This window comes from Triticum aestivum, chromosome 1D, assembly GCF_018294505.1.
Source record: "Triticum aestivum cultivar Chinese Spring chromosome 1D, IWGSC CS RefSeq v2.1, whole genome shotgun sequence".
Lineage (NCBI taxonomy): Eukaryota > Viridiplantae > Streptophyta > Magnoliopsida > Poales > Poaceae > Triticum > Triticum aestivum.
The window spans coordinates 377,497,695-377,569,783 of NC_057796.1; the positions used below are offsets into that span (position 1 = coordinate 377,497,695).

A 72,089-nucleotide genomic window follows, 5' to 3' on the forward strand; every position below is an offset into this window, starting at 1 on the left:
AGCAAAGATAATAAACTAACCACATTCACAATAACATTTAGGTCTCATGTTTACTCATATCAATGGCGTCATCAACTAGCGAGCAATAATAATAAATCTCGGATGACAACACTTTCTCAAAACAATCATAATGTGATATAACAAGATGGTATCTCGCTAGCCCTTTCTGAGACCGCAAAACATAAATGCAGAGCACCTTTAAAGATCAAGGACTGACTAGACATTGTAATTCATGGTAAAAGAGATCCAATCATAGTCATACCCAATATAAATTAATAGTAATGGATGCAAATGACAGTAGTGCTCTCTAACTGGTGCTTTTTGATAAGAGGGTGATGACTCAACATAAAAGTAAATAGATAGGCCCTTCGCAGAGGGAAGCAGAGATTTGTAGAGGTGCCAGAGCTCGATTTTGAAATAGAGATAAATAATATTTAGAGCGGTATGCTTTCATTGTCAACATAACAACCAAGAGATTGCGATATCTTCCATGCTACACACATTATAGGCGGTTCCCAAAAAAATGGTAAAGTTTATACTCCCCCACCACCAACAAGCATCAATCCATGGCTTGCTCGAAACAACGAGTGCCTCCAACTAACAACAGCCCTGGGGGAGTTTTGTTTGCAGTTATTTTGATTTAGTTTGCTTAAAGCATGGGACTGGGCATCCCGGTGACCAGCCATGTTCTCGTGAATGATGAGCGGAGTCCACTCATCTTGAGAATAACCCACCTAGCATGGAAGATACAGACAGCCCTAGTTGATACATGAGCTATTCGAGCATAGAAAACAGAATTTCATTTGAAGGTTTAGAGTTTGGCACATACAAATTTACTTGGAACGGCAGGTAAATACCGCATATAGGAAGGTATGGTGGACTCACATGGAATAACTTTGGGGTTTAAGGGATTGGATGCACAAGCAGTATTCCCGCTTAGTACAAGTGAAGGCTAGCAAAAGACTGGGAAGCGACCAACTAGAGAGCGACAACAGTCATGAACATGCATTAAAATTAATAAACATTGAGCACAAGCATGAGTAGGATATAATCCACCATGAACATAAATATCGTGGAGGCTATGTTGATTTTGTTTCAACTACATGCGTGAACATGTGCCAAGTCAAGCCACTCGAATCATTCAAAGGATGATACCACCCTATCATACCACATCACAACCATTTTCATAGCATGTTGGCACGCAAGGTAAACCATTATAAACTCCTAGCTAATTAAGCATGGCATAAGTAACTATAATCTCTAATTGTCATTGCGAACATGTTCATTCATAATAGGCTGAATCAGGAATGATGAAGTAATCATATTTACAAAAACAAGAGAGGTCGAGTTCATACCAGCTTCTGTTATCTCAGTCAATTCATCATACATCGTCATTATTGCCTTTCACTCGCACGACCGAACGGTGTGTAAAATGATAATAGTGCACATGCATTGGACTAAGCTGGAATCTGCAAGCATTCAAGAAAGACAAGGCAATATGGGCTCTTGGTTAAATCAACAATAAAGCATATAAGAGCCACTTTAAGAATTTCATAATAGTCTTCTCCTATCGACCCCCAAAGAAAAGAAAAGAAATAAAGCTATTTACAGGGAAAGCTCCCAACAAGCAAAAAGAAGAACAGTAAATCTTTTTGGGTTTTCTTTTAATTACTACCACAAGCATGAAAAGTAAACTAACTAAAAGCTACAACTAATTTTTTTCTTAAGGTTTATTAAACACACAAGAAGAAGGCTAAAAAGAAAATAAACTAGCATGGATAGTACAATGAAAGAGTATGAGCACAGACAACTGGAATGAGTGTGTGAATATGAATGTAATGTCGGTGAGAAATACGTACTCCCCCAAGCTTAGGCTTTTGGCCTAAGTTGGTTTATTGCCACGGATGGCCTGGCGGATATCCAAAGTTGTAGTTGGGGTCATACTGAGATGCAGCGGCTATTGCATCGTGGGCTGCAGCTTGGAGGCGAGCTGCTCTCGCCCTCCTCTCGTACTCATTTGCCTCCTCACTGGTTATGAAATATCTACCTTTTTCCTGAAAGTCAAAGAAAGTAGGGGCAGGGAGAGTAATATGGACATCACGGCGCCAGTCAAAGATTAGTCGGTACTTGAAGGGAGGTCCATCCCTCCCAACAAACTGATGACGAACCATAGCATCATAATCTAAATAAGCGGGAGGCAACTCAATATCATCCTCACGTATGGATATACCAAGAAAGTTAGCTAAACGGGTTGCATAAATCCCACCAAAGAAATCTCCATTAATTTTATTATTATGCAACCTAGTGCAACAATGGCTCCCAAATTGTAATGTTTATCTCCTAGTACAACACTCCTAAGAACACTGAGATCAGGGACACACATCTGACATGCTTCATCCTTACCATTTATGCACCTACCTATGAAGAGAGCAAAATAATGTATAGCAGGAAAATGAATGCTCCCTATGGTAGCTTGTGTTATATCTCTAGATTCCCCCACAGTTATGCTAGCAAGAAAATCTCTAAAGTCAGATTTGCGAGGTTCACTAGTACTACCCCATTGTGGAAGTTTACAAGCATTATTAAAATCCTCGAAGTCCATGGTATAGGAATTTTCATAAAGATCAAACAGGACAGTTTGAGAATTACGTGAAGATGAAAATTCAAACCTCCTCACAAAGGAACTAGTGAGATAGTGGTACTGGCGGCACTTCTCTGCCTCGAAGCTCACAAGATCAGCGTTACGCAAATATGCGTTAAATTCTTCCCTGATTCCTGCTTGATTCATGAAGTCTTCTGAAGGCCATTCACAAGCCCGCACTGGAGCGTCCCTTGGTGGTTCATCATCCGCATCGCGCATTGCAAGCCTGGGTCCTTGCTTCCTTGAAGAACCACCATGATACATTTTATTTCTTCCTTTGAAAAATTTCTGAAATTTTTAGTAACTTCAAATAAAAGTGAACCAAACTCAACAATATTGATAGAAACTACTCCCACAAGTGCCTAGAGACTATATCATGCATTAGAATTACTTGGGACCATATAAATTTGACATGCAAGCTCAAGAACCTGGTCACCTAAGAAGCAAAAATATGCAATGAATAAAGCACTAGAACAAAAACTAATTGGACCATTGGAGGAGTCACATACCAAGGAACAATCCCCCAAAGCAGTTTTGTGAATGAGGCTTTGAGCTAGGAGATCAAAAATCGCAGCAAAATGAGCTAGAACTCGTGCTTGAGCTGGTTGGTGATTTTTTTGGGAGGAAGACGAAGTGAGTGGGTGCAGGATTAAGTGGAGGGAAGCCATCATGGGCCCGCGAGGTAGGGGGCGCGCCCCAGGGGGGTGGGCGCGCCCTGGACCCTCGTGGCCAGGTGTTTGCTCCCCCTGCTGTGTTCTCAGTGCCAGTTGTTCTCAAATATTCTAGGAAAAAATCATATTTCATTTTCGGGGCATTTGGAGAACTTTTATTTTCGGGGTATTTTTATAATGCAAGGGTAAATCAGAAACAGACAGAAAATACTAATTTTACTTTATTTCTTCTAAATAACTGAAAGTAAAAGGAGGGTACAGAAAGTTGTGCTTTCTAACTTCATCCATCTGATGCTCATCAAAAGGAATCCACTAACAAGGTTGATCAAGTCTTGTTAACAAACTCATTCCGACTAGCATGGAACCGGAGAAATTTCGAATAGCACTAGGTTACCTCAACGGGGATATGAACGTCCCCAACAATAAGAATATCATATTTCTTCTTGACAGTAGGAAGAGGAAATTCAAAGCCTCCAATAATAATAGTTGGAATTTTTCCAATAGAATTGATACTGTGGACTTGAGGTTGTTTCCTCGGAAAGTGTACCGTATGCTCATTACCGTTAACATGAAAAGTGACATTGCCGTTGTTGCAATCAATAACAGCCCCTACAGTATTCAAAAAGAGTCTACCAAGGATAGTAGACATACTATTGTCCTCGGGAATATCAAGAATAACAAAGTCCGTTAAAATAGTAACGTTTGCAACCACAACAGGCACATCCTCACAAATACCGACAGGTATAGCAGTTGATTTATCAGCCATTTGCAAAGATATTTCAGTAGGTGTCAACTTATTCAATTCAAGTCTACGATATAAAGAGAGAGGCATAACACTAACACCGGCTCCAAGATCACATAAAGCAGTTTTAACATAGTTTCTTTTAATGGAGCATGGTATAGTTGGTATTCCTGGATCTCCTAGTTTCTTAGGTATTCCACCTTTAAAAGTATAATTAGCAACCATGGTGGAAATTTCAGCTTCCGGTATCTTTCTCTTATTAGTAACAATTTCTTTCATATACTTAGCATAAGGATTCATTTTGAGCATATCAGTCAAACGCATACGCAAAAAGATAGGTCTAATTATTTCAGCAAAGCGCTCAAAATCCTCATCATCCTTTTTCTTGGATGGTTTAGGAGGAAAAGGCATGGGTTTCTGAACCCATGGTTCTCTTTCTTTACCGTGCTTCCTAGCAACAAAGTCTCTCTTATCATAACGTTGATTCTTTGATTGTGGGTTATCAAGATCAACAGCAGGTTCAATATCTACATCATTATCATTGCTAGGTTGAGCATCAACATGAACATCATCATTAACATTATCACTAGGTTCATGTTCATTACCAGATTGTGTTTCAGCGTCAGAAATAGAAATATCATTAGGATTCTCAGGTGTGTCTACAATAGGTTCACTAGAATCATGCAAAGTCCTATCATTTTTCTTTTTCTTCCTCTTAGAAGGACTAGGTGCATCTACATTATTTCTCTTAGAATCTTGCTCAATTCTCTTGGGGTGGCCTTCAGGATACAAAGGTTCCTGAGTCATTCTACCAGTTCTAGTAGCCACTCTAACAGCAAAATCATTATTCTTACTATTTAATTCATTGAGCAAATCATTCTGAGCCTTGAGTACTTGTTCTACTTGAGTGGTAACCATAGAAGCATGTTTACTAATGAGTTTAAGTTCACCTTTAACTCTAGACATATAATCACCCAAGTGTTCAAGCATATAAGCATTGCGCTTTAATTCTCTACCAAAATAAGCATTGAAGTTTTCTTGCTTAACAATAAATTCATCAAACTCATCTAAGCATCGGCTATGAAACTTAGTAAGCGGGATTTCAGCTTTATCGTATCTATAGAGAGAATTTACCTTTACTACCTGTGTCGGGTTATCAAGACCATGTATTTCTTCAACAGGCGGTAAATTAAGACCATGTATTTCTTCAATAGGAGGTAAATTCTTAACATCTTCAGCTTTAATACCTTTTTCTTTCATGGGTTTCTTTGCCTCTTGCATATCTTCAGGACTGAGAAATAGAACACCCCTTTTCTTCGGAGTTAGCTTAGGAGTTGGTTCAGGAATTGGCTCGGGAGTTGACTCAGGAAGTGTCCAATTATTTTCATTTGTCAACATATTATTCAATAGAATTTCAGCCTCATCTAGAGTTCTTTCCCTGAAAACACAACCAGCACAACTATCCAGGTGGTCTCTGGAAGCATCGGTTAGTCCATTATAAAAGATATCAAGTATTTCATTTTTCTTGAGAGGATGATCAGGCAAAGCATTAAGTAATTGGAGAAGCCTCCCCCAAGCTTGTGGGAGACTCTCTTCTTCAATTTGCACAAAATTATATATTTTCCTTAAGGCAGCTTGTTTCTTATGAGCAGGGAAATATTTAGAAGAGAAGTAATAAATAATATCCTGGGGGAGAATTAAACCATATCTTAGCATCACCCTTTAATGAGAACGGAAATATTTGAAGGATATAAAAGTAGCGAGTTCTCTCATCATTAGTGAATAGGGTGGCTATATCATTTAATTTAGTAAGATGTGCCACAACAGTTTCAGATTCATAGCCATAGAAAGGATCAGATTCAACCAAAGTAACTATATCATGATCAACAGAGAATTCATAATCCTTATCAGTAACACAGATAGGTGAAGTAGCAAAAGCAAGGTCAGGTTTCATTCTAGCATTAAGAGATTGCTGCTTCCATTTAGCTAATAACTTCTTAAGATCATATCTATCATTGCAAGCAAGAATAGCTCTAGCAGCTCCTTTCTCCAAAACGTAACCCTCAGGAACAACAGGCAATTCATATTTATTAGGGGGAGAGCCTTCATCATCACTATCTTCAACTCGCTAGGGGAGCCAAAGAATATTCTCAAGTATTAGCAGTTGAGTTGTCAATTCAACCACACCCGGATAACTTAATATCTGCAGCAAAGTATTTAGTAGCAAAGTAATATGATAGTAGTGGTAACGGTAGCAAAGGTAATGGTAGCAAAAGTAATATTTTTGGGTTTTGTAGTGATTGTAACAATAGCAACAGAAAAGTAAATAAGCAAAGAACAAAATAGGAAAAGCTCATAGGCATTGGATCGGTGATGGATAATTATGTCGGATGCGGTTCATCATGTAACAGCTATAACATAGGGTGACACAGAACTAGCTCCAATTCATCAATGTAATATAGGCATGTATTCCGAATATAGTCATACGTGCTTATGGAAAAGAACTTGCATGACATCTTTTGTCCTACCCTCCCGTGCCAGCGGGGTCCTATTGGAAACTAAGGGATATTAAGGCCTCCTTTTAATAGAGTACCGGCACAAAGCATTAACACATAGTGAATACATGAACTCCTCAAACTACGGTCATCACCGGGAGTGGTCCCGATTATTGTCACTTCGGGGTTGCCGGATCATAACACATAGTAGGTGACTATAGACTCGCAAGATAGGATCAAGAACTCACATATATTCATGAAAGCATAATAGGTTCAGATCTGAAATCATGGCACTCGGGCGCTAGTGACAAGCATTAAGCATAACAAAGTCATAGCAACATCAATCTCAGAACATAATGGATACAAGGGATCAAACCCTAACAAAACTAACTCGATTACATGATAGATCTCATCCAACCCATCACCGTCCAGCAAGCCTACGATGGAATTACTCATGCACAGCGGTGAGCATCATGAAATTGGTGATGGACGATGGTTGATGATGAAGACGGCGACGGATCCCCCTCTCCGGAGCCCAGAACGGACTCCAGATCAGCCCTCCTGAGAGAGTTTAGGGCTTGGTGGCGGCTCCGTATTGTAAAACGGGATGAATCCTTCTCTCTGATTTTTTTCTCCCCGAACACGAATATATGGAGTTGGAGTTGAGGTCGGTGGAGCACCAGGGGGCACGCCCAGGGGGGTAGGCGCGCCTCCCACCCTCATGGACAGCGTGTGGGCCCCCCGGCCTTGATTCTTTCGCCAGTATTTTTTATATTGTCCAAAAATAATCTCTGTGGAGTTTCAGGTCAATCCGAGAATGTTTGTTTCTGCACAAAGATAACACCATGGAAATTCTGCTGAAAATAGCGTCAGTCCGGGTTAGTTCCATTCAAATCATGCAAGTTAGAGTCCAAAACAAGGGCAAAAGTGTTTGGAAAAGTATATACGACGGAGACGTATCAATTTACCACTATCATTTTGGGGTTATGCTTTAGAGACGGCTGCACTCACGTTAAATAGGGCACCATCTAAATCCATTGAGACAACACCATATGAATTGTGGTTTAGCAAGAAACCTAAGCTATCGTTTCTTAAAGTTTGGGGCTGCGATGCTTATGTGAAAAAGCTTAAACCTGATAAGCTCGAACCCAAATCAGAGAAATGCGTCTTCATAGGATACCCAAAGGAGACTGTTGGGTACACCTTCTATCACAGATCCGAAGGCAAGATATTCGTTGCTAAGAATGGATCCTTCCTAGAGAAGGAGTTTCTCTCGAAAGAAGTGAGTGGGAGGAAAGTAGAACTTGATGAGGTAATTGTACCTTCTCCCGAATTGGAAAGTAGTTCATCACAGAGATCAGTTGCAACGATGCCTACACCAATTAGTGATGAAGTTAATGATAATGATCATGAAACTTCATATCAAGTTACTACCGAACCTCGTAGGTCAACAAGAGTACGTTCCGCACCAGAGTGGTACGGTAATCCTATTCTGGAAGTCATGTTACTAGACCTTGATGAACCTACGAAGTATGAGGAAGCGATGATGAGCCCAGATTCCGCGAAATGGCTTGAGGAGATGAAATCTGAGATGGGATCCATGTATGAGAACAAAGTGCGGACTTTGGTTGACTTGCCCGATGATCAGCAAGCCATAGAGAATAAATGGATCTTCAAGAAGAAGACTGACGCTGATGGTAATGTTACTGTCTACAAAGCTCGACTTGTTGCGAAAGGTTTTCGACAAGTTCAAGGAGTTGACTACGATGAGACCTTCTCACCTGTAGCGATGCTTAAGTCTGTCTGAATCATGTTAGCAATTGCCGCATTTTATGATTATGAAATTTGGCAAATGGATGTCAAAACTGCATTCCTTAATGGATTACTTAAAGAAGAGTTGTATATGATGCAACCAGAAGGTTTTGTCGATCCTAAAGGTGCTAACAAAGTGTGCAAGCTCCAGCGATCCATTTCTGGACTGGTGCAAGCCTCTCGGAGTTGGAATATATGCTTTGATAGTGTGATCAAAGCATATGGTTTTATACAGACTTTTGGAGAAGCCTGTATTTACAAGAAAGTGAGTGGGAGCTCTATAGCATTTCTAATATTATATGTGGATGGCATATTGTTGATTGGAAATGATACCGATTTCTGGATAGCATAAAAGGATACTTGAATAAGAATTTTTCAATGAAAGACCTCGGTGAAGCTGCTTATATATTGGGCATCAAGTACTATAGATATAGATCAAGACGCTTAATTGCACTTTCACAAAGCACATACCTTGATAAAGTTTTGAAGAAGTTCAAAATGGACCAGTCAAAGAAAGGGTTCTTGCCTGTGTTACAAGGTGTGAAGTTGAGTCAGACTCAATGCCCGACCATTGCAGAAGATAGAGAGAAAATGAAAGTCATTCCCTATGCCTCAGCCATAGGTTCTATCTTTTGGGTAACGTAGCAATAATTCAAAATTTTCCTACGTGTCACCAAGATCAATCTAGGAGATGCTAGCAACGAGAGAGAGGGAGTGCATCTGCATACCCTTGAAGATCGCTAAGCGGAAGCGTTACAAGAACGCGGTTGATGGAGTCGTACTCGCGGCGATTCAAATCGCGGAAGATCCGATCTAGCGCCGAACGAACGGCGCCTCCGCGTTCAACACACGTACAGCCCGGGGACGTCTCCTCCTTCTTGATCCAGCAAGGGAAGAGGAGAAGTTGAGGGAGGACTCCGACAACACGACGGCGTGGTGGTGGAGCTTGGGGTATTCTTGCAGGGCTTCGCCAAGCTCTACGGAGGAGAAGGAAGAGTTGGAGGAGGAGAGGGCTGTGCCAGGGGAAGGGTGCGGCTGCCCTCTCTCTCCCTCACTATATATAGGGGGAAGGGGGTGGAGGAGGCGCCCTAGGGTTCCCTAGGGGAGGGGCGGCGGCCACAGGGGAAACCCTAGATGGGTTTGGGCGCCCCCACCCCTAGGAAACTTGCCCCCCAAGCCGGGAGGGGCGGCTGCCCTAGGGGAGGCGCCCCCACCTCTCCAGGTTACGTGAGAGAGGGTGGGAGGGGCGCACAACCCCTTAGTGGGCTGGTGTGCCCCCTCCCCTTGGCCCATAAGGCCCCCCAACGCTTGCCGGGGCCTCCGAAACACCTTTCGGTCACGCTGGTCGTCACCCGGTACTCCCAGAACAATTCCGGACTCCAATACCCTTCGTCCAATATATCAATCTTCACCTCCGGACCACTCCGGAGTTCCTCGTCATGTCCGGGATCTCATCCGGGACTCCGAACAACCTTCGGTAACCACATACTATTTCCCATAACAACTCTAGCGTAACCCGAACCTTAAGTGTGTAGACCCTACGGGTTCGGGAACCATGCAGACATGACCGAGACACCTCTCCGGCCAATAACCAATAGCGGGATCTGGATACCCATATTGGCTCCCACATGTTCCACGATGATCTCATCGGATGAACCACGATGTCGAAGATTCAGTCAATCCCGTATACAATTCCCTTTTGTCTATCGGTATGTTACTTGCCCGAGATTCGATCGTCGGTATCCCTATACCTTGTTCAATCTCGTTACCGGCAAGTCTCTTTACTCGTTCCGTAACGCATGATTCCATGGCTAACTCATTAGTCACACTGAGCTCATTATGATGATGCATTACCGAGTGGGCCCAGATATACCTCTCAGTCATACGGAGTGACAAATCCCAGTCTCGATTCGTGCCAACTCAACAGATACTTTCGGAGCTACCTGTAGTGCACCTTTATAGTCACCCAGTTATATTGTGACGTTGGGTACACCCAAAGCATTCCTACGGTATCCGGGAGTTGCACAATCTCATGGTCTAAGGAAATGATACTTGACATTAGAAAAGCTCTTAGCAAACGAACTACACGATCTTGTGCTATGCTTAGGATTGGGTCTTGCCCATCACATCATTCTCCTAATGATGTGATCCCGTTAGCAATGACATCCAATGTCCATGGTCAGGAAACCATAACCATCTATTGATCAACGAGCTAGTCAACTAGAGGCTTACTAGGGACATGTTGTGGTCTATGTATTCACACATGTATTACGGTTTCCAGTTAGTACAATTATAGCATGAACAATAGAAAATTATCATGAACAAGGAAATACAATAATGACCATTTTATTAGTACCTCTAGGGCGTATTTCCAACAGTCTCCCACTTGCACTGGAGTCAATAATCTAGTTCACGTCACTATGTGATTGTAATGAATCCAACACCCATGAGGTTTGTTCATATCTCGCTTGTGAGAGAGGTTATTAGTCAACGGGTCTGAACCTTTCAGATCCGTGTGTGCTTTAGAAATCTCTATGTCATCTTGTAGATGCAGCTACCACGCGCTACTTGGAGCTATTCCAAATAACTGCTCTCCTATACGAATCCGGTTTACTACTCAGAGTCATCCGGATTAGTGTCAAAGTTTGCATCGACGTAACCCTTTACGACAAACTCTTTTACCACCTCCATAATCAAGAAAATTCCTTAGTCCACTAGTTACTAAGGATAAGTTCGACCGCTGTCATGTGATCCATTCCTGGATCACTCTTGTACCCTTTGACTGACTCATGGCAAGGCACACTTCTGGTGCGGTACACAGCATAGCATACTGTAGAGCCTACGTCTAAAGCATAGGGGACGACCTTCGTCCTTTCTCTCTCTTCTGCCGTGGTCAGGTCTTGAGTCTTACTCAATACTCACACCTTGTAACACAGCCAAGAACTCCTTCTTTGCTGATCTATTTTGAACTCCTTCAAAATCTTGTCACGGTATGTATTCATTTGAAAGTACTATTAAGCGTTTTTGATCTATCCTTATAGATCTTGATGCTCAATGTTCAAGTAGCTTACTCCAGGTTTTCCATTGAAAAACACTTTTCAAATAACCCTGTATGCTTTCCAGAAATTCTACATCATTTCTGATCAACAATATGTTAACAACATATACTCATCAAAAATTCTATAGTGCTCCCACTCACTTCTTTGGAATTAAAAGTTTCTCATAAACTTTGTATAAACCCAAAATCTTTGATCATCTCATCAAAGCGTACATTCCAACTCCGAGATGCTTACTCCGGTCCTTAGAAGGATTGCTGGAGCTTTAGATACATGTTAGCATCTTTCAGGATTGACAAAACCTTCTGGTTGTATCACATACAACCTTTTCTCAAGAAAATCATCGAGGAAACAATGTTTTGACATCCCATCTGCAAGATTTCATAAATAATGCAGTAACTGCTAATATAATTCCAACAGACTCTTAGCATCGCTACGAGTGAGAAAGTCTCATCATAGTGAACTCCTTGAACTTGTCGGAAAACATCTTAATGACACGTCGAGCTTTCTTAATGGTGACACTTACCATCATTGTCCGTCTTCCTTTTAAAATCCATCTGCATGTAGCAACCCGACCCAAATGGATCAAGTCTCTGTGCTTAAGTGTCATCCCTGGATCGGTATGCTGACACACACAGTACTCGAGGATTTATAACAGAGGTAAATCACATGTATAAAGTAACGTAAATACCATTACCTCAATCCAAAATAGCGGAAGTAACAAGGTTGTGGATTCCCATCAACACCAACGGCAAAGTTGAGTGTAGAAATCGTAACCCTAACGTATCACTTACTCGTCGTAAGATATCCTGCAACATGAAACGTTGCAGCCCGAAAACGGGTCAGTACATTGAATGTACTGGCAAATTCACACCATAGAGAAATGATGAACAAAGGCTATCACTACATGCATATATGGCTGGTGGAAAAGCTCTATGGTTATAATGTTTTTGCGAAAAGCCAATTTTTCCCTACTGCAAAGGAATAAACTTTATATAACTATCATGGTGGTTGTGAAACATTGAGATGGTTGACAACATCTCAATCCCAATTAAGTATCATCATTAACCCAACAATATTAATTAAAAGTAACATGATGAGATCAACGGGATAATCCAAGAACTAGATACTCAAGATGTCCATAACCGGGGACACGGCTAATCATGATTAGTTTGTACACTCTGCAGAGGTTTGTGCACTTTTCCCCACAAGACTCGATCGCCTCCGCTTGATTCTCGCACAGCATGATGTTTGAGAAACGGATGACCGAGACACAGTCTTTCAGAAACAATCACTCTTTACTCTGGATGGACCGGTACACCTACTTTCCCCTACATCTGCTAGTCCACCTCTTCAAGAGATCCTGTAACCTACTCAGCTATGCTAGAGCCCATAATAGCTTGTGGCTGCACACGGAAGTTTCTAGCATGAATAATCTTATGATCCCTTTGAGCCTGGGTGGCGGACCTTATACATGCAGGCAACACTGGGTTCTCCAGGTGCCTCAATCCACCCAGATGTGAGTTTTAGTTGCCACCTTAAGTTGAACCATTAATAAACATCTCACATCTGTCATGAATATCACTCAAACCCAAATCCACGTCTACGAGCATAGCATGCAATAATAAAAGCAACGTAGAAGTAACTCCCAAGGGTTTGATAAGAAAACAGGTAATAGGCACTACCTCAACTACTTCCCAGTACCCACAGTTTAATTAGATCCTAATCATACAAGTGTTTGAGGAAAACAGATCTAATGCAATAAAACTGGGTATGAACGGGGTATGATCAAAGTGTGAACTTGCCTGCAATGCTGATGAAGATGATTCGCACTCAAAACTCTTGATAGATCTACTCGTCACACTCCGGTCAATCTATCGTAAGCAAGCAGTAGCAACCATACATAAGCAATCACTCAAGATCAGAAAGATCGAAGAAAACAATTCGGAAAACTTCAAAACCAAGCAAATAACTCTTGCAACATAAAACAATTTCTAACAGCACCAAAATTATGTGAATTTGGCCTTATCAGAAAGTTTAGGTCAAGAGCTTCGATTTGCAAAAAGAATCAACTCAAACGGAGTTACGAAACTCAAGTTATGAACAAAAGAAGTTTGAATACAAATCTGTTTGAATTCAAATTTTAAAACTTTCAAAAACATGTTTAAGTTGTTTTACTAAATAGAGGGGATCATAACGAAGACGTGGGCGTTGGTTTCGTTGGATTTGGACAAACGGTTGAAAAGTTGTGATCATTTGAAAACCAGGAGCTAATCTGCAAATAAAATATTTACGGATAGGTCCCTGACGTAAAACTAACAGAAAAAGAAAAGGACTAAATAACGAACGTTCGTTTTCTAACCCTAACCAGCGAACGTTCACTAAATAACTAGATTAAAAGAAAAACCGGGTTTTAAAACAGAAAACCGAAAAAAAACCTAAACCCTAAACGAAATAAACCGGGCCTGGCGGTTTACCGGATCAGCGGTTCGGGCAAGAAAACCGAACGGCGACGGTCGACGGCAGCAGCGGCTCCGGCGACGGTTGGCGGTGGCGCGGCGGCGGAGAGGTGCGGCGAGGCAGTGAGGTCGCAGCGGCGGGCAACGGCGCTGCGGGCGGCGGATCCAGGCGCGACGGCGGCGTGCAGCGCAAGGAGGCGGCGCGGGCGGCTAAGTGCGGCGGCGGCGAGCTCCGGCGCGGCGCGTCTTGCGGCGGGAGGGCGGCGGCGCGGGGAGAGAGAGAGAGGGGGGCCGGGGCGGCGCTATTTAAGGGGGAGGGGCGGCGCGGTGCCGTGCAGGAGGGGGCAGGAGAGGAGGAGTCCGGCGGGGAGACGGCTCCGGCGAGCCGTGGCGGCGGCGGACTCCCGCCTGGAGTCGGTCGCGCGGGGGTGACGGGGCGGCACGCTGGGCTGGCCTGGCCTGGCGGCCAGCGGGGGCCGGCCCAGTTCGGCGGTGAAGAGATTTTTTTAAAAAAACTCCGACAAACAAAAAAAACAAATAAAATAAAAATATTATATAGGCATATAATATATCAAAATTTTCAGAAAAAGATTTCCTACAGCGTGAACATTTTTGTAAAGTCAAATAAAGACCACAAAAATTCAAATAAATCAAACAGTTCTACTGCCTTAATAAAATCCAATAAAAATCATTTTAAAAATACCAAAATGATTTCAAATTTATTTTTCTCCAATTTTCTGATGTAGGGAATCATGTTACCCTATTTTCTGTATATTTTATTTTTGGAGAAAAATAATTTGAATAAAACTCAAATAACTCCAATATTGAAAAATAATTGCAATGGGACTTTGAATAAATCCTTTGAAACCCCCAACTCATATTTCATTTGTTTTGAAGAAGTCATTTTATCTTCTCTCGTGAAAATCATTGAGTTGCATAAAGTTTCAGAATTGGAAAATATTTTCAAATGATATTCAAATATTTTCAACACCCCCCTTTCATTTAAATAAATGGAAGAAGTCATGTCATCTTCTCTCCAGGGTTTTGTGATGAAAAGAATTTGATTTCATGGAGACCATAAAAGCAAAATGAAAGTTTGGGAAAGTCCTTTTATTCCCTCTCATTTAACTTTCAAAAGATTTCGAATTTCACTCACTTTCAGTCAATCAATCAAACAATCAATCCAATCTATCTGTTTATTATAACATTCCAAAATTTAAAATTTTGGGATGTTACAAACCTACCACCCTTGAAATGAATCTCGTCCTCGAGATTCGGAGAGGCTAGAAAGAAATAGGTTAGGGTTTGGGGGTGTCCTCAAAATCCAACGATCATCACCGGGGTCTGGGGTGCTACCACCCTTAAAAGCATTGTTACGGTTCCACCAAAACTCGTATACTCCATCCTTGTTGTTGACAATGTCAGTCTTCTCAGATTCTCGGAAAAATTCCTTCTCTTGCTCTTTGGGTAGCGGCATAACCTTTTCCTCAATTCTTCTGTCTTTCATCTCGGTAAGGTTATTCCGAGACTGGGTCTTCTTAGCTGACGGGTCAGGCGCCAATACTAAACAACTATCGACATCTCCTGGTGGTCAACAATTTATGGTTTCTCCTGCAGAAAATGGGTCTGGGTTGATCCTCATCGTATAACCTACGATTGGCAAGAACTGCCGTGTACAAGGGAAACATTCTTATACCATTCTAAGGTTCAAGCAAGGTTTAATACCGTCGTCTCTCTACTATAGGTAGGTCACTCAGATTTGCCATACCATATAGCAAAGCGAACAATAAGAGTAAGTCGGTATGGTGATCAATCCATCCCGCACCCAAATCATTTCCTTGTACATGGTTTAGCGAATCTCGCATTCTAACACTCGGTCATCCTCGCAAGCATTGCAGAATTTCTCTTGTCGACGAACCAAGTTCGGAAAAATCCAATGATTCTGCAAGCCAAACAAACATCTATCGTTCCTTCACAACTCTCAGGTTTTGCGTTACTCCTATAAAATCGTCTGTCGATAAAATCGTAACTTCTTCCAGGGTCTTCCCTTCAACAAGAGTGTGCTTGCTTCTTGGCAGGTCCTGGGGCCTGTGGGTTATGGCCCATCTCATCACTTGTAGTTCCTTGAACTTATCGTCGGGTAACTGATCCTTAATCCAACATCCAACTTCCTGGTATTCTTAAATCCATCCAATTGTACTGTCTTCCTTCCTTCTATTGGCACCACTAGGACATGATTACTCAGACTCATCATGGAATTTCCATTGGTACATATTTCCAACATCATACCTCCTTTATATCCAATAGTAGTTCATCCCTTCATCCTCGGGGATATCCCACATACCGAGATAAAAAAACACTTATACTTATGAAGTCCATACTCCACTTCGTGGAACATCATTATCCTTTCCAGGGTCAAGCGTCCTTACAGGGGAATATTGGCCATCTCTGCATGGCACTTCTTCAACTGGGAAACGTGAAACACATCATGAACTCATGACAGTCCTTCGGGTGACTCCAACTTGTTGGCCACTTCTCCCATACGTTCCAAAACTCGGTATGGTCCTACAAATCTCGGGGCTAACTTTCCCTTAACTCCAATAGGTTAACTCCTCGCAGAGGGAACACACGAAGACATGCTCTGTCTCCAATTTCATAGACTACCTCCTTTACATCCAATAATACTCCATACCCTCATATTCTTGGGGTATCCAACATATCGAGATAAAACTCATACTTATTTTGTTCGAAATCCACTTCGTGGAATATCATTACCTTTTTCCAAGGGTCAAGTTTCCTCACAGGGTACTACCACCCTTAAGATGCACAATCTTCCATAGACCATATTTCTCATATCCTCGAAAATGGTCAAAATCTTTCTTCATAGAGTAACAACTCATAGAATCCAAATCAATACCAATGATGCTAACTTTATTGATTCTCAAATTATTACAATCTCCTGCATTCCATTACATGCCTCAATCCGACACCTCACTAATAAAAGAAATGTCCACACTACTACTACTATATTTCTCGTTCCGCTCAACTATTTATCACAAGTCTCCGTCTCCTTGGGGCATTCTCTGGCAAAGTGCCCTGCTTCATCACAACGGAAACATATTACTTCTGACATATCTCGAGGTTTCCTTGTGATTATATAGCCTCCTGGGGTCCTCATCTTCCCTTTTGGGCAATCATTGAGTAGTGTCCTGAATTTTTGCACCTGAAACATGTGATATGACTCAGGTCTCTCTTTGTAGAAATTGGGTTGTTCCTGGGATCCAATCTACTTCTCTTCCTGGACTTTTCCGTTCCAATCAGGGCTTCTATTTCCTGTGGGTCATACTCTACTTCCTCTGTCGGGAATTCTACTAAATCCCCATTCAGACAATTTTGGGAGATGTGTCCTTCTTCTCCACATGAATAGCATGACTTGGTGCAGGGTTTAATTTGTTCTTCTTTGGGTGTGTCCTCCACCTCTTCCTTCATCACAGGTTCCTCTAAAATTTCCATGAGGGCTCTTTTCATTGCTTCTTTCTTTTGCTGGACGGTCCTTTGTACCATGGGGTAGATGTGACACTGAGCAGGGTAGTGGGTAGTCCCTTCACACAAGAAACAAGTGATCTGCCTAGTTGGGCATTCTTCAGCTGGGTGACTTCCTTCACAATTAGGGCATTCATCCTTGTGTTCCTTATGGTTGTGGCCTATTTCTCCACAAGGCTTGTATGCACAAGGTTTCTTCATATCCTTTCCATAAGGCTTCAATTTCTGGGACACAAGACGAGATCTTTGTAGAGTCCACTTACATTCTTTCCAAGTGGTTACTTCTTGCCATCCATTGGTGGTTTGGTACATCCTCCACCAAGTAGCAGCACCTCTTTCAAAACATTGAAGAGCATGCCGGGTCATATCCTTTCCGACTATAGGGTTATTCTTCATGTGATCCTCCATGTTCTGAATCCATCGGTCCGTCTCCAATTGACTCATCGGTCCAGAAAATACAAGCTCATCTCCATTCATCCTCTGTTGGGTCCATGGGTTTGGGGGTGAGATAAGAGAGGTCGAGAGGGATACACACAATACAAACAATAGTTTTGAAAAGACAGATTTTTTTATTGTGGCTGTAGGAAAAACAACAAACAAATGACAGCTCACAAACGTCGCATCTAACGTAGGTATAACATGGGTTTGGTCTTCTAAAGGTCAATATGTCTTCAACGTCGCCAAACTCTTCAAGTCTTGTTAATGTCTCCGATGGCTTCTTCCAATCATGCTTGTCCTTCTCAAGTTCTTTTGCCAAATCATCTATGTTGACGCGAAGTCTCTCGTGACGTCCTTTAATATTTCTGGAGCTATGCTCCAACTTCTGGGTTTCAACACCCTTGACATGAACCATGATCCTACTGTCCTTCAGTTCCTGACGAGTCTTTGATGTCTCAGGGTTTTGCTCCTCTAGCTTGGCTACTTTCAGTTTCTGGGTCATGAGTCCTTCACGAAATGCTTACTTGTCGAAAACTTCTTGATGTAATACTCCAGATCCTGGTGATACACCGGTCTAAAGTTAAAACTTCATCTTGCTGATAGGTGCTCCATCAGCCTTCTACCATCCAATCCTTCCATGCATATGCATACTTAACTCAACACGGTGACAATATGATAAGCGGGCGATAACATCATGGGTATCCGTGTTTCTGCTCTTGTCATTACCATGAGCTATCATTCCATAGTTGATATCTCCTGCCTTGGGGTTTCCTTGACAAAACTTTGAGTTTCTAACTCTCCATGTTTCGGTCTTTCTCCGATACACCTTGCTCTCGAGTATTGACAGCTTCCATAGTCTGCCAAGTTCCATAAGGGTAACCTTCCTAGGTCATACACATCTGGCAATTCTTCAGAGCCTTCAAATTCTCCCAGTCTTCGGAGTCTTCAATCATTGTAGTTTCCATGCACGATAAAATCCTCTTCATTCCGAATGGTCTTAGTTGTCCGATATCCTGTACTTCTTGGAGTGGTCTCATCAGTCGAATCTTCGAGTGGTCAAAAGGGGAAAGGGTATGGTCTCACTAAAGGGAATATTTGAATAAGACTCGGAAAAGAAGAGAGGTAAAAGATCTTTTTGAAAAGGAAAGTTTTAGAGAAAATCCTTCCTATGGGCTTGCCAGTTTCTAGGGTCACGTCCTACAGCCAACATGTGCTCTGATACCATCTTGTAGCGACCCGACCCGAATGGATCAAGTCTCTGTGCTTAAGTGTCATCCCTGGATCGGTATGCTGACACACACAGTACTCGAGGATTTATAACAGAGGTAAATCACATGTATAAAGTAACGTAAATACCATTACCTCAATCCAAAATAGCGGAAGTAACAAGGTTGTGGATTCCCATCAACACCAACGGCAAAGTTGAGTGTAGAAATCGTAACCCTAACGTATCACTTACTCATTGTAAGATATCCTGCAACATGAAACGTTGCAGCCCGAAAACGGGTCAGTGCATTGAATGTACTGGCAAATTCACACCATAGAGAAATGATGAACAAAGGCTATCACTACATGCATATATGGCTGGTGGAAAAGCTCTATGGTTATAATGTTTTTGCGAAAAGCCAATTTTTCCCTACTGCAAAGGAATAAACTTTATATAACTATCATGGTGGTTGTGAAACATTGAGATGGTTGACAGCATCTCAATCCCAATTAAGTATCATCATTAACCCAACAATATTAATTAAAAGTAACATGATGAGATCAACGGGATAATCCAAGAACTAGATACTCAAGATGTCCATAACCGGGGACACGGCTAATCATGATTAGTTTGTACACTCTGCAGAGGTTTGTGCACTTTTCCCCACAAGACTCGATCGCCTCCGCTTGATTCTCGCACAGCATGATGTTTGAGAAACGGATGACCGAGACACAGTCTTTCAGAAACAATCACTCTTTACTCTGGATGGACCGGTACACCTACTTTCCCCTACATCTGCTAGTCCACCTCTTCAAGAGATCCTGTAACCTACTCAGCTATGCTAGAGCCCATAATAGCTTGTGGCTGCACACGGAAGTTTCTAGCATGAATAATCTTATGATCCCTTTGAGCCTGGGTGGCGGACCTTATACATGCAGGCAACACTGGGTTCTCCAGGTGCCTCAATCCACCCAGATGTGAGTTTTAGTTGCCACCTTAAGTTGAACCATTAATAAACATCTCACATCTGTCATGAATATCACTCAAACCCAAATCCACGTCTACGAGCATAGCATGCAATAATAAAAGCAACGTAGAAGTAACTCCCAAGGGTTTGATAAGAAAACAGGTAATAGGCACTACCTCAACTACTTCCCAGTACCCACAGTTTAATTAGATCCTAATCATACAAGTGTTTGAGGAAACAGATCTAATGCAATAAAACTGGGTATGAACGGGGTATGATCAAAGTGTGAACTTGCCTGCAATGCTGATGAAGATGATTCGCACTCAAAACACTTGATAGATCTACTCGTCACACTCCGGTCAATCTATCATAAGCAAGCAGTAGCAACCATACATAAGCAATCACTCAAGATCAGAAAGATCGAAGAAAACAATTCGGAAAACTTCAAAACCAAGCAAATAACTCTTGCAACATAAAACAATTTCTAACAGCACCAAAATTATGTGAATTTGGCCTTATCAGAAAGTTTAGGTCAAGAGCTTCGATTTGCAAAAAGAATCAACTCAAACGGAGTTACGGAACTCAAGTTATGAACAAAAGAAGTTTGAATACAAATCTGTTTGAATTCAAATTTTAAAACTTTCAAAAACATTTTTAATTTTTTTTACTGGATAGAGGGGATCATAACGAAGACGTGGGCGTTGGTTTCGTTGGATTTGGACAAACGGTTGAAAAGTTGTGATCATTTGAAAACCAGGGGCTAATGTGCAAATAAAATATTTACGGATAGGTCCCTGACGTAAAACTAACAGAAAAAGAAAAGGACTAAATAACGAACGTTCGTTTTCTAACCCGAACCAGCGAACGTTCACTAAATAACTAGATTAAAAGAAAAACCGGGTTTTAAAACAGAAAACCGAAAAAAAACCTAAACCCTAAACGAAATAAACCGGGCCTGGCGGTTTACCGGATCAGCGGTGCGGGCAAGAAAACCGAACGGCGACGGTCGACGACAGCAGCGGCTCCGGCGACGGTTGGCGGTGGCGCGGCGGCGGAGAGGTGCGGCGAGGCAGCGAGGTCGCAGCGGCGGGCAACGGCGCTGCGGGCGGCGGATCCAGGCGCGACGGCGGCGTGCAGCGCAAGGAGGCGGCGCGGGCGGCTAAGTGCGGCGGCGGCGGCAGGCGAGCTCCGGCGCGGCGCGGCTTGCGGCGGGAGGGCGGCGGCGCGGGGAGAGAGAGAGAGGGGGCCCGGGGCGGCGCTATTTAAGGGGGGGCGGCGCGGTGGCGTGCGGGAGGGGGCAGGAGAGGAGGAGTCCGGCGGGGAGACGGCTCCGGCGAGCCGTGGCGGCGGCGGACTCCCGCCTGGAGTCGGTCGCGCGGGGGTGACGGGGCGGCACGCTGGGCTGGGCTGGCCTGGCGGCTAGCGGGGGCCGGCCCAGTTCGGCGGTGAAGAGAATTGTTTTTTAAACTCCGACAAACAAAAAAATATTATATAGGCATATAATATATCAAAATTTTCAGAAAAAGATTTCCTACAGCGTGAACATTTTTGTAAAGTCAAATAAAGACCACAAAAATTCAAATAAATCAAACAGTGCTACTGCCTTAATAAAATCCAATAAAAATCATTTTAAAAATACCAAAATGATTTCAAATTTATTTTTCTCCAATTTTCTGATGTAGGGAATCATGTTACCCTATTTTCTGTATATTTTATTTTTGGAGAAAAATAATTTGAATAAAACTCAAATAACTCCAATATTGAAAAATAATTGCAATGGGACTTTGAATAAATCCTTTGAAACTCCCAACTCATATTTCATTTGTTTTGAAGAAGTCATTTTATCTTCTCTCGTGAAAATCATTGAGTTGCATAAAGTTTCATAATTGGAAAATATTTTCAAATGATATTCAAATATTTTCAACACCCCCTTTCATTTAAATAAATGAAAGAAGTCATGTCATCTTCTCTCCAGGGTTTTGTGATGAAAAGAATTTGATTTCATGGAGACCATAAAAGCAAAATGAAAGTTTGGGAAAGTCCTTTTATTCCCTCTCATTTAACTTTCAAAAGATTTCGAATTTCACTCACTTTCAGTCAATCAATCAAACAATCAATCCAATCTATCTGTTTATTATAACATTCCAAAATTTAAAATTTTGGGATGTTACACTGCACCCAACAGCCTTACGACCATCAAGTAGTTCTTCCAAAGTCTATACTTTGCTTTTATACATGGACCCTCTCTCGGATTTTATGGCCTCGAGCCATTCATCGGAATCCGGGCCCACCATCGCTTCTCCATAGCTCGTAGGTTCATTATTGTCTAGCAACATGATTTCCAAGACAGGATTACGTACCACTCTGAAGTAGTACTCATCATTGTCGACCTACGAGGTTTGGTAGTGACTTGATCCGAAGTTTCATGATCACTATCATAAGCTTCCACTTCAATTGGTGTAGGTGCCACAGGAACAACTTCCTGTGCCCTACTACACACTAGTTGAAGTGACGGTTCAATAACCTCATCAAGTCTCCACCATCCTCCCACTCAATTCTTTCGAGAGAAAATTTTCCTCGAGAAAGCACCCGTTTCTAGAAACAATCACTTTTGCTTCCGGATCTAAAATAGTAGGTATACCCAACTGTTTTGGGTATTCTATGAAGATGCATTTATCCGCTTTGGGTTCGAGCTTATCAGCCTGAAACTTTTTCACATAAGCGTTGCAGCCCCAAAGTTTTAAGAAACGACAGCTTAGGTTTTTTCTAAACCATAGTTCATACGGTGTCGTCTCAACGGAATTGCGTGGTGCCCTATTTAAAGTGAATGCGGCTGTCTCTAATGCCTAGCCCATAAACGATAGTGGTAATTCGATAAGAGACATCATGGTATGCACCGTATCCAATAGGGTGCAGTTATGATGTTCGGACACACCATCACACTATGGTGTTCCAGGCGGTATTAGTTGTGAAACAATTTCCACAATGTCTTAACTGTGTGCCAAACTCGTAACTCAGATATTCATCTCTATGATCATATCATAGACATTTTTATCCTCTTGTCACGACGATCTTCAACTTCACTCTGAAATTACTTGAACCTTTCAATAATTCAGACTTGTGTTTCATCAAGTAAATATACTGAGCATCTACTCAAATCATCTGTGAAGTAAGAACATAACGATATCCACTGCGTGCCTCAGCACTCATTGGACTGCACACATCAAAATGTATTACTTCCAACAAGTTGCTTTCTTGTTCCATCTTACTAAAAACGAGGCCTTTCAGTCATCTTGCCCATGTGGTATGATTTGCATTTCTCAAGTGATTCAAACTCAAGTGAGTCCAAACGATCCATCTGTATGGAGTTTCTTCATGCATATCTACCAATAGACATGATTTGCATGTCTCAATCTTTTCAAAAACGAATGAGTCCAAAGATCCATCAACATGGAGCTTCTTTATGCGTTTTATACCAATATGACTCAAATGGCAGTGCCACAAGTATGTGGTACTATCATTACTATCTTATATCTTTTGGCATGAACATGTGTATCACTACGATCGAGATTCAATAAACCATTCATTTTAGGTGCAAGACCATTGAAGGTATTATTCAAATAAACAGAGTAACCATTATTCTCCTTAAATGAATAACCGCATTGCGATAAACATAATCCAATCATGTCTATGCTCAACGCAAACACCAAATAACAATTATTTAGGTTTAACACCAATCCCGATGGTAGAGGGAGCGTGCGATGTTTGATCACATCAACCTTGGAAACACTTTGAACACATATCGTCATCTCACCTTTAGCTAGTCTTCGCAGCCTTTTATTTCGAGTTACTAACACTTAGCAACCGAACCGGTATTTATTTCCCTGGTGCTACTAGGAGTACTAGTAAAGTACACAATAATATAACGTATATTCAAAATACTTCTGTCGACCTTGCCAGCCTTCTCATCTACCAAGTATCTAGGGTAGTTCTGCTTCAGTGACCGTTCCCCTCATTACAGAAGCACTTAGTCTCGGGTTTGGGTTCAACCTTGGGTTTCTTCACTAGAGCAGCAACTGATTTTCCGTTTCATGAAGTATCCCTTCTTTCCCTTGCCCTTCTTGAAACTAGTGGTTTTACTAACCATCAACAATTGATGCTCCTACTTGATTTCTACTTTCGCGGTGTCAAACATCGCGAGTTGCTCAAGGATCATCATGTCTATCCCTGATATGTTATAGTTCATCACGAAGCTCTAATAGCTTGGTGGTAGTGACTATGGAGAACCATCACTATCTCATCTGGAAGATTAACTCCCACTCGATTCAAGCAATTGAAGTACTCAGACAATCTGAGCACATGCTCAACGATTGAGCTTTTCTCCCTTAGTTTGCAGGCTTAAGAAACTTGTCACAGGTCTCATACCTCTTGACGTGGGCACTAGTCTGAAATCCAAATTTCAGTCTTTGGAACATCTCATATGTTCTGCGACGTTTCAAAACCGTCTTTGGTGCCACAATTCTAAACCGTTAGCATTATGCATTGAACTATCCCATAGTCATCAAAACGTGTATGTCAGATGTTTCGCAACATCTACATACGACGCTCAAGGTTTAGCACACCGAGCGGTGCATTAAGGACATAAGCCTTCTGCACAGCAATGAGGATAATCCTCAGTTGACGGACCCAGTCCGCATAATTTCTACTATCAACTTTCAACTAAATTTTCTCTAGGAACATATCTTAAACAGTAGAACTAAAGCATAAGCTATGACATAATTTGCAAAGACCTTTTGACTATGTTCATGATAATTAAGTTCATCTGATTATTTAATGAACTCCCACTTAGATAGACATCCCTCTAGTCATCTAAGTGATACATGATCCGAGTCAACTAGGCCGTGTCCGATCATCACGTGAGACGGACTAGTCATCATCGGTGAACATCTTCATGTTGATCGTATCTACTATACGACTCATGTTCGACCTTTCGGTCTCTTGTGTTCTGAGGCCATGTCTGTACATGCTAGGCTCGTCACGTCAACCTAAGTGTTTCGCATGTGTAAATCTGGCTTACACCCATTGTATGCGAACGTTAGAATCTATCACACCCGATCATCACGTGGTGCTTCGAAACAACGAACCTTCGCAACGGTGCACAGTTAGGGGGAACACATCTGTTGAAATTTGAGTGAGGGATCATCTTATTTATGCTACCGTCGTTCTAAGCAAATAAGATGTAAACATGATAAACATCACATGCAAATCATAAAGTGACATGATATGGCCAATATCATATTGCGCCTTTATCTCCATATTCGAGGCGCGGCATGATCACCTTCGTCACCGGCATGACACCATGATCTCCATCATCGTGTCTTCGTGAAGTTGTCTAGCCAACTATTACTTCTACTACTATGGCTAACGGTTAGCAATAAAGTAAAGTAATTACATGGCGTTTTACATTGACACGCATGTCATACAATAAATTAAGACAACTCATATGGCTCCTGCCGGTTGTCATACTCATCGACATGCAAGTCGTGATTCCTATTACAAGAACATGATCAATCTCACACATCACATATATATATATATATATATATATATATATATATATATAATTCACCGCATCCTTTTGGCCATATCACATCACATAGCATACCCTGCAAAAACAAGTTAGACGTCCTCTAATTTTTTTGCATGTTTTACGTGGCTGCTATGGGTTTCTAGCAAGAACGTTTCTTACCTACGCAAAAGCCACAACGGTGATATGCCAATTTCTATTTATCCTTCATAAGGACCCTCTTCATCGAATCCGATCCGACTAAAGTGGGAGAGACAGACACCCGCTAGCCACCTTATGCATCAAGTGCATGTCAGTCGGTGGAACCTGTCTCACGTAAGTGTACGTGTAAGGTCGGTCCGGGCCACTTCATCCCACAATGCCGCCGAATCAAGATAAGACTAGTAACGGCAAGCAAATTGAACAAATCATCGCCCACAACTACTTTGTGTTCTACTCATGCATAGAATCTACGCATAGACCTAGCTCATGATGGAACTTTTGGGTAACGTAGCAATAATTCAAAATTTCCCTACGTGTCACCAAGATCAATCTAGGAGATGCTAGCAACGAGAGAGAGGGAGTGCATCTTCATACCCTTGAAGATCGCTAAGCGGAAGCGTTACAAGAACGTGGTTGATGGAGTCGTACTCGCGGCGATTCAAATCGCGGAAGATCCGATCTAGCGCCGGACGGACGGCGCCTCCGCGTTCAACACACGTACAGCCCGGGGACGTCTCCTCCTTCTGGATCCAGCAAGGGGAGAGGAGAAGTTGAGGGGGGACTCCGACAGCACGACGGCGTGGTGGTGGAGCTTGTGGTATTCCTGCAGGGCTTCGCCAAGCTCTACGGAGGAGAAGGAAGAGTTCGAGGAGGAGAGGGCTGCGCCAGGGGAAGGGTGCGGCTGCCCTCTCTCTCCCTCACTATATATAGGGGGAAGGGGGTGGAGGAGGCGCCCTAGGGGAGGGGCGGCGGCCACAGGGGAAACCCTAGATGGGTTTGGGCGCCCCCACCCCTAGGAAACTTGCCCCCCAAGCCGGAAGGGGCGGCTGCCCTAGGGGAGGCGCCCCCACCTCTCCAGGTTACGTGAGAGGGGGTGGGAGGGGCGCACAACCCCTTAGTGGGCTGGTGTGCCCCCTCCCCTTGGCCCATAAGGCCCCCCAACGCTTGTCGGGGCCTCCGAAACACCTTTCGGTCACGCTGGTCGTCACCCGGTACTCCCAGAACAATTCCGGACTCCAATACCCTTCGTCAATATATCGATCTTCACCTCCGGACCACTCCAGAGTTCCTCGTCACATCCAGGATCTCATCCGGGACTCCGAACAACCTTCGGTAACCACATACTATTTCCCATAACAACTCTAGCGTCACCGAACCTTAAGTGTGTAGACCCTACGGGTTCGGGAACCATGCAGACATGACCGAGACACCTCTCCAGCCAATAACCAATAGCGGGATCTGGATACCCATATTGGCTCCCACATGTTCCACAATGATCTCATCGGATGAACCACGATGTCGAGGATTCAGTCAATCCCGTATACAATTCCCTTTGTCTATCGGTATGTTACTTGCCCGAGATTCGATCGTCGGTATCCCTATACCTTGTTCAATCTTGTTACCGGCAAGTCTCTTTACTCGTTCCGTAACGCATGATCCCGTGGCTAACTCATTAGTCACACTGAGCTCATTATGATGATGCATTACCGAGTGGGCCCAGATATACCTCTCCGTCATACGGAGTGACAAATCCCAGTCTCGATTCGTGCCAACTCAACACATACTTTCGGAGCTACCTGTAGTGCACCTTTATAGTCACCCAATTACGTTGTGACGTTTGGTACACCCAAAGCATTCCTACGGTATCCGGGAGTTTCACAATCTCATTGTTTAAGGAAATGATACTTGACATTAGAAAAGCTCTTAGCAAACGAACTACACGATCTTGTGCTATGCTTAGGATTGGGTCTTGTCCATCACATCATTCTCCTAATGATGTGATCCCGTTATCAATGACATTCAATGTCCATGGTCAGGAAACCATAACCATCTATTGATCAACGAGCTAGTCAACTAGAGGCTTACTAGGGACATGTTGTGGTCTATGTATTCACACATGTATTACGGTTTCCAGTTAATATAATTATAGCATGAACAATAGACAATTATCATGAACAAGGAAATACAATAATGATCATTTTATTATTGCCTCTAGGGCATATTTCCAACACTATCATGTATGCAATGTTGTGTACCAGACCTGATGTATGCCTTGCTATAAGTTTAGCAGGGAGGTACCAAAGTAATCCAGGAGTGGATCACTGGACAGCGGTCAAGAACATCCTGAAATACCTGAAAAGGACTAAGGATATGTTTCTCGTTTATGGAGGTGACAAAGAGCTTGTCGTAAATGGTTACGTCGATGCAAGCTTTGACACTGATCCGGATGACTCTAAGTCACAAACCGGATAGGTATTTATATTGAATGGTGGAGTTGTCAGTTGGTGCAGTTCCAAGCAGAGCGTGGTGGCAGGATCTACGTGTGAAGCGGAGTACATAGCTACTTCGGAAGCAGCAAATGAAGGAGTCTGGATGAAGGAGTTCATATCTGATCTAGGTGTAATACCTAGTTCATCGGGTCCAATGAAAATCTTTTGTGACAATACTGGAGCAATTGCCTTGGCAATGGAATCCAAATTTCACAAGAGAACCAAACACATCAAGAGACGCTTCAATTCCATCCGCGATCAAGTCAAGGAGGGAGACATCGAGATTTGCAAAATACATACGGATCTGAATGTTGCAGACCCATTGACTAAGCCTCTTCCACGAGCAAAACATGATCAGCACCAAGACTCCATGGGTGTTAGAATCATTACTGTGTAATCTAGATTATTGACTCTAGTGCAAGTGGGAGACTGAAGGAAATATGCCCTAGAGGCAATAATAAAGTTGTTATTTACATTTCCTTATATCATGATAAATGTTTATTATTCATGCTAGAATTGTATTAACCGGAAACTTAGTACATGTGTGAATACATAGACAAAATAGAGTGTCCCTAGTATGCCTCTACTTGACTAACTCGTTGACCAAAGATGGTTATGTTTCCTGAGCATAGACATGTGTTGTCATTTGATGAACGGGATCACATCATTAGAGAATGATGTGATGGACAAGACCCATTCGGTAGCTTAGCATAATGATAGTTAAGTTTTATTCCTATTGCTTTCTTCATGACTTATACATATTCCTCTGACTATGAGATTATGCAACTCCCGAATACCGGAGGAACACCTTGTGTGCTATCAAACGTCACAACGTAACTGGGTGATTATAAAGATGCTCTACAGGTGTCTCCGAAGGTGTTTTTTGGGTTGGCATAGATCAAGATTAGGATTTGTCACTCCAAGTATCGGAGAGGTATCTCTGGGCCCTCTCGGTAATGCACATCACTATAAGCCTTCAAAGCAATGTGACTAATGAGTTAGTTACGGGATGATGCATTACGGAACGAGTAAAGAGACTTGCCGGTAACGAGATTGAACTAGGTATGATGATACTGACGATCGAATCTCGGGCAAGTAACACACCGATGACAAAGGGAATGGCGTATGTTGTTATGCGGTTTGATCGATAAAGATCTTCATAGAATATGTAGGAACCAATATGAGCATCCAGGTTCTGCTATTGGTTATTGACCCGAGATGTATCTCGGTCATGTCTACATAGTTCTCGAACCCGTAGGGTCCGCACGCTTAACGTTCGATGACGATTTGTATTATGAGTTGTGTGTTTGTGTGATCGAAGTTTGTTTGGAGTCCCGGATGAGATAACGGACATGACGAGGAGTCTCGAAATGGTCGAGAGGTAAAGATTGATATATTGGAAGGTTATATACGGACACTAGAATGGTTCCGAAGAGGTTCGGAGATTTTTGGAGTACAGGGAGGTTACCGGAACCCCCCGGGAAAGTTAATGGGCCTCATGGGCCATAGTGGAGAGAGGGAGGCAGGCCACAAGAAGTGGCGCGCGCCTCCCCCCTGCCCAATCCGAATTGGACAAGGGGTGGGGGCGCAGCCCCCCTTTCCTTCTCCCACTCCCCTCTTTCCCCTTTCCCCTCTCCGTTGAAAGGAAGGGGGGCAAATCCTACTAGGAGTGGAGTCCTAGTAGGACTCCCCCCATGGCACGCCACCCCTAGGGCCAGCCACCTCCTCCTCCCCTCCTTTATATACGGGGGCGGGGGGCACCCCAAAGGCACATCAATTGTTCTCTTAGCCGTGTGCGGTGCCCCCCTCCACAGTTTACTCCTCCGGTCATAGCATCGTAGTGCTTAGGCGAAGCCCTGCGCAGATCACATCACCATCACCGTCACTAGGCCGTCGTGCTGACGGAACTCTCCCTCGACCCTCTGCTGGATCAAGAGTTCGAGAGACATCATCGAGCTGAACGTGTGCTGAACTCGGAGGTGCCGTACGTTCGGTACTTGGATCGGTTGGATCATGAAGACGTTCGACTACATCAACCGTGTTAACCTAACGCTTCCGCTTTCGATCTACGAGGGTATGTGGATACACTCTCCCCCTCTCGTTGCTATGCATCTCCTAAATAGATCTTGCTTGAGCGTAGGAATTTTAATGAAATTGCATGCTACGTTCCCCAACAGGTTGCAACCCAAAATTAGTGGTAGAGGTGTGTACGGTGGCCATATAGAGAAGGTCATCATACATCGACAATATTGCCATTTCAACATTTTCAATAGATTCGGTCACCTTGATGGATCGTGACCCATCATCAAATCGAGGCGCACGGGACTCCTTGAGAGGGACTCCAAATTCCTCTTCCTTGACGTTAGTTCGAGTTGTACGGGACTACCTAGATATGTGACTAGGGTTCGCCAAATGGGTCTTGGAACTATCTTCTTATCCTTCTTTTTCTTTAGGAAAAATTTCCTATCTACTCCCTCTATAAGACTTTAGTGATCTAAAAAGTCTTATATTACTTTATAGAGGAAGTATTTTCAACTGCCGGGTAGCACAATTAACACCAGAAATTTAAAAAATTACACCAGGCTATGTATATTCTTCCCCATCAGTTCTATTCAAATTAGAGACGAATGAGCTTCTACCCCTTGGAGGCTTATACTACAAAAAATCAAGGTTACTCTGTGGAAGGATGAAGATGTGATGTATGTTACATTGTGCACTAGCCCCACTCTCTTCACTTGAACGGACTTCTTTCTTCATGGGCCTTCCTATTGGCTTGAACTTGGTTTTTTTTTGCGGGAAACTGTCGATCTATTCATCTTCAATCATGGCAGTACAACGAACACTGGAAATAATAAAAATTACATCCAGATTCATAGACCACCTAGCGACGACTACAAGCACTGAAGCGAGCCGAAGGCGCGCTGCCGTCATCGCCCTCCCTCGCCGGAGCCGGGCACAACTTGTTGTAATAGACAGTCGGGAAGTCGTTGTGCTAAGGTCCCATAGGACCAACGCCCCAGGACAGCAACCGCCGCCGATGAAGAGAATTTTAGATCCGAAGGATCCAACCTGAAGACACATGAACAAAGACGAACAAAGATCGGATCCGAGCAGATCCACCAAAGACAACCACCGACTAAATATCGCGAGATCCGCCGGAGACACACCTCCACACGCCCTCTAATGATGCTAGACACACCATTGGGACGGGGGCTAGGCGGGGAGAACCTTATTCCATCTTCAAGAAGCCGCCGTCGTCTCGTCTTCTTGAGCAGGACACAAACCCTAACAAAACTTGAAGAAGCACATGAAAACGGAGCCCTCCCGCCGGCAAGGGGCGGGATCCACCCTGCACCCATGGCCCTAAGGCCACAGGAGACGTGGGAGATCGGCGGCGCTGCCGACGAGAGGCAGAAACCCTAGCCGCCTTTTCTTGGAGGAGGGACAAAGAGAGGAGACTTTGCTTGACTTTTGATCAAGGCTACTCTATGGATGCCGTGTATGAATATCAACTCCCCCCTCCATTTTGGCGGCTGCGGTGGTCGTTCGATGGTCTAGAGATATCAACATAATTTTTATTGTGCTCAAGGTGCTTGGTACTTCTGGTATATCTTTATAATAAATCTGAATCGTTTTCAAAAAAATGACTTAATGGACTAGTCTGACGGAAACCGAAGGACGGTTCAGTTCTCCCATGAGCACTGCATCTACATGAGAGGAGATTAGAGCGTCTCTAGCAGACCCCACATCCCGCCGGCCCGCAGAACGCGTTTGCAGTTCGCGGAAAAGCGATTTTGTGGCCCGGCGCGGACGGCCGCAGAGGCAGACCCCGCAAATCAGACCCATAAAAAAGGATATTCACGGAATATACTCTTTTACGGGTCGGCTTTGTTGGGTCTGGTCTAGCGCCGCTCCCCCCGGCCCGGAAAACCTAAATTTACACCTCAATTTGACCCAACATAATGCATTTTTTGCTTTTTCAACATTGGATACATAAGAGATCACCAAATCTTTGCTAGAATAGCAAGACCAAAGAAAACAAGAACCACAAGTATGCATTTTAGAAGATTTCCAACTTCCATAACTGCTCCCACTAGTTGGACCAATATCTTCTTCATGCTTTCATTGTTGATCTGTGGATACTTGATTTTGCATTCTTCTTTCTTCATCTTTGGTTCAAAAGAAGTAGACGTTGCTTCCCCTCTAGTTGCACATGCAGCCGCATCACTGCCTTCAATTCTACTAAGGAGTGCACGAACGTCTATTAAGTTTCTTTCTATCAATAAATCAATGTATTCGCCTTCCCAAAACCAAAATAAGCATCCATCTTCCTACACACATGATGATGTTCGAAATGAGCTACCGCAATTGAACCACAGAATGAGCTATCAAAATGAGCCGAATAAAAACAGCACGTACCCCGTCGTTTTCGCATTTGAAGAACACCCATCCGGGGTGCTTCAGCGTGCCCGAAGTTAGCCGCAGCACTGTCTGCGTGCAGTCGTCGCACTGTATGAGCGGCATCGGCGAGCCACAGAGCCGCTGGGCGAGCGCCGAGCCCGGTGGACGGCCGGCCGAATCCATGCCCGCAAACCGTCGACGGCGGCGAGAGGACGAATCCGTACCTGCATGCGGCGATGCGAATTTGCCGGGGCTGCGCGAGATGCTCCCCGACCATTCCATCGCTTGGCGCAGCCACCGGCGGCCGGAAAAGCCAAATCCGGCCGCCCGCGATGAGGGGCCGCAGATCCGCAACTTTTCAGCCCGCCGATGCAGGAGGGGGGGAGGGCAACCTCGTGCGTGTGGCGGCCTTTTGGCGTGCTCCCGCCGGCTACTTTCGGCGGAATCTTGGGCGGCAGCCCGGCAGCGGGGCGAGGTGGAGAGCGGAGGTGGTTGGTGGGGAAAAGCGCGGGCTGAAATGTCCTCCCCACCAACCGCTTCCGCTATATGCAGGGCACCGACGGGCCGGGGGGCAAACCCGCGTATTCGCGGGTTGGGGTCAAATTTTTGCCGCGCCCCTCAAAAAATTTTGCGGGCTGGCCGCGTTTGCGGGGTCTGTTCGGGCGGGATTTTCCACGCCGACCCGCATTTTGACGGTTATTTTGCGGGGTCTGCTAGAGATGCTCTGAGCGGGGAAGAGGACACATCACCCTGTAAATCCAATTTTCCTCCATAAGTTTATCAATTTCCGACAGATTGGTACACGATTAGCCGACTAGATTTTCTTACAGTACAGTAATCGGCCCACTTTGTTACGATTCCAGAATAGTTACATCATGCACCAGTAGAGGGATAATAGCCGAGTAGACCACTTGGCAAGCAGTGAAGTGCATCACCACAAAAGGGGGCCTTCATCACATGCATCTTCCAACCTTGCCTCTGCATCAAGCTTTCGTAGGACCATCTCCACTGTGTATTGAATCCTGCCAGCCGGCCACAGATCTGTTCCGATCTCCGAACCACACGAGCGACCCCTGTCCATAAAAAGCTTGCGATCTGTCGACACCGCATCGTGTGTCGCCAGTGAAGAATTTCCATGCTCACCGAGATTTATTACCACGGTTACAGCTCGTATCCGTTGAAATTGAATCAACGTCCAAATGTACCACATTGATCTTCATGCAAAGTACTGAATGGTCTGACGATTAACATTGTGTGCCGTCGCATCTGAGCTAGCATACCATGATCAGAACGACAGTGCAAAAGTGCTGGTTTTGCAATTTAACGGGTTAACGGCCCGGACACACCATGCATGTCTGCTGAAATCATTGAAGAACCCAGAGCGCAAGGCATCTCGATCATATATTCCCTGCGCTTGCTGCCACTCTTCTTCGTTAACCTCCCACTATCCACTCACATTTCAAGCAAACAGCTTCGACGTCCATCGATCTCTTCGTGCATGAGAAACGGCATGGCGGCTCCGAGGTTCAGGCCGATCGAGGAGTGCGCCACGGAAGGGCGGTCCCGGCAGACGGTCGCCGCCGACCTCGACGGCACGCTGCTCCTGTCCCGGAGCGCGTTCCCCTACTACCTCCTCATCGCGCTCGAGGCCGGCGGCCTCCTGCGCGCGCTCGCCCTCCTCGCGTCCGTGCCGTTCGTGTACCTCACCTACATCTCCGTGTCGGAGCCGCTGGCGGTGCGCACGTTCGTGTACATCGCCGTGGCGGGCCTGAGGGTGAGCGACATCGAGGCGGTGGCGCGGTCGGTGCTCCCGAGGTTCTACGCCGGCGACGTGCACCCGGAGGGGTGGCGGGTGTTCCGCTCGTTCGGCAGGAGGTGCATCGTCACCGCGAGCCCCCGGGTGATGGTGGAGCCGTTCGCCCGGGCGTTCCTCGGCGCCGACAGGGTCATCGGGACGGAGCTGGAGGTGGACGGGTCCGGGCGGGCGACGGGCTTCGTCGCGCAGCCCGGCGTGCTCGTCAGCGAGCACAAGAGGCAGGCGGTGATGAGGGAGTTCGGCGATGCGCTGCCAGACGTCGGCATGGGGGACAGGGAGAGTGACTTCGACTTCATGTCCATCTGCAAGGTATGCTCAAGTGCTCGACCACCCCATGTTCCGTTAATTGATAACCTTCTCTACACACATTTCTCGCGTGTACAGTTATCGGAAAGTAGGCCGTCAGCCCTGATTTTTGTTGGCGTACATTTGACCACCAATACATTAGTGCAGTACAGTACATTGCTTCCCCATCTAGATCGTAGTCTGCAAATTTTGCCGTCCTAGATAGCAGACATGACCAAGCTCGAGAAGGAGTTTGGATGCCTTGCTAAGAAGGTGAGGAAATTACAGGCCAAGCTCGAGATATTGAGAAAACAATCTGTCGGCAGAGGCCCGTCGGATGAAGAGAAAGCCACAGTGCTGAAACTTCGTGAAGCATTGAGGCAAGAGGAGGTTTGGATGAGGCAGCGTTCCGGAGTGCCGTGGCTGCGGAAAGGTGACCGCAACACAGCTTACTATCATGCACAAGCGGCGCATCGGAAACGTTTGAATAGAATAGCCAATCTTCGTCGTGCTGATGGATCCTTTTGTGCATCTGAAGCCGAAGATATGGCGGAAGTTCAGTCATTCTATCAGAATTTGTATTCCTCTCAAAGTTACAATGATATGAGTGAGTTGCTGCAGTATGTTGCCGAGCGTGTTACGGGGGAAATGAATATGTTGTTGGATAAACCCTATGAACCGGAGGAGGTCCGTGCTGCCCTTTTTGAGATGTCTCCTTCGAAGGCTCCGGGTGTCGATGGTTTTACCATGGGTTTTTTTTCAGAGGCATTGGAATATTATTCAAGGAGATCTAGTACCCGCAATTTTGGGTTTTCTTAATGGGGGTGAGTTACCTGCAGGGTTTAATGATACCTCGATCACACTTATACCAAAGGTACGTAACCCTCAGTGCATTGCTCAGTACCGACCCATATCTTTGTGTCCGGTTCCCTATCAGATTGGGGCTAAGATGATCACTAATCACTTGAAAGAGCTAATGGACATTGTGGTTGGCGAGGAGCAAAGTGCTTTTATCCCTGGCAGGTTGATCACTAATAATGTTGTGGTGTCCTTTGAGAGCGTCCACACGATGAGAAGGAGAAAGAAGGGGAAGAATTATTCTTGTGCTATCAAGTTAGACATGATGAAGGCCTATGATCAAGTAGAATGGCATTACTTACAGGCTATTATGACTAAGCTTGGGTTCAGCGGCAACTTTGTGAACTTAACAATGAAGTGTGTCTCTTCGGTCAGGTTCACAGTGAGAGTTAACGGGGAACTTTTGCCGTTCTTTACACCATCTTGTGGTTTGCATCAAGGAGATCCTGTATCACCTTTTCTCTTCCTATTGTGTGCAGAAGGCCTTACTTCACTGTTGAATTCATATGGTTCACCTTATATAGACAGAGGCATCCGTGTATCCTTTCGGGTACCATGGGTGAGCCACTTATTATTTGCCGATGATAGTCTTATCTTCATCAGTGCAACACAGGAGAGCGTGGTTCGGCTGAATGAAGTCTTGATGATATATGCTTCATGTTCCGGCCAGGCTGTCAATAGAGAAAAAAGTGCAGTCTTCTTTTTGCCAAACACTCCAACTGATAGAAGGCATGAGTTGAAAATTCTGTTGGGCATTCAAGTGGAGGCGTTCAGCGAGCAGTATCTTGGACTCCCAACTGCTGTAGGGAGGATCACTAGTGGTACTTTTGACCACATTGGCGAGAGATCTCGGAGTAAAATGAACGGGTGGGCGGAGAGACTCCTTGCTTGTGCTGGGAGAGAATCACTTATCAAGTCGGTTGTTCAAGCAATCCTGATTTTCAGTATGAGTTGCTTCCTTCTAACAAAAAAGGTATGCAAAAGTCTGACGGCCAATATGGCAAAGTTTTGGTGGAGTGGTTCCCTGGATCGTCGATCTCTTCATTGGGTGGCATGGGATAAACTCGCTACTCCGAAAGCTCGCGGTGGAATGGGTTTTCCCGACTTGAATCTTTTCAATTTGCCGCTGCTCGGCAAACACGGGTGGAGGTTCATTACTAACCCAGAGTCGCTTTGTGCCCGGGTAATGAAGGGCCGGTATTTTCCTGACAGTGATTTCATGGAGGCTACGGTGCCAAAGACTTCCTCTGCCATATGGCAAGCGATAGTGGCTGGTAGGGTGGCGCTCCGCGATGGTCTGATCAAAAGGGTGGGAGACGGGACAGCAATCTCAATTTGGCATGATAGATGGATTCCAGGTCTCACTTCTTTGTCGCCCATGGTGGTACCGGGTGGGACTACCCTCAAGATAGTTCATCAGCTCATCGACCCAGAGAATTGGACGTGGCGTCGGGACTTGATTAGGGACATGTTCACAGCCCCCGATGTCGATTCTATACTGAATATCCCGCTACGGACGGGGGGTGGTGATGATTTTCTTGCTTGGGCCCATGAAAGAAGTGGCATCTATTCTGTAAAATCGGCGTACCGTGCTCTTGTGACTCAGAAGGAGCTTGCGGCTCTAGACGAAGGGACGGCTACCGGATCCTCACAGACAGAAGAACAGATGTGGAAGTCACTATGGAAGCTCAAGGTTTTGCCGAAGGTTCGTATTTTCTGGTGGAGAGTGGTGCGTGGAATTCTTCCAGATGAATGTACCTTGAGGCATCGACATATAAAGGCAATCAGCAGATTTAATGTCTGTAATGCAATGGATGAGGATCTTATGCATGCCCTAGTGCATTGCTCCCATGCCAAGTTGTTTTGGGAACAAGCCTTTGCATTGTTTGATCTTCGAAGGCCGCGCTTGCACCCTGATACATGGTCCCGTGACATTATATGTGATGGGAGGTTCTCTGATGTTCAAAGGGCTCAAATGATCTCCGTAATGTGGGTTGTATGGCACTCGCCGAATAGAGTTACTCATGATGATGACCAGCTCGACCCTTTTACTTCGGTGAAGAGAATTCGAGAGGATTTGGCTTTGCTAGATATGCCTGACTCACATGCATCGGTACTCCCGGGTTTTGGGTGCATACCTCCAGAGCTGGGGATCGTCAAGATAAACACAGATGCGGCTGTGAATGTGGACTCCAATAAGGTGGGCGCGGGAGGTGTAGCCCGCTCCACAAATGCCTTGTTGGGTGCTTGGAGTAAACCCCATCCGGGGATATCAGATCCGTTCATTGGGGAGACTATGGCGCTGCGTGATGCAGTTATCTTTGCTAATCTACGTGACTTCTCCCAAGTGATAATGGAAACAGACTGCCTGGTGATTGTTAATCTCTGGAACACTCGTCACAATAGCCTTTCTATTGTGGCACCATTACTTTTAGAAATTGGAGAGCTAGCTTCCTCTTTTTCTTCTTTTGTTATTCAACATGTAAGCAGATCAACCAATGTACTGGCCCACCTTTGTGCTAAACATGCATGCACACTATTGGTCACCGAAAGTTGGACTGGATCTAGACCCTCTTTCCTACTCACCAGCCTTATGGGTGATGATGCTAGGAGCTCTTTCGTTGAATAAAGCTCTCAATTGGAACGCAAAAAAAGGGATAGCAGACATGACCGATGTTGCAACTCTGGTGCAGTTCGACCCATTATATCCCATGAAAGAGGATTACCAGTGCAATTAGAAAACATAACAGTAAACCATACTAGGGGGTGTTAAGAATGCAACAAAACACTGCAAAATGTGCCGGGGAGTGAGACATGAGGAAACTCAAGGATTGACACTTGTCGACATATCACATATTCCATAACGGGATTACTAAATCTCTGTCCACTGATACTTAACTAAGTCTAGGTCGATGTTATATTCGTGAGATCTTATATGGATATTCATGCGAATGCGATATTAAAAAAAAACTTTCATTCCATTTATATATTCTGCCACTCGACTGAGACTTGGTTAAGTTTTAGTCGACTGGGATCTAGCCACACCCATTCTAGAACGCTCTTGTTAGTTGCACCAAAGCTGCATTTATAGGAACCCTTATAACGACATTTGATGGGATTTATACTCTCAAAAGCCCTAGAGTAAGATATTTGAATATACTACTAAAACGAACACGACCACATATGAATAAACACACTATATTCATTGAAGTCACACAAATTTATTTGTAGAGAACATGTCTCTATTTTCTTTGTTAGAATTGGAAGCAAAACAAATTTAGATAAGGATTACTCTAGTCCCAAATATTCATTAAAAAATCCAATGAAAATATAATTTTAAATCACAACGTATCTTCCACAATTGACAACCAAAAATATAGAATAAGTACGTGTTTTAATATTTACCAATGCGGTTAAATGAGTAGTCTTGAAAATTGGTAAAGTATTTAAGGGTCTCAAGAATGAAAAAATATATACATTTGGTAGTACGATAACTTTTGAAGTAAAAAGGATTAGTACAAACAAAAAATTGTTGTCTCATCTCGAACACTATTATCTAATAAATGTGGTGGAAACCACTAAAAGGCAACTAAAAATATTGCAAACACATATGTATAATCGCAAGCAAAGAACCTGTTTATTTAGGTTTTGTTATGGCACAAAAAAGATTCAAACAGTTTACTTGTAATAGAAGAATAGCTCCATTGATATAAGCATTCACATAAAATCTGAATTGTAAACTTTTTAGTAGTTTTTCATGTATGAAAATGTTCACACTAACAAAAAATTAAATGTTTTTCTCATGACTAAACCACCCAAGTCGGTTATTTTTTTTGAAAAAATTGATTTTCTTATTAAAACTTAGTCAAAATTTAAAAAAAAATCATAATTTCAGATGAGTTCAAAAATATTCTCAAACTTTCCTAGGGTATGTATGAGCCTAGATTGAATTGGCAGAATTTCTTCAATTTTATTTAAAAAATTTATATCCAACTTTGGCTGAAGGTTGTACAATTATTGTAAACTTTAAATTGGATGGTCATAATTATCTCAAAATATCCAAAAGTATTTGGCGGACCTGGTTTGTAGTGCGAGAATGATTTTGATTTTCTAATATAGTTTGTATCTCAATTTGGATAAAAAAAGGCAGGGCAACCAATGGCATGTCGGGGTGCAGTTGGAACTGGGACAAATTGGTCGGACCCAGTTGCGTGTCGACCGTGGACTTGCAAATGGGACAAAATATGTTAGCAGTTGCGTATCGTGGATGGACTTGCAACTGGGACAAAAAAAACGAACACCTCAATTGCATGTCAGAGGTGGAGTTGCAACTGGGGACAAAAATGGCTAGCCCCCACCTACCCAACCCCAATTGCTTGTCGAGGGTGGAACTGCAATTCAGAAAAAAATAGTTAGGGCCCAATTGCGTATCTAGGGTGGATTAGCAACTAGGACAAAAAATGTGCCCTCCAATTGCATGTCGGGGCTGTGAAGCTGTAACTGGGACAAAAAGAGTTGCCCCCCTCCACTGCATGTCGAGGGTTGACTTGCAACAGGACAAAAATGGAGTTTGAGTCTAGGTGTATATCGACGGTGGACTTTCAATTAAAAAAGGTGGGCCCCGAGTTGCATGTCGGGAGTGGAGTCGCTACTGAGACAAAAAATGGCAAGCCACCCCAATTGCATGTCGGAGGTGGATTTGCAATTGGGACAAAAAGGGTAGGGCCCCGGGTTGCACGTCAAGGATGGACTTGTAACTTGGACAAAAAATGGGTGAGGCACTAGTTGCATGTCGAGGGTAAACTTGCAACTAGGACCCCCAAACTGCATGTTGGGGGTGAAGTGGCAACTGGGGAAAAAATGAGTCGGCCTCCTAGTTGCATATCGAGGGTGTACTTGCAAGTTGCTACTAAAAAAAGGGATCCGCTTGCATGTTGGGGATGGCGTTACAACTGGGACAAAGATGGTTCCCATCCCCAACCAAAAAAAGGTTGTGTGCCGAGGGTGGACTTGTAATCAGGACAACAAAAAAGGCTTTCCTGAGTTGCATGTCAGCGTGGACTTGCAACTAGGATAAAAATGGATCGGATTGAGTTGCGTATCGAGGTATGGACTTGCAACAGGGACACAAAAGGCGACCCAGCTGCATGTCGGGGGCGGGGGGGGGGGAGGGGATTTAGAACTAGGGCAAAAAAGGTCTATGAATAAAAACCACAAAATCCAAAGATGAAAATAGGGCAAAAGGGATACAAATGGATCCGAGGTCACTCATCACATCATCATTCACTGCCATCTTTTTCGTCGCGAGAAAAAAAAATCAAACCCCTCAGTCGACTCCCTCCTTCCTGCTCGCGTCGGCTCTACTCAAAGGCAAAGGGCAATGAAAGAGAGACAGTGACGAATAGAACTGAGGAGGCAACGACCAGCTCATATTTTCAACTTGTACAACACATTCCAAAAAGAAATGGGCCCTCGAGGTCGTCTCATGAAGACAACCTAACAAAAGACACATGCACGAACGGGCCAACAAGTGGACACTGGACTTACGATGAGACATGGAAGTATAGGACGTACGTGACAAAACAACCTACGATCAAGATTTGTACAACATTTAAAACGAACTGGTCAAACATCAGGAATTAGATGAGACAATGCTAAATCTATTTAAAAATAATGAATTTAAAACAAATAAATAAGAAGGAAAAGGAAAAATAAATAATAAATAAGGAAAAGGAAAAAATAAAAAAATTGATATTTTATTAAAAAAAGTTATGAATTGAAAACAATTGAACTTAAAAAAAGTTCAAAAAATCAAAGCAAATAAATTAAAAATAAAAAGGAAAATAACACAACTCTGACTCGTACATTTCTACCCCCACCCCATAGGGGAAAACAATGAAAAAGGCCCACTCTTTGTTTGCATTGCATGAGACAAAAATATGTCCTTTTAGCCATTTTTTGTTCAAGTTATATTTGAGCAAATAAAAAAGAAAAATTTAGAAAAACAATGCACTGCTGAGTTGCTGAAGTTTGAAACTCCTCCCTTACATATATGCATAAACTGTATGCTAGCGTCATTGCGGGCAGCGTGAAAAACAAAATCGATACACCATTCCTGAGCATAAAAGAAAAAGATAACAAAAATGTATTGTTCAGTTTGTCTGATCCAAAATGCACACTTTTTCGGTTAGTCCTATCCTCTCGAAACACAAAACTAGAGTCATCAGTAAAAAGATACAAATAAACTTCGAAGCCCTCAACACAGAGGCAAACATGGCCCAACAAAAAGCTGAAAAACACTAACAAAGCACCGAAAACACTAATTGAGGAGTACTTTTTTCAAAGATCACTTCCATCTCCCCAGATTGCGACAAGTGGTGCAATAAGCAGTGTGTCACTTGTCGCAACCTGGACCTTTTCTTTTTTGCGTAGATCCGTTTATTCAAAATGTTTTATCTCTTAAACCGTGCGTCCAAATCTCGAACCGTTTTCATCGTTGGATTCCTCGTGTCGAGATCTTCAGAACTACCTCCCATGTTGATGGGTTTTGAAGAACATTTTTAAACGAAAAAAACGGACAAAAAACCCGAACCAAGAGTATGTTTTTTTCCTTTCCGAAAGCCATTTCCAAGAGACACGGCCGTGCCTCTCGTAGAAGTAAATCCATGCCGCTTGCGGAAGCAAAATCCTGCATCTCGCGAAAGAAAAACAAAAGAAAATGCGTTCTTTTTTTTCTGCTTCCGAAAGGCACGGGCGTGCCTCTCGCGGAAGCAAAACCGTGCCTCTCACGGAAGGAAAAAAAAATGTGGCATAGTCCAATGTATTTGTAGAAATACAGGGGCAGAGCTGCCCATGCATTGAGCATGCAACATTCTCTTGGACCTTCCATGACATGATGTGCATACGGGCTAAAGTTTTTTAGAGACATACTGTATATGACTCTTTTTTTAACCATGACGCCCCCATGCATGCAGGAAGGGTACATCGTGACTCGGAGCAAGTACAGCCCGGTGCCAAAGAACCAGCTGGAGGGCCCTGTCATCCTCCACGACGGCCGCCTCGTCCAGCCCCCGACCGACATCAACGCGCTGCTCACCTTCCTGTGGTTGCCGATCGGCTTCGCCCTGGCGCTCCTCCGCGTGCACGTCAAGCCGCTCCTCCCCGACCGCGTCGCCTTCTACGCCTACAAGCTCATGGGCGTCAAGCTCGCCGTGCGCGGCAACCCGCCGCCGCCGCCCACGAAGGGCCGACCGGGCGTCCTCTTCGTGTGCAACCACCGCACCGCTCTCGACCCGACCATGGTCTCCGTCGCGCTGGGCCGCAAGGTGACACGCGTCACGCACAACAGCGCCTCCGGCATCCTGACGGAGCACACGTCGCCGGTCAAGGCCGTCGCGCTGTCCGGGGAGCGCGACGGGGACGCGGCCCGCATCCGGCGGCTGCTCGAGGAGGGCGACCTCGTCTTGTTCCCCGAGGGCACGGCCTGCCGCCAGCCGTTACTGCTGCGGTTCGGCGCGCTCTTCGCGGAGCTCACGGACCGCATCGTGCCCGTGGCCATCGCCACCGAGGAGAGCATGTTCCACGGCTCGACGGTCCGCGGGCTGAAGACCATGGACCCCTACTTCTTCTTCATGAACCCGCGCCCGACGTACGAGATCACGTTCCTCGACCAGCTGCCAAGGGAGCTCACCTGCGGCAATGGCAAGTCGCCGGTCGAGGTGGCAAACTACATCCAGAAGTTACTGGCCCGGGTGCTCGGGTTCGAGTGCACGAGCATCACGCGCGAGGAGATGTACCGGATCGTCGGAGCCGCGTGCCGTCCAACGACGACGGACCTGGAGAAGCCAACAACGTAACCACTTGAGCTAGGGGTATATATGAATGCATTCTCAATTTCTTATGTGTTAATAATGGCCATTCATCGTTTCCAATTGGTGTCATGTGCACAATATTTTTCTAATTTTCTGTTTCATGTTGTACAGTAAACCTTGGCAAGATCCGAGCCGCGAAGCTACCATGGTGTGTTTGACTTGTCGTGGATGTCTTGCTAGTTGCTACTTTCTTTTAGGGCCCATTCGGTTGCTAGGAAAAGTAGATTGAATCCTTCGGTAGCATTATTTACATTTTTGGTTGAAATGAATGGAGTAAAGGAGAAGCAAAGACATTTTCCTTCGATATCATTTGATCTCACTTTTAAATGAAGATCACAGGAATTTGACAATCCACTTGGACCTCTTTTTTTTGGCACAATAGCTAAATGTCAGTCGACTGACTTTAGCTTTTGTGGTCAGTCGATTTTGAGAATGGCAAAGAGGTTTGCATGAGGGAGGCCGAAGGGCTGCCCCATCATCTATCTTAGGGTGAGGGGGTGGGGGAGGGGGGGGGGGTGGGTGGAGGCGGCAACACGACGGTGGTGGGGAGCCGTAGCACGAGGTGGTGCAAGTTCGCCAGTGAAAATCACCGTCGGCGCCGGGGCTAGATGGATGGCCGGGGGAGGGGGGGGCGGCAACACGGTGGTGGGGCGCGGTTGGGGGAGGGCGGTACGGCGAGGCTGTGCATGAGCGCCGTCAGATGCGGGCGGCGGAAGCAGGTGGTTAGGCTGGCGACGACGGGGCGGTTCAGCGTGGAGAAGAGCGAAGCGGGAGGTTGAAGAAGGAAGCTGGTCCGTTCATTTCGCATCCAATGGTTGGTAAAATCGACTGACCCCAAAAGAAAATTCAGGCGGTTGGCGGGGAGGAGGGGGGACATTTCAACCCACGCTTTTCTCCACCCACCGCCGTCGGGCCGCCGCTTACGATTTCGGTCATACCAGCCGTCGGGATCACGCCGGTGGGCCGCCACACGCCTGAGATTGTCCTTCACCACTTCCTCCTGGCCCGGCCGGAAAGTTGCAGACCGGCGGCTGTTTGTCGTGGCCGCCGGATTTGGAGTTTCCGGCCACCGGCGGCTGCGCCAAGCCATGGATTGGTCGGGGAGCACCCCGCACAGCCCCGACAAAAGCCCCAGCGCCGCATGCAGGTACTGGTTCGTCTTCTAGCCGTCTTCATTGGTTTGCCGGCTAGGACTCAGCCGACCGTCGTCCGGGCTCGGAGCTCGCGCAGCGGCTCGCCGGCTCGCTGATGCTGCTCATACAGTGCGAAAATAATGATGCGCCTAACATCTAGCACGCCGCAACACTCCGGATGGGTATTCTTCAATGCGAAAACAACGGAGTATGTTCTTGTTTTCATTCGACTTTGTCAACCTATTCGGTTCAATTTCGATAGCTTATTGAGATGGTCATGTGGGTAGGAAGGTGGATGCTCATTTTGGTATTGGGAAGAAGAATACATCAATTTATTAATAGGAAGAAACTTAATATATGTTCGTGCACTCGTTGATAGAATTGAGGCTAATAATGCGGCTGCATGTGCAATTAGAGAAGAAACTAGAGGGGAAGCAACGTCTACTTCTTTAGAATCAAAGAAGAAGAATGAAGAATGCAAGATCAAGAATCCGCAGATCAACAATGAAGGCATGAAGAAGATGTTGGTCCAACTAATGGAAGCAGTTATGAAAGTTGGATATATTCTAAATGTCTAATTGTGGTTCTTGTTTTTTTTGTCTTACTATTCTAGCAAAGATTTGGTGAATTATTATTTATCCAATGCCCTTGAAGTAAATAAAGAAACAAAAAAAATATGTTTTCATGTCCGAAATTGAAATAAATTACTGATTTACGGGCCGCCGAGCAGACCTCGCAAAGCGGACCGTAAAAAAGGACATTGCTGCCCCCCGCCCAGCCCGTAAAGCGGTTTTTCTGCGATCTGTAAACGCATTTTGCGAGTCGGCATTATACGGGGTCTTCTTCTAGAGATGCTCTTAGTCTCGGAAGGTTGGTTCATGCCAAAGTTTCGTAACGAGATCATACTTAACTTCGCTAATAAAATCATAACAATGTCTTCGCAAAAAAAAAAACAGTGGTTTTGGCCCTCTTCGACACGACTTGAGCGCCAGTAGCACCGCTACATATCCTATCTAGCTGGTCACTACTGGATATAGAGTAGCCAACCAGTCCATGATATTTCTTGATTGATATCTCGCAACGATACAAATCCATTACGTATCTGCTGCACAAACATGTGTTACATACATGCATGTGACATGTCCAGGTGACCACATCGATCACAGGTGGCCATGTCACATCTTATGCGCTGGTACTGTAGTGGTACAACGCACAGGGCGGCCAGATGCGGTGCACTGCATCACGGTGAAGGTGCATGGGACACGAACTGCAGGAACTCGTCGTCGCATAGGAGGCGGCCCATGGTGTCCGGGGCGAGGCACACCTCCACGTCCACGCTGCCGTCCCCGGCCTGGCCCGGGAACGCCGACATCTTGCCGTCGAACTTGTTCGCCCGCCCGCTCCGCACGGCGAGCGCCCTGCCCCAGCCGAAGTCGTTGCCGTCGTACATCGGGAACCGCGGGGAGCTGCCCATGGTGAGCGCCGCGCCGTCGGGGTTCCCCAGCGGGAAGCACCGGGGCGCCGCCTCCCAGTCCGCCGCGGCCTTCCGGATGGCGCCGTCCTCGTGCGCCACCACGGTGGCGTGCAGCCTGGCCGCCGCCCACCCGAGGTCGTGGGAAGCCAGCTCGGCCACCGTTGCCGTCGTTGCCACGCTCTGGATGGCGTTGCCGAAGTAGACCGGGGAGATCTTCGGGCGCAGGCGGTGCCGGCAGTTCACCGCCATGCGGAACGTTGTCGTAGCGTCGGCGGCCAGCTGCAGCCGCGCCCGCGTCACGGCCCTCCACATGTGCGCGCACATCGACTGGAAGGAGGAGATCTCTCCGCAACCTCCCTGGACCTTCAGATCATGCACGAGCTTGCCGTTAACCTCGTCATCTTCGTTGGTTTTTCTGCAGCGGTTGGCCGCCGCCTTCAGGCCGCGAATCGACGCGGCGCTGAAGTGGATGACTCGCTCGCGGAGGGGCGCCGATGCGTCGAACGTCACTGCGGGGCCGTCGCGTCCGGAGAAGCGGAGGACGGCCGTGGAGCCGCCAAAGAAGTTGCGGCTGAAGTCCGGCGGCTGGACTGGCTCGCCGCGGCACAGCCCAGCCCACGTGTTGAAAAAGTGCCAGAATGAGGTGCCGTCCACGACGGCGTGGTTGGCGACGAGGCCGACAAAGACAGCGCCGTCGCCGAGCACGGTGACCTGAAACGACGTGAGCGGGCGGCGGTGGCCTTCGTAGCTGACGGTGCGGTCCATCGGGAACAGATCTTTCGTCAGCCTGGTGGGCACGTCGGCGTCGCGCACGAGGAAGTCGGCGAGCGACAGAGCGGGCGCCACCGCATGGTAGAACTCAACGGCAGCGCCGTCGTCGCACCGGATGACGATGCGGTCGTCGGGGAGCGTGACGAGCCGTCCCGCGAGCGCCGGGAAGACGCCGAGCGCGCGGGACAGTGACAGCGCGAGCGACGACACGAGGCGGGCATTCGGCATGCCCGCGGGCGGGAAGAAGAGACCCTTCTGAATGTAGTGGCACGACAGCATGGGCATGTCGGAGACGGACAGGTTGAGGTCTCCAACCGGCGCCGCGCCCTCCGGCAGAACCAGCTGCTTGGAGACGACGGTGATGATCGGCGCCGGCGCGCTCGCGCAAACCATTTGGTTTAGCACGGCCATGGAAGCAGGCGCCGGTGCGGCCTCCACCACGACGTCGGCGGAGATCGGCGGAGCCATACTGTGTGTAGTGGCTGCTGCGCGCGCTCTCAGTGATGGCGTCACACAAGATGGCGTTGGGCATCGCTCGGTGGTCGACACGTTATATAGGCATGGAGCTGGGCCTGGGTTCATGCATCTCGCCTTCTCCTGTTCATCTTGTACATTGTTGCGAGGTGACCGTGGGCTGTGGCTCCCAGGTACACTTGAGTGGATGTGCTGATAAGAAGTTGTTCTTCCTGGCCAGAGAAAGCAGAGAACCATAGAATAGACGAGGGACCGCCGTTGGATCAAAATCCAACGGTTCACGACCCTGAAAATATGTTACTAGTTTCAATCGAACTAGTCAACCATACGCCATTCCTCCAGCAACGCTTTTCTGGTGAGACCTCATTTCTTCTCCACCAAAATCGTCTGAAACATTAAAAAAAAAGATCTTCAATTGACGAGGAATAGGAAAATCTAGAAGATAATTTACCACTAGCTCAAGCGATGCAGTACTTCACAGATCTGTCGCTCTCACAAGGAAAAAGGCATAGAAAAGTCACATTTGAGCGCACGTTTGCATAGGTAGGATTCTACCCAGATATTTGCGGATTGGCATAGAAATTCACAGGAGTACGTATTCTTTCTGATCCTCAACGTGGGTAGCCTTGGACAGTGATGTGCATCCGCAAAGTGGCACCTTTTTCTTGCGGGGGCTGGAAAGTAGCACTTTGACAATGAATTACATTAAAATGTGTTGCTTGAAATAAAACAAATGTATCATTATAAAATGAAATTTTCTCTTCTAAGTCAACCTAGAAATTACTATTTACATGTTGATAATTCAAGTGGTGATTTATTTTCAGCAGAATTTACTATGTAACTATAGAAATTGTACTTTGTGCACAACTAGATCGACTTATTAGGAATAACTATTTCCAGTGTGATGTAGAATCCAATAGAAAACTACATCTCATGATGAATCTATTCCTATCAATTATGTTGATGGTTTTAATATTGTTAACTAATGATCAAACTTAAAATCACCTGATCAGACAAATTGTAAAACATATTTTTCCAACCAGAACAAACTTCTCTCGTTGAGGGGAATTAGGCCTCTGTGTAAACAAGTCCATTTTTTCCTTAAAAGAGAAAACGGGTTTATAATTAGTGAACATATGTTGAAGGCAATGGTTATAGGTGGAAAGACTTGAAGAATAGTAAAAGCCATATATGACGGTTCATAGTCGGTAGTGCTATATATTCGGGAGTTAGACATCGATGCTATTTTTATATTAAAAAATACATGATGTGTTATCCCAATAGAACATGAAGTAGGTTCAAATTCTCACAGTTTTTTTGGGGCAAAACACCCACCATTCTCTGCCTTTGCAACACTATCCTTGTTTGCCATTGCAGCATCACACCGCTCCATCATCTACATGCTCGCCTCTCCACGCCATTTGCACGTCTACTCCTCGACTTTGCATCCTTCGTTCTCAAGGATAAGAGGTGATGAAAACCCCATACTAGGGCACAACTTTCCATAACCTACGGCACAATCTTCGTCGATGAACATTTTTTTCTTAGGACATAGGCAACATGAGTAACACCATACCACTTGGTCAAGAATCCATCGAGGAACAAAGGAGTAGTGAAGCAATACTTTCAACCAACCCATCATAGTCCCCACTTGCCCTTCCACCCCTTACATCATCCTAAACTAATGGATGATTAGCTCTTCTGCTTTCTTCCCTCGCATTGCCCTTTTTTTTCTTCCTTTTTCTTGTACAACAAAGCATCAATCACCCTTGCAAGAGGTTGTTTGGATGTGCTGTCGCCTGTCTTTTTCAAGTCTTTCCTCCACATCAGCCGCACATTCGACGTACATCTTTTCTTTTACAAAAAGAATGGTTTTTCATTAGCTCTGCATCAGAGGACGCACACAACTATCTTTTTTTCGAGAAAATTTCCGATCTATTCATCTTCAAACATGGCAGTACAACGAATAACAGAAATAATAAAAATTACATCCAGATCCGTAGGCCACCTAGCGATGACTACAAGCACTGAAGCGAGTCAAAGGCGCGTCGCCGTCATCGCCCCCCATCGCCGGAGTCGGGCACAACTTGTTGTAGTAGACAGTCGGGAAGTCGTTGTGCTAAGGCACCGTAGGACCAGCGTACAGAACAACAACCGCCACAGATGAAGAATAATGTAGATCAGAAGGATCCAACTCGAAGACACACGAACGTAGACGAACAACGACGAGATCCGAACAAATCCACCAAAGATAGATCCGCCGGAGACACACCTCCACACGCCCACCAACAGTGCTAGACGCACCACCAGAACGGGGTCTAGGCGGGAAGATCTTTATTCCATCTTCAGAACGCACACAACTATATTTATCAAGAGAAAAGTGTAAACCATCCATAAAATCATTCAAACGATCAGAAAAAAAAGGAGCACGAATCTTAGAACAACCAACAAACAACTACAAAGATTACGTAACTCAATAACATATCCTATCACTGAATAGACATCCAACTTGATTGCCTAAATCTCACATAACATAACTCAATAACAAGTTTGACGTGAAGTTTTAGGTCGTGTTTGTTTGGGCATCAGATTCGACTGAATCAGCCATGAATTTGATGCGCTGGCCAGGCTGATTCGAGAGAATCGGAATCAGGTTTGGCACTGGAGTACACCGGGACATTCCGTTAGCTCAATACACTAAAAATAACACAAATAAGAATTTTCACTCATTTTCTAAATCTTATTTGAGAGATTTGTTTGTTTCAGATTCACCTAATTTACATTTGGTCCCAAAAAGCATATACAGTCGGGCGCTCCAAACCCGCCTCAAACGTCCGGGCGGACGGCCCGGTCACTGACCGGTTACAAAAATAAGACCTAGACGGGCTCCTTAAACGAGCCTCAAATGCACGGACTGACCGACACCCCTCATATCCAGCCCAAATATGGGGCGGATATGGGAGCGCTCGGGCGCGTCCGCCACATCGGACCCGCTAGCCCTACCCCACCATAATTTGCACCAAATCAACCAAACTCTTCCTCGTCCTCCCACCTTCCTCCTACCTTTCTCGCGTCTGAGCCCTCGCCGTCCGTCACCCTTGCTCCCCATCCTCACCACGGTCCCGATCCACCGTCCTAGATGCCATCCAGCCCGTCCCCGACCGCCGCGACAGAGATTGCGCCCGCTTTGTCCATCAGTGTCCCATCCTCGGCTTCTTCGTGGAAGCCAGAGAACATCGCCCAAGGAACCGGCAACGCCGGCAGCAAGACAGGGAAGCAGCGGCACTGGGAGATGCAGACAGGACGAGAAGTTGCCCTCCCTCCCGCCGCGAACGGAACCCTGCACCTCATCCATCCGTCCGCCGACGCGGATTGCGCCGTCGGACCACGTTGGGACAGAGGAGGATCTGAAGGGCGGTTGGGGCATTCCGGAGAGCTTTCCGCCCATGCAGATGCCGGCGATGGACGAATGTCTCTCTCCGCAGTTCGTTCGGGTGTGGATGCGGTGGCAGCAGAGCATGCTGCAAGGATGCAGGCGGAGCATGAGGGTCGGATGCAGGCGGAGCGGGATGCAAGGATGGCCTCGGAGCAGGCGGCTGGATGACGTCCGACGAGTGATCCGGCCAGCCAGTGAGGCGTCCGTCAGGCTCGGACATTGATTTCATTTTGGCATAACCAGATTGTTGAACTATGATTTGCTTTGCTTTGTTTTGAACTATTGAATTCGAACAAGTTCAACATGATCTGCGGACTCGTACATATAGAGCATCAAATTTGCCAACTCCGACTGTAGATGCTAAACAAACCCTGCCTTGGACTGTGCCCTTTGTTTTTTTTGAACATCAAACAGACACAAACGTTTATAAACACGCGCATACACTCATCCCTATAAGCGCACACACGCACACCCTACCCTATGAGCACCTCCGAAAGACTGAGCCGACATATTATCTTGAGATTTACGAAGTCACCGTAGGCGCCTCGTCGTCGACGGAAACGTCTCCTCCCACTGAATGCGCATCGCCGGAAATCCAGAAATAAATCCAGAAATAAATACGAGCACCAGGATTTTAACCCTGGTTAGCTGAGATACTACAGTCCCTCTAAGAGCATCTCCAATAACTTGTCTATATGAATGTCTATACTCGTTTTTCACGACATGAGCTCAAAACAGCCGTCCAACGGCTTCTCTATATGATTGTCCAAATATACACATCCTCTAAATCGACCTCGACAATGTCCACGCCTGGACAATGTGAAGGCGTCGTCTAAACTCAGATGCAGTCATGATTTCTTCCTCTCCTCAACGACGGCCCACCTGTCACGGTCCCTGTATATAGACGTTCTGATGCAAAACTGGACATGTATATGAGGGAATCTTTTTAGACCATTATCTATATGAATATATAGACATCCAAATATACACATGCTATTGGAGATGCTCTAACCATCCAACTACATGTTGGTTCGCATTGCGCCCTTTGTTCGTACTCGTGTCGTGTGAGGCATGTGATGCATCGCCAAGTGCACCTCTTTGGCATGTGCGTGCACGGCCAATCCCGGCTTGTCCTCCTGTCCCCAAACATTTTCATCTCACCAGCGCAGATCTCCATACAATGTACGCAGTACACATCACGATCCGATCGCCACATGACATGCCGGGGCACACACGTGTCACGCAAGCTTTCTAATTGCGCACACAGCAACAACGGTAGGACCTGCCTGCGCCTCGGCCCTTGGAGCGGAACCAGATAATCCCCAGCGACTGTTGGCGACGCGGTACGAGCTCCGGTCGACCGTCCCTCGTGCGGCCTGTCCCCGTGGCCCACCGCACCGCCGCAATGCGCCAAGCCATCGAATCCGCCCGGCGGTGTGCCGTCGCTGTCGCGGGGTGGCCGTGCCATTATTAGACGGAGCACCCGGGCGTGCGCGCGCGCGCGCGGCTGAGGTTCGCGGAGGCTGCGGAGGGGCGCAGCCGATGGCTCCCGGCGCCCCGGGGGCGTCGTGGCGCGTCGCCCGCCGCAGCATTGCGGATGGGGGAGGGGTGGCCGGTGAGACAGTGTGGGTGCGCCGTTGGCCTCGGTGGGCCGAGGCATGGAGCTGCACGCTGCTCTGCCCGCCCCGCCGTACGTAGCGAGGCGACGACGGGGCCGGCGACGCGCCCGGACAGGACGTCGGCCGGGAGCAGAACGAAATGGACAGTCGAAGCCATGCCCCCTGGCGCGAAAAACTGGAACTTGGGTAGGTGAGGTGGAGTCTGTCGTGTAATTTATAATTCTTTACTTATAATCCATTTGGAACGTGAGCTAAATATGTTGAAAATTCCGTCTGTATAGTTGATTGAGATCCGTGGAAATATTAGCATTTTTCGATTAGACAAATCCATGAGTATACAGTAAACATGGTAAATACGGTATGCATCTCATACCGACACCTAAGCATGTGAGCACGTACAGTAAACGGAAACATTTATGAACAACATATATACCGCCAGCACATAAACGAACAAATAAGGGATGAACAAGTCATACCTTTTGGTTGGCCAGGCCAACGCGACGGCGGCCTTGGCATCGGCCGAGGCCTTCTTCATGGCAGCTTCGCCGTCAGCTATGGAGTCGATGCAGGGAAAGTACTGTAAGCAAAGGCAGATGGAAACGGGAACGGATCGGGAGTAGTCGCGTCGAGATGCTTCCCATAAACTGTATTGCCGTTCTTCCGGGCAGAATCTCAAACGACAGGGTTCCCGAGGCACTTGCTCTCCCGACCAACCGTGAACGCTGTCATCGGGGATGGGATTGCCGAAACCAGCGCAGAGAGAGGAACAGTAGATGACGGTTAGGTGTGCAAGAGGTAGTGAATGAACTAGGTCTCACTCCACTGGCCAACGCCTCTTATATAGGTCGTCGATTATATGGGCCTGGGATCAGGCCCACGACCGAGTACGCGAACAACCCACGATCCAACGTCTCGGACAGTGGCACTTTCGTAAGCGACTCGTTAACCATTCCTGACAGGCAAAAATAACCTTCGGCTCGGCTCATTCCTGCAACCCGCGGCGGGCGCGCATGTCGTGACGAGGCGTGACAAAGCGAGGCGGGTGGAGGAGGAGGAGGAGCGCGCGTGTACAACTCCTCTTCCCATGTTTCCACTAGCATGTGGTAGAGCAGACCTTATAAAAAGGGTCTCACTCTTCTTACTGTAGCAATATGATACTAAACTTTCCACCACTTGACATGCACCTAAATGGGCCTTAGAGATTAAACAGGGATTATTGTCTTATACGGTCCTAAGCCCATCTATAATCCAAGAATCCTCCGCCAGATCTCGAGGCACACAAGTTTGTCAATTGTTTCAAACAATGTTTGATATACCAAAATTTTCAATGGAGACTGTTAAGTTGAACTTCCACCTAGAGCAACAGGATTAGACTTGTTCACAACTGAACAATGGACTATGCCTTGAATTGTTAGTTTGGCGTGCAAAAGTTTCACCTATTGTCAGCTGGTACGTGGCTGCTGAAGGCTAAACCCCACGGGTGGAGCTTATTAGTCAGACTCCTTACCTTTCTCATGAGCTTCCTAGATATTACCCAATCTCACTGTGACTAGCAGTCGGGATCACATAGGTGTATTCGTTTAAAGAATGCTCTGTAGGATAGCATCTTGCTTACATAAGCTTCGGAACACATTAAGACAAAAGTTGGCATGCCTTACAGATTACGAGAGTATTATTGCATCTCCAACGGAGTGAATTAATTAAGGATACTCTTGTCAATTCACCGTTGGATTGTTTTCCCAGGTCATAACTCATGGGATCTCCGCTCATATAGGTTGGGTTACCCCCGTCGCAACTTACATGGGTCTCATGCACATCTCCCTCGATGCATTTTCTATCACAATCTGTGATAGCCCTTTCGTAAAAGAGTCTGCCAGATTTTTAGTGCTATCACTCCAGAGTTTCTTGATTTTTTGACAGATTTTAATCTTCTTATTATATGATTTGTGGATTTCATGTTGTCCTTTGAACTCTTAGCCTTGGCAATTATTGTTTGATTGTCATAGATCATGAGGACAGTCGGGACTGGTTTATCAACCACTAGCAAATCCATCAAAAGCTCTCGAAGCCATTCTACTTCGACGCAATATGTGTCTAATGTTGTGAGTTATGCCTCCATAGTCGATCTCGTTTAGATCGACTGCTTGCAAGACTTCCAGGAAACAACACCACCACCAAGTGTGAAGACATATCCACTTGTGGCTTTCATCTCATCAATATCAGATATCCAATTCAAATCATTATACCCCTCAAGTACCGTCGGGTACCAAATTTCATAGTTCACAATACCTTGCAAATAGCTCATGACTCCCTCAAGAGCATGCCAGTGCACAACTACCAGATTGGAAACTAACCGGATAACTTTGCACACAGCAAATGATATGTCAGGCCGAGTAGCACAAGTTAGGTACATGAGTGAACCAATCACTTGAGAATATCTCAATTGATCTACAGTCGTGCCTTCAAACTTTCGAATCCGCGCGCTAGGATCATATGATGTTGCAGAAGGTTTGTAGTCCGAATATCCAAAACGGCTCAAAATCTTATTAACATAGTGGAATTGCAAAAGTGTAATCCCACCCTTAATATCTCTCAGTAGCCTGATGTTCAAGATAACATCAGCCAAGTCGAGGTCTTTCATCTCAAAGTTATGAGATAGAAAAGACTTGACCTCCTCAATGACTTTGAGGTGGGTCCCAAATATCAGTATGTCATCGACATACAGACAAAGTATAACTCCTTCGCTCCCACCATAGCGATAGTATACACATTTGTCAGCTTCGTTAACAACAAAGCCAACAGATGTCAAAGTTGTATTAAACTTCTCATGCCATTGCTTAGACGCTTGTTTCAGGCCATACAAAGATTTCACTAGTCTGCACACCTTTTTTTCCTGGCCATTTACTACAAAGCCATTTGGCTGTTGCATGTAAATTTTCTTGTCTAGCTCTCCGTTAAGGAAAGTCGTCTTAACGTCCATCTAATGAACGAGAAGACCATGTGAGGCAACCAACGAGAGTAACACTCGAATGGTTGTAAGTCTAGCCACAGGTGAGTAAGTATCGAAGAAATCTTCTTATTCTTTCTGGGTATAACCCTTGGCTACATACCTAACCTTGTACTTCTCAACAATACCATCGGGCCTAAGCTTCCTTTTGAACACCCACTTACATCCCAATGGTTGGCAACCATAAGGAAATCAGATTTCACCACTAGAAATCTATAGCCAACGCTATGGTTGGCATAGCCCAGAAAACGCAGTCCACAGTCTTCGGTCCCAACTTACGCATTTTGGTTATCGACACGTTTACTTTCACCAAACAGCCCCAAGTGCGCAAGTAAAAGAGTGTAGTTCCTTTCTTTTCCCATTGCTCATACGGAGTAGTCTCATTATCCTTCGTGGGAACTTTATTCAGGACATGAAATGATGTCAGTACAACCTTCCCCCACGATGCCTTTGATAAACTCGATGTATCTAACATGGCATTAACCAAATCTGTTAGAGTATGATTTTTTCGTTCGGCAACCCTGTTTGACTGGGGTTAATACATGTGTCCTCTCATGAATAATACCATGTTCCACACAGAATAAATCGAACTCATTAGAAAAGTACACTCCACCACGATCAAACTGGACTCATTTTTTTCCAAGTTGGCTCTCAACTTCTGCCTTATAGATCTTAAAGTAGTGTAGAGCCTCATCCTTGGTATTTAACAAATACACATAGCAGAATCTACTAGAATCATCAATCAACGTCATGAAAAATTTCTTTCCACCTTTAGTCAATACACCATTCACCTCGCACAGATTTGAATGTATGAACTCTAGTGGTGCCAGATGTCTCTCCTTCGCAGGCTTGTGAGGCTTATGAGATTGCTTAGCTTGCACACACGCATGGCACCTAGAGCCTTTGGCTAAAGTGAAATTCGGGATTAAATCCATCTTGGCTAGCCGTGTCATACAACCGAAATTAATGTGACAAAGACGTGAATGCCAAACCTCAAATTCATTCACATTGGAATGAATTTGGTTCACGCCTTTATTACAGAAATCCACCAGGGAAAGGCATAACAAACCACCACAGTCATATCCTTTTCCAAAAAACATTCCATGTCAAGATTCGACTACTTTATTAGACACAAATACTAACTTAAATCCTTCTTTAGACAGAAGGGATCTACTAACGATATTCTTCTGATGGCGGGGACATGATGCATGTTCTTAAGTTGCACGATATTTCCCGGAGTAAACTTCAGATCTACCGTGCCAACACCATGAACAGAAGCATGCGAGCCATTCCCCATCAGGGCGGAGGAATATCGTGCGACCTGGTAAGAAGAAAACAAAGATACATTGGCACACACATGAATATTGGCCCCAGTGCCAGCCCAGCAATCGGTGGACTGACAAACTGAAAGTACGGTAAACAGATTACCATACCCAGATGCCCCATCATTGTTACTCAGAGTGACATTGACAGACTCGGAGTCCTATCATGGCTTCTTGTACTTGCTTGGCACTTGTTTGCCCAGTGTTCCTCTGAACCACAAGTATAGCAGCCATATCTCCTTTTGTCTTTCTTCTTACCCTTCTTCTTAAAGGTAGTATTCTGCTAGACAGAGTTCTTTCCCTTGAACTTGTGGAAAATCTTCTGTATCACATTGCCACTAGAAGAACCCTCCATCCCTTTCACGTGTGATTCCTTTGCTCTCGAGTTCTGCTCAACACTTGGGTTACCGATGACATCCTCAACAGAGAATTCACGTCTCAAGTGCTTGAGAAGTATCAAAGCACCTCCATCCAGGAGGGAGTTTTGCAATAATGCAACCCGCGACAAACTTGTCCGGTAGCTCACACTTCAGGAGTTCGAGCTACTTAGTGATGCACTATAGCTCATGAGCCTTGTCCAATACAGGACGAGTATCAACCATCTTGTAATCATGGAATTGCTCCATAGCATACAGTTCGCTTCCAGCATCGGTTGCGCCAAATTTAACTTTGAGTGCATCCCACAAGTTTTTGGCAACCCACATATGAATATATGCATCAACCAACTGTCTCCAATCACACTCAGAAATGTTCCGACAAAGGTGGTGGTCGCCTCCCTAAACGCTTTCTCCTGTTCAGGAGCAATCATTTCCGTGGGAGACACACCACCAACCCAGAACATATTCATCGTTGTGAGCCACAAGGTGGTCCTAGAGTGCCAACGCTTAAAATGTGTAGCGGTAAACTTTTTTCGGTGCCAGAGTAGCGGCAAAGGCATGAGTCAAAAAGTGCCTAATTAAGGTTTTTGGATTGTTAGAAATATCAGCACTTCTCCGATTAGACTAATCCATGAGTATACAGTAAACATGGCAAATATGGCATGCATCTCATAGCAATACCTAAGCATGTGATCAAATACGGTACATAGAACCGAAATATCTATGAACATCATATATACGGCCAACACATGAACGAGCAAATAGGGGATGAACGAGACATACCCTACGGTTGGCCAGGCCAACGCGGCGGCGGAAGCGGCAGCCACGACATCGGCCGAGGCCTTCTTCTTGGCGGCTTACTCGTTGATAACCCACAAGTATAGGGGATCGCAATAGTTTTCGAGGGTAGAGTATTCAACCCAAATTTATTGATTCGACACAAGGGGAGCCAAAGAATATTCTCAAGTATTAGCAGTTGAGTTGTCAATTGAACCACACCTGGATAACTTAGTATCTGCAGCAAAGTATTTAGTAGCAAAGTAATATGGAAGTAACGGTAACGGTAGCAAAAGTAATATTTTTGGGTTTTGTAGTGATTGTAACAGTAGCAACGGAAAAGTAAATAAGCGGAGAACAATATGTGAAAAGCTCATAGGCATTGGATCGGTGATGGAGAATTATGCCGGATGTGGTCCATCATGTAACAATCATAACATAGGGTGACACAGAACTAGCTCCAATTCATCAATGTAATGTAGGCATGTATTCCGAATATAGTCATACGTGCTTATGGAAAAGAACTTGCATGACATCTTTTGTCCTACCCTCCCGTGGAAGCGGGGTCCTAGCGGAAACTAAGGGATATTAAGGCCTCCTTTTAATAGAGTACCGGACCAAAGCATTAACACATAGTGAATACATGAACTCCTCAAACTACGGTCATCACCGGGAGTGGTCCTGATTATTGTCACTTCGGGGTTGCCGGATCATAACACATAATAGGTGACTATAGACTTTCAAGATAGGATCAAGAACTCACATATATTCATGAAAACATAATAGGTTCAGATTTGAAATCATGGCACTCGGGCCCTAGTGACAAGCATTAAGCATAGCAAAGTCATAGCAACATCAATCTCAGAACATAGTGGATACTAGGGATCAAACCCAAACAAATCTAACTCGATTACATGATAAATCTCATCCAACCCATCACCGTCCAGCAAGCCTATGATGGAATTACTCACGCACGGCGGTGAGCATCATGAAATTGGTGATGGAGGATGGTTGATGATGACGATGGCGACGGATTCCCCTCTTCGGAGCCCCGAATGGACTCCAGACCAGCCCTCCCGAGAGAGTTTAGGGCTTGGCAGCGGCTCCGTATCGTAAAACGCGATGAATCTTTCTCTCTGATTTTTTCTCCCTGAACACGAATATATGGAGTTGGAGTTGAGGTCGGTGGAGCTCCAGGGGGCCCACGAGGCAGGGGCGCGCCCCCCACCCCCGTGGAAAGGGTGTGGGCCCCTGGCCTTGATTCTTTCGCCAGTATTTTTTATATTTTCCAAAAATAATCTCCGTTGATTTTCAGGTCATTCCGAGAACTTTTGTTTCTGCACAAAAATAACACCATGACAATTCTGCTGAAAACAGCGTCAGTCCGGGTTAGTTCCATTCAAATCATGCAAGTTAGAGTCCAAAAAAAGGGCAAAAGTGTTTGGAAAAGTAGATACGATGGAGAGGTATCACTCGTCAGCCATGGAGTCGATGCACGGGAAGTACTAGAAGCATAGGCGTACGGAGATGGGAACGGATCGAGGGCAGTCGCGTCGAGACGCTCCCCAAAAACATTATTGTCGTTCTCTCGGGTGCGCCCAGGGGGGTAGGCGCACCCTATGAGCTTGTGGCTCACAGGTGCACCCCCTGGGGTGTGCTCAGCGCCAATCATTCTTAAACATTGCAAAAAAAATCATACTAAATTTTCAAATCATTCCGAGAACTTCTATTTTCGTGACTTTTTTTATTGCATGGAAAATTCAGAAAACAGGACAATCATGGCATTCTAATTTATTAAACCTTAAATAACAGAGAGTAAATAGTAGGTACATTAGGTTGTGCTTACTAAATTCATCGACCACATGTCCCTAAAAAAGAATCCATTAATAAGATTGATCAAGTCTTATTAACAAACTATTTTTGAGTAACACCAAGTTACCTCAACGGGTATATGCATCTCCCCAACAATAAGACTTACATATTTTTTTTTGACTGACGGAAAAGGGAATTCAAAACCTCCAATAGTGATTGTAGCAGTTTTTTTCAATAATGTTGATACTATTCACGGAACTTTGTTTCCTCGGGAAATAAGCCGTATGCTCATTACCATTGACATGAGAAGTGACCTTGCTTTTGTTACAATCAATAACAACCCCTGCAATATTCAAAAAGGGTCTTCCAAGGATAATCGACATAGCGTCGTCCTCGGGCATATCATGTATAACAAAGTCTGTTAAGATAGTAACGTTTGCAACCACAACGGGAACATCATCGCAAATTCCGATAGGTATAGCAGTTGATTTATCAACCATTTGCAAAGATATTTCAGTAGGTGTGAGCTTATTCAAATCAAGTCTTCTATATAAATATAAAGGCATAACACCAACACCGGCTCCTAAATCACAGAAAGCAGTTTTGACATAATTTCTTTTAATGGAGCATGGTATAGTGGGTATTCTGGTTCTCCTAACTTCTTAGGTACTCCACCCTTAAAAGAATAATTTACAAGCATGGTGGAATTTAGCCTTCAGTTATCTTTCTTTTATTAGTGACAATATCTTTCATGTATTTAGATGGAGGCATTTTCAAAATATCAGTCAAACGAGTACGCAAGAAAACAGGCCTAAGCATTTCAACAAGGCACTCAAAATCTTTCTCATCCTTATTTTTCGGAGATTTAGTAGGAAACGACATGGGTTTTTGAACCCATGGTTCTCTTTCCTTATCATGTTTTCTAGCAATAAATCACTTCTATCATATTTTTTTCTTAGTAGGTGGTTATCAAGATCAACAACATGTTATATTTCCACATCATTATTTGGTTGAGCATCCACATGAACTCATTAGCATCATTACTAGGTGGATGTTCATCACCAGATTGTGTCTCGGCATCAGAAATAGAAACATCATTATGATTCTTAGAAGGTTTTTCTACCCCAGGTTCACTAGAATCATGCAAAGTTCTATCATTTTCTTTTTCTTCTTAGATGAACTAGGTGCATCATTATTAATTCTCTGAGAATCTTGCTCAATTCTCTTAGGATGACCTTCAAGATACAGAGGCTCCTGAGTCATTCTACCTCCTCTAATCATTACCCTAACAACATGATCACTCATTTTATTATCCATTTCATTAATCAAATCATTATGTGACTTAGCTGAAAGATCGTGGATGTCGCCTAGAGGGGGGGGGTGAATAGCCGCTTTTAAATAATTACGGTTTAGGCTTGAACAAATGCGGGATAAACCTAGCGGTTAATTTGTCAAGCACAAAACCTACAACAACTAGGATCACCTATGTGCACCAACAACTTATGCTAAGCAAGATAAACAACTAAGTGATAGCACAAGATATATAACATGAAACACTATGGCTATCACAAAGTAAAGTGCATAAGTAAAGGGCCCGGGTAAGAGATAACTGAGGCACGCGGAGATGACGATGTATCCTGAAGTTCACACCCTTGCGGATGCTAATATCCATTTGGAGCGGTGTGGATGCACAATGCTCCCCAAGAAGCCACTAGGGCCACCGTTATCTTCTCATGCCCTCGCACAATGCAAGATGCCGTGATTCCACTAAGGGACCCTTGAGGGCGGTCACAGAACCTGTACAAATGGCAACCCTTGGGGGCGGTCACTGAACCCGTACACTTTGGCAACCCTTGGGGGCAGTCACCGGTACCTGTCAAATTGCTCGGGGTGATCTCCACATCCTAATTGGAGACCCCGACGCTTTCCCGGAGCTTTACACCACAATGATTGAGCTCCGACAACAGAAACCGTCTAGGGCACCAAGGCACCCCAGAGGAACAAGCTCTAGGGTGCCCAAACACCCAAGAGTAACAAGCTTCTCAACTTCACTTCCATGTATAACCGTGGAGAAATCAAACGGATGCACCAAATGCAATGGCAAGGGCACACGAAGTGCCCAAGCCCTTCTCTCTCAAATCCCACCAAAGCAACTGATGCTATGGAGGAAAATGAGAGGAAGAACGAAGAAGAGAACATGAAGAACTCCAAGATCTAGATCCAAGGGGTTCCCCTCACATAGAGGAGAAAGTGATTGGTGGAAACGTAGATCTAGACCTCCTCTCTCTTTTCCCTCAAGAACTAGCAAGAATAATTGGAGGGATTGAGGGATAGAAAGCTCGAAGAAGGTCAACAATGGGGGAAGAACCCGAGCTAGAAGGATGAGGTCCAATGGGGAAGAAGACCCCCATTTGTAGGTGGGGAAAATCCAACCGTTATGTGCTCAGCCCGCACACGAGCGGTGCTACCGCTCCATGGAGCGGTACTACTGCTCGGACGGCAGAACAGGAAAATAGAGCAATGACAAGGAACCTCGGGGGTACTACCGCTCATCCCAGTGGTACTACCGCGGGAGAAGCAGAACACATGAGCAGAGGAGGGAGAGCAGAGCACAACGCGACGACAGTACTACAGTAGCGATACTACCGCCCGACCGGGGCGGTACTACCGCTTATAGGCCGTACTGCCGCAGTTCACCTACTACCGTTGAACCCGACACGAAAAACATAACCCCCTGAATAAGCGGAAGTACGCGCGGAACTGGAACATCAAAAGTACCGCTTCCAAGTGGTACTATCGCCCGAAAGGGTCGGTACTACCGCATACAAGCGGTACTACCGCTGACCAAAGCGGTACTAACATAGGGTTGCATGAAGCAAGCCCCAAGCAAAACAGACGCAACAAGAAAACCAGAACTGCCATAACTTCTGCATATGAGCTCCGAATTGAGCAAACTCAACCTTGTTGGATAGAAGACGATGAGTATTATCCAAACAGCGATAGAGAAGAACCTCCATATTATAGTAGGAAGAGGCAGGGGAGGTATGCCTAAGATATAGAGGAGTGAAACCTCCAACAGAGAAGAACTGACATAACCTCCAACATCGAAAACATCATAGAAGATGCATGTGAACTCCATTTCGATGAACTCGAGCTTGTCAAGAAGATAACCATAAGCTCTAAAACACACAAAGAGAAACACCAAACAAGAGCAAGAAAGATGATGCAAATATGCAATGGTTTGAGCTCTTTACGGATGATACAATCAAGCTACTAACTTGAGATCCCTCCTTGATAGTATGACAACCGATCCTATAACCCGGTCTCCCAACTACCACCATGAGACCGGTAAAATAGAAAACTTATCAAGGGCAAACCTTTGCCTTGCACATAGTCCACTTGAGCTAGATGATGCGATCTTGACTCCCTCAAGTTGGACCACCTTTCTTGATTGCGTTGGCTCGATGAAGACTAGTTGATTGCTCCCCGATACTCCACTATGGGTGTGCCACTCTTTGGCACATCTTCACAAATCGTTTGTCACCACAATGGACGGCAAGCTTCAAGCATGATCTCTTCGTGATGCTCCACTTGAATTTGCACACGGCAATCTTGATGATGATCACTACTTGATGTCATCCTCCATGGGTTGTATGAGATCTTCCTCTTGACGCAAGCCCATCGAAACATACCTAACCCCATATAGAACTCTCACAAAGACCATGGGTTAGTACACAAAGCGTAATGGACAATGGTTACCATACCATGGGATCACTTGATCCCTCTCGGTACATCTTGTACACTTTGTGTGTTGATCAACTTGATTCACTCTTGACTCAGTCTTGATCAACCATGTATCATGACCAATCTTTATATAATTTCTTGAATAGCACCTTGGTCAACACATAAACTCCTTGAAACCAACACATGGACTTCAAGAAGTTCCTATGGAAGCATTACATTTCAAATCACTCAAACAATCAATCATGAAAGCATTACGTTTCAATTGCTTGCTAACATACATATTAATATGCTCTTGCTTAACAATGTAGTTATCAAATTCATCTAGGCATTGACTAGTAGATTTATTATAAGGAACATTACCTTCTAATAAGAGAATTTACCCCTACTACCTGTGTCGGGGTGTCGAGTCCATGTATTTCTTCAATAGGTGGTAAATTCTTAACGTCTTCAGATTTAATACCCTTTTCTTTCATAGATTTCTTTGCCTCTTGCATATCTTCTAGACTGAGAAATAGAATACCTCTATTCTTTGGAGTTGGCTGAGGTGGTGGTTCAGGAAGTGTACAATCATCGACATTTCTCAATATATTATTCAATAGTTCTTCAACATGTCCAATAGTTTGTTCTCTGAAAACAGAACTAACACAACTATCTAGGTAGTCCCTAAAAGCATCGGTTAGTCCATTATTAAAGATATCAATTATTTCATTTTTCGTAAGAGGATGATCAGGCAAAGCATTAAGTAATTGGAGAAGCCTCCCCCAAGCTTGAGGGATATTCTCTTTTTCAATTTGCACAAAGTTAAATATTTCGTGTATGGCAGCTTGTTTCTTATGAGCAGGAAAATATTTTTCAGAGAAGTAATAAATCATATCCTGGGGACTACACACACAACCAGAAGCAAGAGTATTAAACCATTTCTTGTTGGAAATATGCCCTAGAGGTAATAATAAAATGGTTATTATCATATTTCTTGTTCATGATAAATGTCTATTACTCACGCTAGAATTGTATTGACCCGAAACTTAAATACATGTGTGAATAAATAAACTACATCGTGTCCCTACTAAGCCTCTACTAGACTAGCTCGTTGATCAAAGATGGTTAAGGTTTCATAAGCATGGACATGAGTTGTCATTTGATAACGGGATCACATCATTAGGAGAATGATGTGATGGACAGACCCAACCGTAAGCTTAGCATCAGATCGTTTAGTGATTTGCTATAGCTTTCTTCATGTCAAGTATTTGTTCCTTCGACCATGAGATCATGCCACTACCGGATACTGGAGGAAAGCCTTGTGTGCTATCAAACTTCACTTTGTAATTGGGTGATCATAAAGGTGCACTACGGGTATCTCCGAAGGTGTCTGTTGGGTTGCATGGATCGAGACTGGGATTTGTCGCTCCGTGTGCCGGAGAGATATCTCTGGGCCCTCTTAGTAATACAACATATAAGAAGCTTCATGTGACTAATGAGTTTAGTCACAGGATCTTGTGTTACGGAACGAGTAAAGAGACTTGTTAGTAACAAGATTGAACTAGGTATGGAGATACCGATGATCGAATCTCGGACAAGTAACATATCGCCGGACAAAGGCAATTGCATACGGGATTGATTGAATCCTTGACATCATGTTTCAACCGATAAAGATATTCATTGAATATGTAGGAACAAATATGGGAATCCAGGTTCCGTTATTGGTTATTGACCGGAGAGGAATCTCGGTCATGTCTGCATGTTCCGAACCCGTAGGGTCGCACGTTTAACGTTCAGTAGCGCTAGGGTAGTAGAGATAAGTATGTCCTTGATGAACCTCTAGGTGACAGACCGATTGCAAGAGCAGATGCAGACGTTATGAACATTTGGCAAGCTTGATATGATGACTACTTGATAGTTTAGTGCACCATGCTTTATGGCTTAGAATCGGGGCTTCAAAGATGTTTCGAACGCCACGGAGCATATAAGATGTTCCAAGAGCTGAAATTGGTATTTCAGACTCATGCCCGTGTCAAGAGGTATGAGACCTTTGACAAGTACTTTGCCTACAAGATGGAGGAGAATAGCTCTACTAGTGAGCATGTGCTCAGAATATCTGGGTACTACAATCGCTTGAATCAAGTGGGAGTTAATCTTCTAGATAAGATAGTGATTGACAAAATTCTCTAGCCACTATCACCAAGCTACTAGAACTTTGTGATGAACTATAATATGCAAGGGATGATGAAAATGATTCCCGAGCTCTTCGCGATCCTGAAATCAGCGAAGGTAGAAATCAAGAAAGAGCATCAAGTGTTGAGGATTAACAAGACCACTAGTTTTAAAAAAGGGTAAGGGAAAGAAAGGGAACTTCAAGAAGAATGGCAAGCAAGTTGCCACTCCCGTGAGGAAGCCCAAAGCTGGACCTAAGCCTGAAACTGAGTGCTTCTATTGCAACGGAATGGTCACTAGAAGCGGAACTACCTCGAATACTTGGCGGATTAGAAGGATGGCAAAGTGAACAAAGGTATATTTGATATACAGATTATTGATGTGTACTTTACTAGTGTTCGTAGCAACCCCTGGGTATTTGATACCGGTTCAGTTGCTAAGATTAGTAACTCGAGAGTTGCAGAATGAACAGAGACTAGTTAAGGATGAAGTGACGTTGTGTGTTGGAAGTGGTTCCCAGATTGATATGATCATCATTGCACACTCCCTATACTTTTGTTGGGGAACATAGCATGCAATTTCAAAAAAATTCCTACGATCATGCAAGATCTATCTAGGAGATGCATATCAACGAGAGGGGGAGAGTGTGTCCACGTACCCTCGTAGACCAAAAGCGGAAGCGTTAGCTTAACGCGGTTGATGTAGTCGAATGTCTTCTCGATCCAACCGATCAAGCACCGAATGTACGTCACCTCCGAGTTCTGCACACGTTCAGCTCGACGACGTCCCTCGAACTCTTGATCCAGCAAAGTGTCGAGGGATAGTTTCATCAGCACGACGGCGTTGTCACGGTGATGGTGAGGTGATTCGTGCAGGGCTTTGGCTAAGCACTACGACAATATGACCGGAGGAGTAAACGGTGGAGGGGGGCACCGCACACGGCTAAGAAACAATTGATGTGTTTAGGGGTGCCCCCCGCCCCCGTATATAAAGGAGGAGAGGGGAGGAGGCTGGCCTAGGCGCGCCCCCAAGGGGAGGAGTCCTACTAGGACTCCAAGTCCTATTCGGCCCCCCTTCCTTCTATCAGAGGGGGAAAGGGGGAAGGAGAGGGAGAGGGAGAAGGAAAGGGGGGCCACGCCCCCTCCCCTTGTCCAATTCGGACTTCCCATGGGGGGGGCATGCCCCACCCCTTATGGGCTGCCTTGCCTCTCCCCTACGGCCCATGTGGCCCATTACTTCCCCCGGGGGGTTCCGGTAACCTCCCGGTACTCCGATAAATATCTGAAACACTCCGGAACCATTCCGGTGTCTGAATACTACCGTCCAATATATCAATCTTTACCTCTCGACCATTTCGAGACTCCTTGTCATGTCCGTGATCTTATCTAGGACTCCAAACAACCTTCGGTCACCAAAACACATAACTCATAATACAAATCGTCATCGAACGTTAAGCGTGCGGACCCTACGGGTTCGAGAACTATGTAGACATGACCGAGACACCTCTTCGGTCAATAACCAATAGCGGAACCTGGATGCTCATATTGGTTCCCACATAATCTACGAGGATCTTTATCGGTTGAACCGTTATGACAACGTACGTTATTCCCTTTGTCATCGGTATGTTACTTGCCCGAGATTCGATTGTCGGTATCCTCATACCTAGTTCAATCTCGTTACCGGGAAGTCTCTTTACTCGTTCCGTAATGCATCATCCCGTAACTAACTCATTAGTCACATTGCTTGCAAGGCTTATTATGATGTGCTTTACCAAGAGGGCCCAGAGATACCTCTCCGATACTCGGAGTTACAAATCCTAATCTCGATCTATGCCAACCCAACAAAACACCTTCAGAGATACCTGTAGAGTATCTTTATAAGAACACAAGGTATTCCTCCAGTATTTGGGAGTTGCATAATCTCATAGTCAAAGCAACATGTATAAGTCATGAAGAAAGCAATAGCAATAAAACTTAACGATCATTATGCTAAGCTAACGGATGGGTCTTGTCCATCACATCATTCTCCTAATGATGTGATCTCGTTCATCAAATGACAACACATGTCTATGGTTTGGAAACTTAATCATGTTTGATTAACGAGCTAGTCTAGTAGAGGCTTACTAGGGACACTATTTTGTCTATGTATCCACACATGTATCAAGTTTACAGTTAATACAATTCTAGCATGAATAATAGATATTTATCATGATATAAGGAAATACAAATAACAACTTTATTATTGCCTCTAGGGCATATTTCCTTCAGTCTCCCACTTGCAGTAGAGTCAATAATCTAGATTACAATGCAATGATTCTAACACCCATGGAGTCTTGGTGTTGATCATGTTTTGCTTGTGGAAGAGGCTTAGTCAACGGGTCTGCCACATTCAGATCCGTATGTATTTTGCAAATATCTATGTCTATTATTTATATTTCCTTATATCATGATAAATGTTTATTATTCATGCTAGAATTGTATTAACCGGAAACTTGATACATGTGTGAATACATAGACAAAACACCGTGTCCCTAGTGAGCCTCTACTAGACTAGCTCGTTAATCAAAGATGGTTAAGTTTCCTAACCATAGACATGTGTTGTCATTTGATGAATGGGATCACATCATTATGAAAATGATGTGATGGACATGACCCATCCGTTAGCTTAGCATATTGACCATTCAGTTTTATTGCTATAGCTTTCTTCATGTCATATACATATTCCTTTGACTATGAGATTATGCAACTCCCAGATACTGGAGGAATACCTTGTGTGCCATTAAATGTCACAACGTAACTGGGTGATTATAAAGATGCTCTACAGGTATCTCCGAAGGTGTTTGTTGGGTTCGCATAGATCGATATTAGGATTTGTCAATCCGAGTATCGGAGAGGTATCTCTGGGCCCTCTCGGTAATACACATCATAAGAAGCCTTGCAAGCAATGTGACTAATGAGTTAGTTGCGGGATGATGTATCACGGAACGAGTAAAGAGACTTGTCGGTAACGAGATTGAACTAGGTATGAAGATACCGACGATCGAATCTCGGGCAAGTAACATACCGATGAGAAAGGGAATAACGTATGTTGTCATTATGGTTTGACCGACAAAGATCTTCGTAGAATATGTAGGAACCAATATGAGAATCCAGGTTCCGATATTGGTTATTGACCGGAGAGGTGTCTCGGTCATGTCTACATAGTTCTCGAACCCGTATGGTCCGCACGCTTAATATTCGATGACGATTTTGTATTATATGACTTATGTGATTTGGTGACCGAATCTTGTTCGGAGTCCCGGATGAGATTACTGATACGTCTCCATCGTATCTACTTTTTCAAACACTTTTGCCCTTGTTTTGGACTCTAACTTGCATGATTTGAATGGAACTAACCCGGACTGACGCTGTTTTCAGCAGAATTGCCATGGTGTTATTTTTGTGCAGAAATAAAAGTTCTCAAAATGACCTGAAAGTTCACGGAGAATAATTTTGGAATTAATAAAAATAGTGGCGAAAGAATCAAGGCCAGGGGGCCCACACCCTGTCCACGAGGGTGGGGGCGCGCCCCCTGCCTCGTGGGCCCCCTGGTGCTCCACTGACCTCAACTCCAACTCTATATATTCACGTTCGGGGAGAAAAAAATCAGAGAGAAGGATTCATCGCATTTTACGATACGGAGCCGCCGCCAAGCCCTAATCTCTCTCGGGAGGGCTGATCTGGAGTCCATTCGGGGCTCCGGAGAGGGGAATCAGTCGCCATCGTCATCATCAACCATCCTCCATCACCAATTTCATGATGCTCACCGCCGTGCGTGAGTAATTCCATCGTAGGCTTGTTGGACGGTGATGGGTTGGATGAGATTTATCATGTAATCGAGTTAATTTTGTTAGGGTTTGATCCCTAGTATCCACTATGTTCTGAGATTGATGTTGCTATGACTTTGCTATGCTTAATGCTTGTCACTAGGGCCCGAGTGCCATGATTTCAGATCTGAACCTATTATGTTTTCATGAATATATGTGAGTTCTTGATCCTATCTTGCAAGTCTATAGTCACCTACTATGTGTTATGATCCGGAAACCCCGAAGTGACAATAATCGGGACCACTCCCGGTGATGACCGTAGTTTGAGGAGTTCATGTATTCACTATGTGTTAATGCTTTGGTCCGGTACTCTATTAAAAGGAGGCCTTAATATCCCTTAGTTTCCAATAGGACCCCGCTGCCACAGGAGGGTAGGACAAAAGATGTCATGCAAGTTCTTTTCCATAAGCACGTATGACTATATTCGGAATACATGCCTACATTACATTGATGAATTGGAGCTAGTTCTGTGTCACTCTATGTTACAACTGTTGCATAAATAATCGCATCTGGCATAATTCTCCATCACCGATCCAATGCATACGAGCTTTTCACATATTGTTCTTCGCTTATTTACTTTTCCGTTGCTGCTGTTACAATCACTACAAAATTGCTACTGTTACTTTTGCCACCGTTACAGTTACTTCCATATTACTTTTCTACTAAATACTTTGCTGCAGATACTAAGTTATACAGGTGTGGTTGAATTGACAACTCAACTGCTAATAGTTGAGAATATTCTTTGGCTCCCCTTGTGTCGAATCAATAAATTTGGGTTGAATACTCTACCCTTGAAAACTGTTGTGATCCCCTATACTTGTGGGTTATCAAGACTATTCTCCGACGCCATTGCCGGGGAGCATAGCTTTATTCTTTGAGTCACTTGGGATTTATATCTGCTGGTCACTATGAGGAACTTGAAAGACGAGAAAACCAAAATTTATCCCTCAACTATGAGGGGAGGTAAGGAACTGTCATCTAGCTCTGCACTTGATTCACCTTCTGTTTTGAGTAAGCTTGCGACACCTAAACCTGCTTCTGCTATTAATTCTGATATGTCGCTTGTTATTGATGATGCCACTTCTGTTATGCATGATACTTATGATGAAACTACTTCTATGCTTGATACTACTGTGCCACTTGGTGAATTTCTTGATGAACAACTTGCTAGGGCTAGAGAGAATGAAATTATTGAAACTGATAATATTGATGAAAGTGATGATGAAGATTCTCCCCTAGATATGAATTGCCTGTTGTGCCTGAGGGTTATGTTATGGATGAAGAAACTGCTAGAGACTTTCTTGCTTGCAATGATAGAAGTGATCTTAAGAAATTATTAGCTAAGCTGAAAGAAAAATCTCTGAATGCTAGAATGAAATATGATCCTGCTTATGCTACTTCACCTATCTTTATTACTGATAAGGATTATGATTTCTCTGTTGATACTGAGATAATTACCTTGGTTGAATCTCATCCTTTCTATGGCTATGAATCTGAAACTGTTGTGGCGCATCTTACTAAATTAAATGATATAGCCAACCTGTTCACTAATGATGAGAAAACTCGCTACTACTATATCCTTAAATTATTTCCGTTCTCATTAAAGGGTGATGCTAAGATATGGTTTAATTCTCTTGATCCTGGTTGTGTGCGTAGTCCCCAGGATATGATTTATTACTTCTCTGCTAAATATTTCCCTGCTCATAAGAAACAAGCTGCATTAAGGGAAATATATAATTTTGTGCAAATTGAAGAAGAGAGTCTCCCACAAGCTTTGGGGAGGCTTCTCCAATTACTTAATGCTTTGCCTGATCATCCTCTCAAGAAAAATGAAATACTTGATATCTTTTATAATGGACTAACCGATGCTTCCAGAGACCACCTGGATAGTTGTGCTGGTTGTGTTTTCAGGGAAAGAACCGCTAATCAAGCTGAAATTCTATTGAATAATATGTTGACCAATGAAAATAATTGGACACTTCCTGAACCAAGTCCTAAGCCAACTCCGAAGAAAAGGGGTATTCTATTCCTCAGTCCTGAAGATATGCAAGATGCAAAGAAATCTATGAAAGAAAAAGGTATTAAAGCTGAAGATGTTAAGAATTTACCTCCTGTTGAAGAAATACATGGTCTTAATTTACCTCCTATTGAAGAAACACATGGTCTTAATTTACCCCCTATTGAAGAAACACACGGTCTTGATAACCCGACATAGGTAGTAAAGGTAAATTCTCTCTATAGATATGATAAAGCTGAAATCCCTCCTACTAAGTTTACTAGCCAATGTTTGGATGAGTTTGATAACTTTATGGTTAAGCAAGAAAACTTCAATGCTTATTTTGGTAGAGAATTAAAACGCAATGCTTATATGATTGAACACTTGAGTGATTATATGTAGTTAAAGGTGCTTAAACTCATTAGTAAACATGCTTCTATGGTTACCACTCAAGTAGAACAAGTACTTAAAGCTCAGAATGATTTTCTCAATGAATTGAATAGTAAGAACAATGACTTTGCTGTTAGAGTTGCAACTAGAGGAGGTAAAGTGACTCAGGAACCTTTGTATCTTGAGGGCCACCCTAAGAGAATTGAGCAGGATTCTCAAAGAAATAATGTTTATGCACCTAGTCCTTCTAAGAAGAAGAAAAAGAAAAATGATAGGACTTTGCTATGCTTCTAGTGAACCTGTTGTTGACACACCTGAGAATCCCAATGATATATCTATCTCTGATGCTGAAACACAATGTGGAAATGAACATGAACCTAGTGATAATGTTAATGATGATGTTCATGTTGATGCTCAACCT

The 72,089-nt window shown here is 44.7% G+C and overlaps 2 protein-coding genes across 3 annotated transcripts; one reads left to right on the plus strand and one right to left on the minus strand.

Annotated features, from left to right (window-relative positions):
- Positions 1-33,800: 33,800 nt before the first annotated feature.
- On the plus strand, positions 33,801-43,593 carry LOC123170379 (glycerol-3-phosphate 2-O-acyltransferase 6-like). 2 transcript variants are annotated; one of them, XM_044588250.1, is made up of 3 exons: positions 33,801-34,615; positions 42,424-43,320; positions 43,432-43,593. In XM_044588250.1, exons 1-2 carry the CDS (start codon positions 33,842-33,844, stop codon positions 43,303-43,305), a joined length of 1,656 nt encoding a protein of 551 aa, XP_044444185.1. In that variant the 5' UTR covers positions 33,801-33,841; the 3' UTR covers positions 43,306-43,320; positions 43,432-43,593. The 2 variants fall into 2 exon arrangements, with proteins under 2 accessions (XP_044444185.1, XP_044444178.1); XM_044588243.1 differs by having other exon boundaries at positions 42,424-43,593.
- Positions 43,594-45,487: 1,894 nt separating this feature from the next.
- On the minus strand, positions 45,488-47,293 carry LOC123182200 (uncharacterized acetyltransferase At3g50280). Its single transcript, XM_044594696.1, has one exon. It carries the CDS (start codon positions 47,278-47,280, stop codon positions 45,694-45,696), a length of 1,587 nt encoding a protein of 528 aa, XP_044450631.1. The 5' UTR covers positions 47,281-47,293; the 3' UTR covers positions 45,488-45,693.
- Positions 47,294-72,089: the final 24,796 nt, after the last annotated feature.

What these genes read in the sequence shown, in the direction of transcription:
- LOC123170379 (XM_044588243.1), top strand. Translation starts at nt 33,842, where the DNA reads ATGTCTGCTGAAATCATTGAAGAACCCAGAGCGCAAGGCATCTCGATC. An exon ending in ACTTCATGTCCATCTGCAAG is followed by an intron (nt 34,616 to 42,423) that starts GTATGCTCAAGT and finishes CCATGCATGCAG; the next exon opens with GAAGGGTACATCGTGACTCG.
- LOC123182200 (XM_044594696.1), bottom strand. Translation starts at nt 47,280, where the DNA reads ATGAACCCAGGCCCAGCTCCATGCCTATATAACGTGTCGACCACCGAG.